At 44.2% G+C, this 71,294-nt stretch overlaps 1 protein-coding gene across 4 annotated transcripts; it reads left to right on the top strand.

Moving 5' to 3' along the window:
* The first annotated feature begins 18,368 nt into the window (after positions 1-18,368).
* Positions 18,369-59,634, top strand: KATNAL1 (katanin catalytic subunit A1 like 1). Of its 4 annotated transcripts, XM_050910956.1 has the most exons (13): positions 18,369-19,343; positions 21,523-21,618; positions 23,710-23,885; positions 32,708-32,868; positions 34,827-34,995; positions 42,338-42,462; positions 44,121-44,226; positions 49,007-49,165; positions 50,014-50,140; positions 51,105-51,239; positions 54,249-54,375; positions 55,918-56,128; positions 56,609-59,634. In XM_050910956.1, the coding sequence occupies exons 3-12, from the start codon at positions 23,724-23,726 to the stop codon at positions 56,114-56,116; spliced, it is 1,470 nt and encodes a 489-aa protein (XP_050766913.1). In that variant the 5' UTR covers positions 18,369-19,343; positions 21,523-21,618; positions 23,710-23,723; the 3' UTR covers positions 56,117-56,128; positions 56,609-59,634. The 4 variants fall into 4 exon arrangements, with proteins under 4 accessions (XP_050766913.1, XP_050766888.1, XP_050766896.1 ...); XM_050910931.1 differs by having other exon boundaries at positions 55,918-59,634; XM_050910939.1 differs by lacking the exon at positions 18,369-19,343 and adding an exon at positions 21,133-21,283 and having other exon boundaries at positions 55,918-59,634.
* The last annotated feature ends 11,660 nt before the right edge of the window (positions 59,635-71,294 follow it).

The following is a 71,294-nucleotide window of genomic DNA, read 5'->3' as shown; positions in this document are numbered from 1 at the left end:
CGGTGATGTGGACAGGGCCATCCGCATAATGCAGAGGAATGGTGGCAAGAAAGGGAAAAGGCTACAATAAGGTAAATACTCTGCACCCTCTAGCCCTCTCGTTACTGTTGGGACATAAGCTAAACTGTTTCAGCTAATTCATCTTAGTCCTAGATACAGGGTGTGTGAAGGCATAGCCTGAACACAGCAGAGAAACCTCTAATATACCGTCTGCACTGGCGTAATGCTAGTTGTGTGGGTAGAGTTCACTGAGCAAATGTAGATGTTTAAACTGTAGGTGTCCATTTGTGAGTTAGTCACCTTAGGATGCTGTTTTAAGTCAGAGAGAAACAGGCGCTTTTGGCATACGACAGAAATTTACACTCAGTTGAGCTGAATTGTGCCTTGTAAGCTCCTGCTGCTCCCCGCTGACAATACAGGGAGTCAGGCACGACTAGCTCACACGTAAATGTCTGTACGACACACGTCAAATGACAGGCAAGATAAATCACATTTCATACAGCTTTGCTTTGACACAGGGATGCTACACGCTACGGGGCTGTTAGGAGGGGGCTTCATAGGGTGCCTGGTGGGGCACGCTCTGGCATGTAGCCGCAGAGGCCAGGGAGCCAGATTCAGAGGAGGAACAGAGAGACGCAGTGACAGACACAGCAAAACCCTTTGGGAACGTGGCCGCTGAAGCAACCATGACTTCATTAGACTTGCTCAAGATGCCCTCTAGCCTAGACCTTTCACCTCATTTAATGGTTTCTTGGCCTCAATCCCTTATAATTCTGAAATGAAAAAAAAATCTCTTTTGACTCCTGTTTTCAAGCCAGGGCTGTTTGATTTGGAACACTGCATTGAAGTCTGTGCTACTGATTGATTTCAGGTTTATTATATTTTCCCCTTTGAAACATGCTACAGTAAAAAAAAAAAAATCTGTACACTTTGTCGTTTTTCATGTAACCCCCTCCCCCTTTTTTTTTTTCAATCTTAGCAAATGCTCAGTCTTTTCCACTTCAATAGCTTGAAATTCTCCCCTGGGAGCCCTAAGCTCTTTAAATATTTTTAGGTTGCCAGATTTCTTATGTTCTCTCTCCAGGAAGCCAATTTTGTTTCTAAGCTCTTGAGAGTAGTCCAGCTTCATCTTTTGCGCACTCACTGCATCACAATAAAATGCTGCCTAATTGCTGCCTCAGCTGAGTCCCAAAGGTGCTGGAGTTTGTCTCTAGGCTACAGTTGTGGACAATAAACTCTTCTCAGACTGGAGTTAAGCCTTTTTATTATTTAAATCTGAGTCATGTAAAATTAGTTTACTAGCAAGTAACCCACAAAGATCGAGTATGGAAAGAAACTCCCACATATTGTTTTCCAACACGATGAGAGAATGATCAGATATAAAGATTTGCAAGCAGCTCGTAATGCAAGATGTAATAGAAAGACCAACATTTAATTCAGACAAAAAGACATGAGAATGTTTCTGTGAGGCTAGGAGTTACTCTCAGACCTCGGCTGTTTGGTGTTCTTTAGCTTCAAATTGAAACTGGCGGTATGAAAAACCCTCTTTTTTCTTCTAGCTTATCCATAACCTGAAATACCTACGAAAGAGGAAAGGCAGCTGTAGATAACAAATGCCAGATGAGCAAGACCTTTCTGTTCTCAGTCCAGCACAACAGCCAGAGGATTCAGTGAGCATTTTGCTAGAAAATCATCAAGAATATACTAAGACTGGGTGGCTGCACTTCCATCAAGCTTGAGAAGACCCCTGCAGCAAGGCAAAAATGGACAATACAGGGAGTGAGAATGAACAAATCCTCTTTTTCTCACCAGGACCATATTCAGCCATCCTCAATAGCAGAAGAAGACATCCGTACACTGCATACACAGGCATTTTCTCCCTTCATGTTCCTTTTTTTAATCTGTATTTTAAAGTGCTTATATTTCTGTTGTAAAATATGGCTTCTGATGATAGTACGTACTCCACGGACATTATAGTGTAAAGCCTTATTGATCATTTTTTGAGACTAATTCCTTAAGACAACACTTGCTTTGGGTGCATTTGGTGCTGTGTGTCCAAATCGACAGTCTTAATTAGGCAAAAATGATGCTGGAAGAGACCTCTAGATTTTCTCAAAACGGTTAGACTGTCCTTTAATTAGAAAAGGTCAGACACGATAGCAGAGACCTGACATAGTCTTTGCGGTGGTGTGGGCAGCACACTTCCAACCTGGGACACTCATGAGCGAGGACAGCACATGTCCACGTCAGGGCAAGCCGATTCAAACAGCTCTTCGTACGGCTCCTTTTGTCAGCACAGAGTACGTGCATAACAGGCAGATGGATCCATCTGCAGTAACTGCAAGGAGACTGTTAACCACACACCATACACTCACTGTGCAGAGACCCCTACTGTTGCTGGGGTCTCTTATTCCTCATTTAGATTTGTCTTAATCACTTCTTGAGAACGTAATGGCAGACATGGCGTGGACCACAGAACCTTCATTACTAATGGTGACACATAAGACAGGAAGGATGCACAGGTCTGAAGTTGATTTTGGCAGGCAGCAGTTAGAAAATCTAGGATGCAATTTCAGCCTTATTCAGATCAATGGGAATTCTGCCACTGATGTCAGTGGGATGAAGACTTCGCTCCACATGTCTGCCTGTAATCTGAGAACATGTATTCTGCAAGTCCTGGAGACTCAGTGAAAACAGGACCCCACAGAGTTCATCTTAGATTCATTGTTTGAAATAAAACTACGTGGATTCTTTGTGCCCTTTTTAGTTAACTGTAAAACAAGTATGATAATGCTTTGAGTGCTAAACAATACAAGGTGTGTAGGAAGACATAGTATCTTTTATTAGGCCAACTGAAATAGCTGGGGAAAAACAGACAAGCTTTCAAGCTTGTCTGAAATGCTTTGAGATGCTCTGATGAAAGGTGTTCGAGCTGTGCAAGGGATCATTAAATTACATTCTTCCTCTCTCTGGAAATCATTTAGTGGTATTTCAAAGGAAAGATGCTGTACAGAAATAACTGATTTCTATTGCAAGTGCTGTCTGGAGCTAAATATCTTCCTTCCTCTCTCTTTATGAACTAATCTAAAGAAAAATATGTTTTAAATTAACATGTTAAGAATACTTTTGTGGTATAATGTATAGTCCTGTGAAATGTTCTATGTTATGGGTAACTCACAAGATCCTTAAGCATATTTCAGTACACACAAACGAAACGGCTAGATTTCTGTTCAATGCATTGCGGAAATTATGAAGGTATCACTGTAAAGAAATTAGAAAGCATGGAAGCTCTGTGAAAATGGCAAGTGGAAAAAAAAAAAAGGCAGATATGAGTCAAAAACTACATTACGCTTGTAAACACTGCCTAACAAGCCCCCAGATTTTCACTATTGAGTGTGGGCATCATGCCTCCGAAAGCTGTGAACCAGTTAGTGTCCATAAAAGAGTGACAGAAACAACCAAACACTTAAACCCCCTCCTCTCCCTGGTTTACCAGGAAGGACAGAACGAACTGGGAGTGCTCACTTCAAGTTAGCCAGGGGTGACAGACTAACAGCATTATGGTCCTCCAACTGTGAGTGCAGCAAGATACATCAGTGCCATCATGGAGTCAGTGGACCACTGAGGTTACTGGGGCCACGAAGGGATAGGTGAGGGAAGGTTTAACTCTACATAAATCCTACTAGTATCACTTTACTAGTACTTTAGTTCAGTGTCAAGACACAAATGATGTCAAGAGCAGAGAAAACTGCGGGGGGAATCTTTAAATATGTAAAAAGTAGTTGCAAAGAAGGATGAAATAAACTGTTGTTTGTGTCTATTAGAACAACAAGCAATGGGGACAAATTGCAGCAAAGGAGATTTACATTAAAGCACTAGACAAGTGTCCAGGATTAAGGAAAATTACGCATTGGTATAGACTGCTTAGAGAAATGGTGAAACTTTCATCACTGGAACATGTCAAAAATGGCTTAAATAAATATCATCAAAAGTTCCACTACTGATGATCATCCACTGAAGCGGAGAATAGACTTGGAGATTCATCTGAGAAAGGTTACAAAGTGTGACCAGGTTTTCCTGGATGCATTCTTGTTTTTCCCCCTGGAAGATGTTGTTGAAGATTTTCTGTTTGTGTGAGATTTTGAGATGCATTCCTCTGAAAATATTTGTCTAAGACTGGAGGGGCCATTTATCTTCTGAAGTGCCTGTTCCTCTCCACTGATCACAGATGCAGTCACAGATGACTGGCTTGGTGTGGACACCTACTTATTGAATCCATAAAGTCAGATGAGACAATTACCATCCTTAATGACAAATTGTGTCCTTTCTAAATATGTTCCTAGATATAACACTCAAATCTCCATTATTCATTCCAACTATAATTACTTGTTGTGCACGTATGAGGTGGCACCCATAACACATAATCATAATGTTATTTATTGTCCTGTATTAGTAATTTTATCACATTATACTTAGATGCCATATGGTGTGATGAAGAATGTAATGAAGGTTTCCTATGCAGTGGATAGAAAGCTTCTAGACAACAATTAATAAAATCTATTCCACTTTTGCATTCCATTCCTACTGAGAATATCACTGAAGTGTATGGTGTCTCAGGAAGGAAAAATTTATTTTTAGATCTAAGAGCCAGCCAAAGCTCTGCTGAGTTGCAGGTAGAGCTACTAACTAGGAATGTAAGCAGCTTTATTTCAGCAGTATGTATGAAACACTAAGGTGCTTCTGATATATAGTATTAACCACTTCTGTTTTCAAAGTCTGTATACAATTAACAAGTGTACTCAGCTAATCTGTATGAACCTATGTATTTATATTGTACTCATCCCACCACAGGACTAAAACTGGACACTTAATATATGTCTACACTGTGTCCTACACTGAGGTCAAGGGAAAAAGCCTGAGCACCCAGTTGCCCCCTCTGCTTAACTGTTAGCTCTCTCCTTGGGGACCTGTTCAGGTACATCCCATGCATTCAAGATAAGGCACGGATCTTGGGTAGTTCACTCTTGGGATTACCCCCAAACCTTGGCAGTAAGGCCAAGAACATTATATTTGGCTCCCCCAGACCCATGTTGTCTTTCAACACTATTCCCACAGGCTCCGCACTCTTGAAAGTGCAGAGGAGGGACACCACAAGGTGCACATATGAGATCCAGGGTACAGGGCTACGGGGCGTGGGCAGAGCAGTCTGTAGTAGCCCTAAGCAGCCTGGGTGTGAGTCAGCATGCACCACTGAGCCTTGGGATGGAAAATTGCGCTCTCTCTTGTGGGGATACACACTTTGGAGCCCCTTGCAAATAATGGCACAGGGAGTCCACTCCTATCAGCCAGCACTGCACTTAACAGTGGTGCTGGAGGCTGCTTTCATAATGTAGAAAGGTCCCAAGGACTGTCTCAGTAGGAGGGGGATTTTTTTTGGTATCTGAGCAGAACAGAAACCCAGAATACAAAGGGCAAAGGTGACCGGGAGAAACAGCACAGGATCACCTTCCCCACCTTGAGAAAACTGTAGAATACTATTCTGCTGTGCTTTTGGAACAATTTTTTTGAATAACCTTTGTTCTTCTTTTGTAACCTGTAATTATGGAAACCCCAATCTTATATCTTCTTATGCACAAATACCCTCATCATACATGTATTTCTCCACTGTAGAAGGATGTGAAGAGTTAAGGCTCTGTACTGGTTTTAGCTGGGATAGAGTTAATTTTCTTCATAGCAGCTTGTACGGGGCTACGTTTTGGATTTGTGCTGAAAACAGTGTTGATGTTTTAGTTGTTGCTGAGCAGTGCTTACACAGAGTCAAGGCCTTTTCTGCTCCTCACACCACCACACCAGCGAGTAGGCTGGGGGCGCACAAGAAGTTGGGAGGGGACACAGCCGGGACAGCTGACCCCAACTGACCAAAGGGATATTCCATACCATATGATGTCATGCTCAGCAATAAAAGCTGGGGGAAGAGGGAAGAAGGGGGGACATTCGGAGTGATGGCATTTGTCTTCTCAAGTAACCATTACGCATGATGGAGCCCTGCTTTCCTGAACACCTGCCTGCCGATGGGAAGTAGTGAATGAATTCCTTGGTTTGCTTTGCTTGAGTGTGCAGCTTTTGCTTTACCTATTAAACTGTCTTTATCTCAACCCATGAGTTTTCTCACTTTTACCCTCCCGATTCTCCCGTCCATCCCACTGAGTGAGGAGTGAGCGAGCGGCTGTGTGGGGCTGAGCTGCTTACTGGGGTTAAACCACAACAGGCTCATTTTGTAACTTCATTACATTAAAAAATGCATCGAGCATGAAAATTAAACACAACACTTCCCCTCTCCCCTTTTTTTTTCTTTTAAGGTAATATGAAAAATGATTTGAATGAGGAAATGCACACAAGAAGGCAACAGCATATATAGGTTTAGCTCCAGCTTAGCTTATAGAAGTTTAGCTTCAGTTATGCTTCCTTGTGGATTTTACCTTCTTCCTTACTTGATTCTTTAGGAATGTTTTCATTCTTACTTTCATGGAGAAGGACCAGAAAGAGGTGAGGACTTAATCTAAAAGAAGCAATTAGCCAGGTCAAGCTATGGAAGGTCACAGATAAATAAAATTAAACAATCTCTTCACAGGTTATTAAGAAGCCTACCTGATGACTACTGAACTTCAAAAAGCAGCACAAGATGTCGTGTAAAAATTAATAACTCTTAAAAACTATTAACAGTTCTCTCACCTCATTGGGATGGTGGCCAGCATTCCTAATACATGCTTGTTTTAAAAGAATACTGTTTTAAAACAGGATAGTTAATTCTGTAACAACATGAAATATCTTAACTGCCAGAGACTGGAAAAGTGTCCTAGTGGTGGTCACTAGTGGCACCAGATCTCTCTGAACTGGAATGGCTTTTAATGATCAGAAAATGAAGTTTTAGTTCGTCACGTGTGCAGCTGAGTGTGAGTGGTTTTAGAGGTTAGTACACAAGGCAACTGAACCTAGCCTGTTGTAGTCTGCATTTCTCTATGTACAAGGAGCAGCCATGCAGCCTGTGGATGGGATTCAGCTGGCCAAATGCAGGTATTTCATATCTAATATGAATATCTCATACAGTTCATATGAAGCATCATCTAAAAGGCCAGATTTTCCAATTATTTTGTAAAGAATCTAAGGCAACTAGCTCATGTGCAGATGTCTGCACTGTAAACCATTCAAGTCAGGTAAATTGCGTCCAGTGTGTCCATTGAAACATTAGCAGCTCTTGGTGGGGAACTTCTTAAGCTGCTCAAACTTGATTGCATTTGCTCTATGTTAGTGGCAACACCATGCTTTAGGCTTAAAGTTTAGTGTACCTTTTCGTGGTACATTTGTAAATCCTCTAAGTTATTTTGTTTAAAATATGACCATTTTTACATGAATAACAGAGATATAAGGCTAGATTATCTCTTTCTTACAGTGATGCAAACCATAATAAACTTCCATGATATTTGTGAAACTGTAATGGTATAAATATCAGGTACTTGAACAGAACAATGCTTAGATACAAGACTCAATCTCCTTAACTTACATCCCGAAGTTGAATGTATCTTTTTCTTGATGGCACACTTGGCAAACAGGTCCCTGAGTTCAACAACTCATTTCTGTCCCTTGCTAAAGCTCATCACTTCCTCAGGTATGCAGGTTTCACTGTTTACAAGGTCATGCGATAAACCAGATCAGAGACGTGATCTAAGTTAAAAGTAACACCTTCTTTCTCAGGGTTCCTTTTAACCCAGATGATTTCACCAGCCTCGTTGACAGTGCCACCACATCAACAGCTGTACTAGCACAAGCGACAATACTCAAAAGCAGAGGGCAAGAACAAGTGTTGAGGGGTGGAGACCAGTTAAGTCAGTTTTGTTGCCAAGGAAAAGATGCAAAGAATAGCACAGAACAGCATTCAAAGTTGAAGAGGCTCCTCCAGATGATAATTCAGAGCAGAAGCCTAACTAAGATAGTCTGAATTGCTCTCTGGAGGAGCCTCTCTCACTCCTTCAGCTATGCAAGGCATGTAGGGAGACAAGCCTCCTAATTTAGGCATCTAAGTTAGATGTTCAAATGTAGGCAGTGAATATTCCCCCCGAGAATGTGAATGGGATGTTAGAATAATTTAAAATATGTTTAACCAAAGCTGTGATACCAATGTCTGTTCTTTTATGAGATACTGTTTTTTGTGCCACTGACCCTCTACTGACATACTCATGTTTCTCATTTATTAGATAAATGAACATTAACAAAACACACATTGTCCAAATATAGTCCAAATTTTGAAGTTAAAAAAAGATTCCCAATTTTACTCTCAAAATATGAACCAGATGAAGTTGTTCACATGGAAACCACTGCATGTTCCCTATAGTAATCACATTAGGGGATCAGAAAGGGAAAAGAGATTCTTCACAATGTTCCCCAGCATATCTTATTTAACTTTCTTGCTCTCCTTAAACATTTTTTTAAAGTTTTCAATTAGCAACTTTGGCTAAACTTTCATCTGTAATTACATCTTGCCATTTACTACATTGCTCCTACCTACTCAGAACTTTTTACACATTCAGTGATGGGGGTTTAAGAAGTTATCGACAAATGACAGAAGTTGTTCTTCCAATGCAGATGCATGGCCTCTGGTGTGCTTACCTCCTGCCCTCCTGCCCTGCAGAATCTCGATACTTAGGCACACACCAGAACACAAATTTTCGGTGCATCTTTCTCCAACATAATCACCTTCATTGCCATTGATCACAGCACTATTCAAAGGACTGTTCGAGACAGTTCTGGAAAGGCTTACCGATAGTTAAAGAATGCTCTTTAAATGTAGCTATCTTCTGTTCTGGATGAATGTGTTTACAGGAGTGGATTGTTAAAGCCAATTCATCTTCTAATATCTCATACTGCAGAACTGGAACTAACATGCCTAAGAAATCAAAAATGCTGGGCAAGCCATTAATATGTATTAGACTGTGCTTTGTTTATTCTAGTGGTTTGGGCATCTAAACAGTGTGTGCAAAAAGCTGCTCAACAGCTCCGTTATTTGAAACTGCCACTTTTAAGTCAGAGAAATATCTATAGGGGAAAGAGAATAATATACACCAGCATGACTTAAAATTAATGGCTGTGCCTGAGTAAACAGGCTCAACTGATGTAACTGTTTGGTTCAAACTATTAAAGCCTAGTATCCTATGGTTTTGTATCCATTTCCACTTAGCCCTCATCACTTCAATGAACAGTTGCCTACGGGTCATACATGGTGTTGCAACCGTGCACAGAAATACATGCTGCAAGTAGCACTAAGCGTGGAGCTATCAGTCATTTTATGCGTGCAGACTGGACAGCTTGTTGCCAGATGAAATCTTTAACAGCTAAGTTCTGCCTACCTTGTGCTCAGCAGGGGCACCAGCTGAGCCCATCTTTTCTACCACGCTACTTACTACGAAACTAAAAGGAACTCAGTTACCATTAAGACCTCCATCCTTTTGCAAATGTAGTTGAAATTGGCCAATGGGGTTCAAAATTACTGCAGTGGGACAGACAGTGTGCAACTCCAGAAGTGTCACATCTTTAGCAAACCAGCGAAAAATTCACACCCTACCATGAAAGAGTTATACTGCCAAATGTTTTTTTGCTTAATTGTGCATCACAGGAGATTTCCTCTCAATTCTCAACTCGAGCAGACAGATTAAGGGAACTTTGCGACTTGATACTGTCTAGTGGTCTGCCACAGGACTGAGAGGATGTGAATAAACTTTTCTTTCCCTGTCCCGGTTTTCACTTCACAGTTGCTGACACACAGCTCCCTGGGCCTGACTCTACTTTCTCTGACGTTTCTGTCCAAGTCTTCCTCTCTCTTTGACTACTGTAAGCTACTTTTTTATTCCTTCTCCAAAGAGTAATGCTCCAACATATGCAAAATGCTTCTGCATGTTAAGTATACACAGAAAAGAAACACAATATCCTAGTTCCTGTTAATTGTTCTAATTTCTGTCCACAGACTCAAAGCAGAACTGTTTTTTTCAACCTACCGTGGGCTTGCTTCAACCCATCTCCAAGATCTGTCTTCTCTTCTACTTGTATTTTCCATTAATCTGGCATTGGCTTGTTCTTCATCTTTTTAATCAACCTAGTCATAACTGCCATGACAGCTTTCTCTCTCTATGGCTCTAACAATGCAACAAACACATTAGGTGGGCCTCCTCTCACCTATCTTTAGGCATCTACAGTGCAAACATATTTATGCTGATCGGCTAAGTCTGCTATAAGCACTGGAAAAAATTAAACACATTCAGGGCACAGTCCACCTTGGTCAAAGCGGGAATTGTATCCCCGAAGTACCTCTCTCTACCACAAAAAAACTTAGAGTAAAGCTAACTCAGAGGCAAAGGTCTATGAGACAGATGTCTACATTTGACCAGATAAATACAAACACCCGTGTCCATTCCTACTGTCACTTTCTGGCTTAACTGAAATCTCATTTGAAAATCAACTGCTTTCCCTTGAACTGTTCTCTAACAACAATTCACAGCATTTTGAGATGTACCTTGTGTGAAAGATGTTGACTAAATCCTTCTGTGTTGCCACTCCGTCAACATTTCTCAAGGTTCAGACTCTGAGGTTCTTTCCTAGGAGAGAAATTGGTGGATGTGTCATACTGGTAAATATCATACCATAACAATTACTATGTGTGTATGAAAATTAACAGTGTGTGTCTACTGATGCCTTTACTGAGTTGTGCATAACTTCCCTTGGAAGATTAATGCCCATGAATATGTAACACGCACCTTCTTTTCCCTATTGCTTCCCTATTGTTTTTCGCCTTCCATTATTACAGCATTTCTGAATGTAGCCTATAAGACCTTTGGTAAAGAGTTAGGTTTGCATGTCAGCATTAAAGATTATTATGAAGGCACAACAATTCCTGTAGTCTAGTTAAATATAATTGCAAGGGGAAGGGAAGACAAAAGCAAAGGGCAGTTCATAATTCATAGACATCTCGTATGTTTTCAGCCTTCTCCTGCAGAACTTTGTGTGTGGGAGGAGGTTACAAATGAAGCTCTCTGCTACTTTGTGCTAAAAGCCTGTGCCAGCCATCTGAGTTAGACACAGTGTGTGGAATTTATGTAATGATAACCAAATCAATTCAGAAACCAGTTTTGTTAATCTGACACAGACCCTAAGAGTGGATAGCTTTAAACTTATCTGACAGTGTCTGCAATTACTCTAGCTGAAGAGACACTTTTGAACCAAATCAAATGTTCACGGCAAAAGAGTTACATTAATTTATATCAGCTTCGGATTGAACTGACTAGAATAAATCAGAGAGAGAGGGCACACAATCAGCTCTGCTGGCAGATTTGCAGATCGCTGGAAAGGGGCATGATAATTCTCTGGGGTTTGGCTGTGAGTAATGCTCTCCTCCACCAACACAGTTGGAGCCCACCTAACCACAGCCGCCGACATCTACCAACATCATGTTGTTTCCAGAACTGCTAGGTTTATAGCCTCTATCAAAAAATAAAAATATGTAAGCCGTGAGAATATACTTATAGCAGAACAAGTTTCACTGGCTTAAAGTGTCACACCCCCTCCCAGCAATTTCTTACCTTCTCTTTGCCTGAGATTACTGCCTCACAGCAGAGTCAGTGGAATGAAACACGTGCACTTGTCCCAGCTGCTTCAATACAAGGTCCAGCAAATTAGCTTAAACTGCTGATAAAGATGACTTTAATGTCATGTTTTGTATTAAAATGGATTAGAAACATTAGTGTTTTCCAATCCAGGGACTGTTGTGGAGGCAGGAACCTTCAGTAAGGAGGCAGAATAGATGGTCAGGGAAGCAGTATTTTTTGCATCACTCCAGCCAGATTTGCTGGAGTTTGTCTGACTGTGGCAATAGGAAAGGCTATGAAATTGCACACTCACAGCTACCATTCTTTTGCCTTATTAACAAGTTTATGAACTTCTGATTGTCTGGCTGGACTAGATGACCTCCAGAGGTCCCTTCCAACCTGAATTATCCTATGATCATTACGTATACCTAGCATGCAGGGCTAGGAACCTGGAGATGTAGTTCTCTGCCTGCTGACTCAGTCACTTAGCAGATCTCAGCAAACTGTGTAGACCAATGCTTACCAAACTTTCCCTCTGAGGGTCCAACTAGGGTGACACTGGTATTGCTCTGGTGTTGAGCAACTACTTTCAAAGGGAGATCAGCAGTAGTATGGGTACCCTCTGCCACTAGGAAGCAGCCCCGCTCAACTCAAGCATTCCTAAAAAAAGGGATGGGGAAAAAAATCCCAAACCAAACAAACAGAGATTATGACTAAATAACCAACCTTCTCTGTGTCACAGTTTCCTAGCTGGGGGATACAATCCTCAGACAAAGCAGTTAACGTGTTGCCTAATGTGATAAGAAGTATATAGTCTTGTGGGAAGGGATATTATGGTGGTGCTAGGAGCAGGCTGCTTACGATCTGCTCATGATCTGCTCTCCCCAAGAACTGCTGGGTTCTGTAAGGTCTGCACAGCATCTATGCTTTTGGGTATGTGAAAAACCAGCAGGAACTGATGTCATGGGCAGGCAAGTTCGAAGAAATCTGGAAAAAGGGGAAGCCAGAGTTGCAGCTGGTATGAATTCATCACGATTTTGGCTCCAGTTCCAAAATACAAAGGCATAAGAATCTCCACATGATTTTGAGAGAAGCAAGATCTGTAGATAGATAAGTGACACATTCACACATGCTGTATTGTTTAAGAGGCATACTGAGCTTTTAGTTTCAATCCCTGCTCTTTCACTTGTGTCAGTTAACATTTCTGAGAACCCTACTGTGAGATACAACCTCATGCTGCTACCTTAAGGTAACTACAATTGACATTTTCCGGAGAAATCACGTGTCATTATTGGGAGTGATCACAAGATCATCATCAGTGGGACACTCTCAGAGCTGTCACAAGGCAGTTCCAGCAGTAAGGAGTCACTGCAGTGGTGCAACTGCACGCAGAAACACAGCTCGGATCCACCGGGATCTCAATGGGCTGCTCCTGCCTCCGCATCTCCTCTGCCTTCTTGCACCTGCAGCAGCTCTGGAGGGTCAGCTAGTTCAGGAACTTGATCCAGCTGAACACTGGTAATTTTTTGGAGGGGCATAACTGGCTTTCCACCAGATCAGATCCCAGGCTTGCCTTGCCAGATGGCAACATAAGCATTACTGCTGTGTAAATAACAAACAGGGAAGCGTAGCCATGATCAGAGAGGAAGGCAGGACTGTCCCCTTTGGTGGCAATACAGACATAGGCTGGCTTGCATTTAACTGTGAAATGACATCCTTAGAGAGGTTTATAACCACATTGCTCCCCTCGCAGGGACCAGGCTGTTCATATTAACTGTGAGATACACGGTTAAGAAATGCTAAGTAACATTCACCCTCAGCAGACGATACAAACTGGGTGGTGCCGTCCTCTGAGGCTGCCCGTGATCACCAGGTATCACTTTGGTCCAACGAACAGGCAAATCCCCAAGTCTGTTCCTTTATTGTTATATAAAAGCAATGAAACCCGCTAGCAAAGACAGTGTGGAGTCCCCTTCTGCGTGCCCATACAGGACAACCGCACATCTTCCCTTTCCTAGCCACTCCCTCAGCTGAAGTGGAAGCAGATGAGGTTTGTATTCTGAGTGCGTTCATCCACTAAACCCTAAATACAGATGAAGCACACACACTGAGGACCAGCGGAAGCTGCACAGCCGGCATTCAGCAGCCAGCCGGGACGTCGTGGCGTTTTGCTCTTGCGCTTACACCCTCCTCCCTCGCCAGGGACTGCGCCACCTCAGCCCGTGCTCCTGCCGTAGCGGGCTGAAAGGGGGAGGCCCTCTGCCTGCCTCCAGCCGGGATGTTTAATGCAGAGATCTTCCAAGGACTGCCAGAACGCAGGCTGGGCGGCCGCGGCGGGAGCAGGCGGCACCCGCAGCCATCCCCGGCGATGCAGCGGCATTTTCCTTTGTTTTAAGCTCGCCGGGAAAACCTCACCCTTTCCCCCTGCCAGGGCAAGGCCGAGGACGCTCCACTGAGGCCGCAGCCTGACCGCCCGCCCGGCCGCCCGGAGCGGGCCCGGCACCGCCCGGGGACCCGGCGGCCTCCCGGCGGGGGCGGGGTAGCGGGATGCCGCGCCGTCCCCTCCCCGCGCCCCGCCGCCGCCATGGCAACCACCCGTCGCCGCGCGCGCGCACCCCCTCCCCGCCCGTCCCCCCCCTCGTGTCCCCCCCCCCCCCCTCCGCGCCTCTCCCCCCCCTCCCCGGTCTGACAGAGCAGAAGGGCTGCGCCCCCCTCCCCGCGCCGCTCCCGTCCGCGGACACGCACCCCGGCTCTCCCAGGTAACGGCAGGGCCCGGCTACAGGGCGGCCCCTCACGGCGCTGCCCGAGGCGGGCGGCGGCTCGGACCTGGGCCCAGCGGCCGCCCTCCCGCCGCGGCGCCGCTGCCCGTCCCGCCGCGCTGAGGGAGGCGGTGGCGGGGGGGGGGGGGAGGGGGGGCTGGGGGGGGTAGCAGCGGGAGAGGCTGGCGGAGGGCAGCGGCCCCCTCCCCTCCCGCGGAGCCTGCTGGGAAGTGTAGTCCTCGCCCCCCCGCCGGGCGCTGGGCGCTGAGGGGAGAGGCGGCGGGTGGGAACTACAGACCCCAGCGCGCTCGGCTGGGGGGGGAGGGCGATGGGTACTGCGGCTTTGCCCCCGCAGAGGAGACCGCGCGGAGGAGGGGGAGGCTCGCTCTGAACGAGGGCGTTGAGGCGACTCGTCTCTCCGGAGCCTCCTCTGAGGGGATGACGGGGCCGGGGCGCTGGGCGCGGGGGTCAAGGATGCCCCTTTACCGCTGCCGGGGGCGGGAGGGAGGGACAGTGTGGAAGGGGAGCGCGGTGTCTGAGGCGGGGTGGGCGCAGGGGCGGGTGCGGGGCGCACTGGAGGGTGGGTGGGTGCAGGCGGAGGAGTATGCTGGAGGAGGGGCGGGATGCGGTGCGGTGCGATGCGATGCAATGCGAGGGGAGGGCTGTGCCACGCAGGGAGGGGTATGCGGCAGGCCGGGCTCGGGGACGTGGGCGGGAGGGGTGTGCTGGCGGGTAGACGGCTGCAGGAGAGGCGTGTTGCGGGATGAGTGAATGCAGGGGTGGGGGTGTAGGTGTACGGGAGAAACCCGGGTGGGTGGGTGCCGTTAGGAGGTGCGTTGCGGGGAGGATGGATTGGATGGCGTGTGGATGCAAGTGGAGGCTGAGGAAAGAAAGAATACAAGGAAAGGGGCACGTGGGAGTATAGGTAGATGCATGAAAAGGGGGAGATCTGCTGGAGGAGGAGTGGCTGAGCAGATCCAAGGGGAGGGCTGTGCAGAAGGCAGAGTAGATTGGAGGCTGGGTAAATGGATACGGAGGAGGCAACGGTCAAAGAGAGCCAGGAGGTAGTGGCCCTGGAAAGTTTCCCCAATCAGTTTACTTTACAGTTTGCAGTTTCATGTGTCCTACCGCACTTAGGCTCTGTTGAGCTTGTTGCACTAGGTGATCTTTACATGAGCGGACACAGTGTTACTTTTTAAAATAATTTTGCTTCGTTCCTATTGTGCCCACATTTCTGTGATGTCATCAGTATCGGCATCTCTTTTCCCTCTCCATTTCCTCTGATGACAGTTCTAGTGTTATCCTTTATCTTGTATTCTCCAAGAGGCATAAGGGGGAATAAAATTACAGTTCCTGTACCATATCATATTTAAAATATACATGTTTATGATCAGTATATTAGAGGGAGTTATTTTTTCTTCCTGAAAATCTGTATCTTAAAAGCATCAGTGCATTAGTACTCCCTTGTATATGAATATTGAATGTCTAATCCTAATACAGTTTCAAATGTCACAGAGATGGGTTTCTTTCCAATGGATGTTTGATTTTTATTGCAGTCGAAGGTTTTGGGGCGGTTTCTTTTTTTTCTTTCCCACCACCCCCATGTCAGATACATGCTAGCCAGGCTTAGGCTTTTTGCAGCTCCTGGTACTTACCAGGCTGCAGAAGTGAACATCGCTGCTGCAGCATGCTTCCAGGGTGCTTTGCTCTCAGAGACTTGGGCTTTTGAGCAGGTAATGGAGAGGAATGGATCCTGCCTTGAGCTAATCACAATCTCAAGATAGAAAAGTAAATGGAAAACAAGGAAACAACAATAGGCCTTTATCAGGTTTTCTGTGTAAACAATTGCAAAAAAAAAAAAAAAAAGCTGATTCTCCTGGGGACAAGCTGAGGAATCTGAAGACTTGATGTCTGTAGCACTACAGCAATATGCATATAAACGTATATTTTAAAGAATATATATTATTCTTTAGAAAAAAATTAATTAAAAAAATACACGTTCATAGTCCTAAAGAGCCAATTCCTTGGAATTCAGAGGGGAATTCAAAAGGTGGAAAAGCATTCAGGCCTAAATTCTGACCTGATGAGTCAGGGTTATAAACACATGTGTGAGTCCATTAAACCTGCAGTTACTCATGGAAAGTTTATCTGGGTTGCACATTGGCTGCGCTAGGAATGTAGCAGCACCAGAACTGAATCTTTGTGGAGCTGACTATGGTCTGGCAGGGCTCATCAGCTGCGGCGCTGTGGGAACATGGATATGCTGTATCCAGGGCCAGGTGCAGAAGCAGTTTAACTGCCTTTCTTGGCACAGAGCCCGACCTAATAAACACTTTGAACCCAAGCTGGCTCTGCACAGACCCATCTTAGGAGTCTTTGGTGGCATGTTTGCTCTACCAGAAGTGCTTACACACGTGATGTGCAGAGAAGCAAGTGGCTCCACAAAGGGCCAGAGGGATTATTGATTTGGGCCGAGTTCCACTTTGCTGAGCTCCGGACAGGCCCTGCAGAATCCTTCAGGTGTCTGAGCCCTGCATCCTGTCAGAGGAGGGATCGGTCACCTCAGGACTGGTGCCACCTGCACACTGGCTTAGGTTTGGTGTGGTACTAAAGCCAGAAGCCCTGGAGACTGTGCTGGAGAGAAGAGAGATGTGTGGAGCCGGCCTGGGTCCAGCAGGGCTGAGATGGAGAAGCAGCTAGCAAACCTCTCGCTGCCTAAACTGCATGTGTATGGAGTTAAGCTCCCTAGAGTGCCCCATAGTGTTTGTCTTAGCTGTTTTCATGTCTGTTACCCAGCCTAGCTGATGAACACCTCGTTACCCTGAATAATGGTGATGTGATCGTATGGATATGCCTGAAGCTGGTACATGACGTGCTCTGGAGGATACATTTTGCAGTCAGTTTTAGGAATAGCATGACCATCTCTGATTCTCCTTTTTCTAGTTCTTCAGAAAATTGTAGTTCAAAGGCTTTGCAAATGGCTATTTCATTCTCCAGGGTGCTTTCTGTTCGGTACAATAGTATATTATCTCTAGTTAAAACACTGACCAGCTGTTCAGTGGTTTCTTATGTATTTGTGTTTACTGTTAACTTGTGGTGAATGTCTTCACTTCATTTGAAGATTTTTTTTTCACTTGCATTTAAAGTAACATTCAACTCTGTTTCAAGTTAGCTCTCAGAAGATTCCACACAAAAATAGTTTGAGGCCTGTATGCATGCTTCTTCTCCTTCCCACTTCCATACACATTTTCCCATTAAACTCCACGTCTGCTATTTCAAAACAGTTTCAGTGCAAAGAAGCCAAAAACCAGTTAACAGAAAGCAGTTAACTGAATTGAAAGATCCCTCGGTGCTGGATTTCCTGGACCACGGTGTGTGTGTATGTTTTATCTGGTGTGTGTGCTGCTTTGAAGTGACATGTCGAACGGGAGTGAACACTCCAATGACATTACCTGCTGCAACCCCCAGTGCCGCTGCTGCAGTTGCAGGCATTCTTGTTGCTGCTGATGCACGCAGCAAAAAGGGAAAAAAAGAAAAGAGCACTGGCGTAGCACACTTCTCATCTTTCATTCAAGAAGCCATTTAAATGTAGTTTAAATCCAAATCTGCTGGAACTGAGCCACGTTCTTATTTATATATATATTTTTAACAGGAGTTGTGATCCTGTGAGGTGATGATCGTTAGCTTCCACACCAGTCCATGGGACCACAGCTGCAAGTTTAAACAAAGCCAAGTTAATAGGGAAAGATAGATTTGGCTGTGGAACTTGGCAGGCCTTTTGTTTGTTTGTATTTTATCTGACAATGATCAGTTAAAATGTTGTTTTTGTCACGCAAACGTAATGCCTGATAATTGTCTGCAGCATCAGCGATTGCTTCTGAACCGGGACAGTTAATTATTAGAAATGAAGACCAGTTGTTCTGCACCCAAATCCAAAATAAAAGCGATAATCTTTCTAATAAAGCAGGCAAGACTTATTTAAATTTTTTTGAATAGTTGCATTTTTTAATAACTTATTCTTAAAAATCAAATAAAATACATCAAGCACATGAAAAAGAAATACAGTCTGTATTTCAGTCAGAAATAGACTTCTGTAGGCTTCTAGTAGGAATCGCATGTCATGCAGGGAAAAAAATGCTTTTTTCTTCCTCTGATAATGTTCCAGTTAGTGTTGCAGTTTATGCTTTTCCAGGTAAGGTATTGTCATATTGTTATATATCTCTATTTTAACAAGTTTTAACTTTGAAGAGAAAAAGGAAAATAGGATTGTTGTACTATTTTAAGTGAAAACACAATCGAGGGAAAGGAAGCTGTTCGAAACTGGTCAAGGCTGGCTTACAAAAACAATATGGCCTTAAACGAAGAAGGGCAGGTTTAGATTAATTGTAAGGAAAAGCCTCCAAGCAGTAAGAAGAATTTGAGAAAGGAACAACTTCAGTTCATTGCTTAGACTCTGGCAATAGAAATGGGTGCACACGAAAAGTGGTTAAATCAAAAAATCAAAACCTCTTAACACTGGAATTCGCTTCCTTGCTTTGCTCTGTGTGACAATCGACCTGTTCTGGGATTGTGCAGCAGCAGAGGGACATCCTGGCTCTATTTTGTAGAAGTGGAAAATGTATAGTCGTACCTCAGTACTGGATTTCAGAAGATGGTGCCTAACAGCGTGGCTCTCCATCTTGAGACATTAGTCGGGTCTCTTACATTGCATTTTGGGATGCCTGACATCATGCTGCACGGCTGATTTACAGAAAATGAGAAACAGAATTAGTAACCAGTCTTCATCTGTGTATGTCCAGGCCTTTCCAGATGTTCAGCTGTCCAGTCAGCAATACTGCACAACTGCTATGACGTGAGACCATATGTCCAGCAATCTCAGGGAGCTGTGGAAAATTTTTGGTCTGCCTGGGTAAAATCTTAGTCAGAGAAAGACACATGTCCAGAAAAAAAACAGGTATGTTACAGCCCTATCAGTGAGGAATTAACAACTGATTTGGAGAAAAGTCTGATTAGTAGACAGTAAATAAGGCTTGACGTGACTTTTGAAACAATGAGAGTAAAGCAAAAATGAATAACTGCTCATTTAATGAGTGCCATCCATCCTGTGCAAGAGTTGAGTGCCTGTGGAGAAAATGGGATGCAGTTGTGTAACTGATTGTGTCAAAACACATAGGCATAAAAGAGACATATAAAGATAGCAGAGATGCCTTTTGCTTTGGTACTTGCAGGGTTGAATGTTCAATATTAAGCAATAGGAAAACCTCTGCTACAGACCCCATCTACTGGGGAGGGCATTTATTGCCTCTGGTAGCACTGTGGTGAGGTTAAGTGGGAGATGGGCTGAAGGGGGGCAGTTGTGCTGCACTCCCACTGGTGTGGCTCACAAGTTTGGGAGTGTGCTAAACAAGCTGTCGCCCTTTGCCCACCATTCACACAGTCACTGTATCTGCCTATGGATATGTTTGTGTGTGTATAATGCTTTAATGTTAAAACAGAGACTGTCTTCTGGATCTTGCTCAATTGTGCATTGCTTTAGTTCTGGGAGAAAAATTCTTTTCTGACCCCAGATAGGAATCAGCTCAGTTTATGCTCCAAAGAATAGAGATTAATATCCCCTGTGACCTTTTAGCCTAGCTGCTGCAGGGTTTTTAACAAGTGGGCTTAAGACCCCATGTGTGGCAGCTATGTGAACATGAATGTCTGTAATGTCTCTTCTTGTCAATGATCCGTGAACTAAGGAATCTCCAAGGATATCTTGACGTGCCGTGGAGCTGTTATGGTCTAGTGCAGGAAAGAACCATGCAATGATAGAATGAAAAGCTGGTGTCACAAGTAATGTGTAAGTTGTTCTAAATGTACCTGACAACAGTTGTATCCGGCTGTGTATTTGCTTAAAAGATGAGGCTGTGATATGGTAGGAAAAACAAATTTTTAAACAAAACCCCAAACAAACAAAACCAACAACCAACAAAAGCACTATTTATGACTTCTGTATTTCTGGTTCCTTGGATGTTTGCGATGTTGTATGAACTCTATAATATAATGTAGAACATTATAAAAATAAGTACATAACATGAAAAAGCCCCCACCTAGTTCTAGCTACCTCTTCCCACCCCTGGTGCTGAAGAGTGGGGTTGTCCAGAAAACAACCCAGGAAGGAATTCCTTCCTAAAAATAATTTTTCCTTAATTTTGGACATACTTGTTTTGACTTGCTTTGGCTATTCTGAACTAATGTTACCATTGCTGGTGTGCGTAAAAGGTTTGTAGTTTGTTTAAACCATTTTTAGCCATTAGTTCAAAATAGCCAGTCTTTTTGCAATAGGACCTCAAAGAACTGCTTGGGGGTCAGGGGGAGCACTGATTTAGGACTGAGGTCTACAGTTGTTTCAAACATGTCTCAGGTATATGGGTGATGTTATATTCACCTTCTCAAGCTATATTACCTGCTTTGGTGTCTAGGGTAGGTGATAAGTAAAAATTGAAGTGCCTGAATCCAAGAGAAAGATCCAGAGGCTTTTGTCAGCCTAGCTCTGGAGGCATCGACCGCTCAGTAGGTACCTACGCGTACATCCACCAACCTCCCTGTATGCTCCAAGTTTCAGTGCATGTTGATGTTTAGAAGCTCTCCAGTATGACGCACCGGGCATTAAGGTCTTGCTTAAGCTTCAGTGTCACCAGCGTGACCAACTCTTGGTTGCTGGAGGAAATGGGAGACTCACTTGGTTTCCCCCTGCAGTTTTAAGACCATGTAAATTTTTCTGCCTCCCGCTTCCCAGCTCCCTGCGCTAACCACTCTTCTGAAGTGAGCACGTATTTGCGTGGCTGCTGTGCCTTGCCTCCTGCCCGTGAGTTTGCCCAGCTTCCACCGGAGACGAGGAGGTTGTCTCCTCCGGTGAGTGGGGCGCTCTTCTGGGATTAAGGGGAGCTGGATGTGAGTGTCAGCCCTCTTAAGGCAAAAGGGAGTTAAACACACGCCTGCAGGGTGGGAACTAGCTGTAATAAACAGATACCAGAGATTGCTGAAGTAAGTACGTGTTCTGTTTAATGGATTTCTAGGAATTGAATGCAGCAGTTCCTTAGAAATGTTTTTTTTACTCTCTCTTCTTTGCTACATGTGGGGAAAACCTCCAGAGATTTGAGGACCGTTCTCCTTACAGGGACAAGCTGGTTGTGTAGCAGATCCTAACCTGGATGTGTTTGAAGACAGGGCAATGGATTCTGCCCCAGGTGGTGTTTTGTTCATTTATAAGTTGACCCATCAGATCTGAATGTGTTGTAACCTATATTCAGTTCCTATCTTTTTATCAATTTCCAGTGCAATGCAAGTGGCATCACTTTTTCCTATCAGTTATCATCTTCTGTATTTTAAAATTAAATGGTCTTAATTGCCACAGAGTTAGAGCTCTCCAGCGATGTATCCTGCCCTTCCTCAGCACCGAGAGCAAACAAAATTAGGGTTGTCGCTCTTTCCACCTTAGTTCTGCTCCTGCCCAGAACTTTATAACAGCCCATGGGAATGATCTGCAAGCTGAAATGTGCGGCACAGCACGAGGACAAGCAAGCCCCAATGCGTCTTGCTGCGCTCGGTGGAGTGCCAGCCGTGGGGTAGCAGCGTGTTCTTGCCATCAAAGTCTTCAGCCACGTGGAAGCTGTGCGGCCTGTAGGTTTAAGTGAGGGTAGCAGGTTTCCATGGCTTAGTTGCAGGGAGCAAGAGTGAAGAGGTGGTGGAGAAGACCTGGTGTGCCACTGCAGGCAGCAGTAAGGACCATCAGTTTGGCACCGTTGAGAGGCAGAGCGTGTGTTTGCTACAGGTAGTGTTCAGGGAGGGCAGAATGAAGGTTACGTGGATATATGTTTAACTTATTGTCAGAGGTCTGAATTTTGCTAAGCACGACGGAATATAAAGGCATAAGATACATCCTCCTTAGTGCCATCTTGATCTTGTCTTGTCTGTTCTATAAAAACTACTAACATTTTTATAACCCAGTAGGCTGCAAAAGGTTGTTTCTCCCTGTTCTGGCTTCTCTCTGCTACCACCTGCTCCTACTGCACGCACCCCCGTATCACGGGCTGTCTTCAGCTGTGCAGCCTGAACTGTGTGCTGTGCCAGGCCCTGCGCTCTGCTCTCTCCCTGTCTGGCTGTATCCCTCCTTCCCTGTTTCTTCTCCACCACCTTGGTCTTGCCAGACCCTCAATGCAGCTAATGGACGACCCTCCTGAGCTGGCCTCCTCCCCCTTGGTCAATGCAACTCTCTGCATTGCATAGCTGTGAATCGTGATGTTTTATTTTTGATTTCCAGAGGTTTATAGCTGGGTGAATGTCAGGTACCCCACCTGTCCTGAGTCAGAGGACAAGGGAAAGGAACTGATGCCCTTTTTGTGTGGTAAGGACCTAGACTTTGGGTCATGTGGGGTTTAGATAAAGAGGCAGGCACTGCTTCGATCTTGAACCTTAAATACAAACCTAGCTGTACAACATAGCTTACTTTTGAATGTGTGGTTTAATATTGCTTGAATGGTTACTGGGAAAAGTTGGACTATGGGTTTGCCTTAAAGTCATGCTGTGATTTACTACTTCTATAAAAAAGTTAGTAAAATCTGTAAATCTTAAATTGTTTTGGGGACTAGGGGAAGGTTGTACTTTGGGAATCACTGTTTTAAGAAATCTTAAATTTGGATTGCTAACTCTGCCGTAAATCCCAAAGTGACATGTTAAATTTAATGAAAAAATCCAAGTCAGCATGTGGATGTTGCAGTACTTTGAAAGAATATTTAAACAGAATGAGGCTCTCAACTTTGTCTATAGTAGAGCTGTCATTCAACCGTATCGTAATCTCATTAGGGTGAGGGCTCTTGAAAGTGCTAAGTGCTGACTTCCCTGATGCTGGTTGGCACATTTAGGCACGTATGTAATACAACAGTATAAAAAGCAATTTAATGCCTCATGTGATTTGTGATTCACGGGTTGATGGCTGCTAATATATTGTGGTGATCTACAAATTAAAGTTTGGCTTGTTAGGTTCAGTGTGGGCAGGGCATTTAATTTTCCTGCGTTAATTTAACAGGATTGGGGCCAAAGGCAGCAAAGAAGTTGTGTTTTTTATCACTATAAAAGAGTTATGATTAATGATCTCAAACCTTAGGCTAGTAAAGAGATACTCCAGAGCTAAATGGTTGAAAAAGAGGGGGACTGGACAGGAGCGGGGGGCGGAAAGACACAATTCAGCTATGAGAGAAAAAACAAAACTAAAGTGTCACAGTCTCAATTATTCTACAGCATGTAAAATTCATTTTTCTGATGATTATGTTCTCTTTTAGATTTCTGAGTGAAGATGAATTTAGCAGAGATTTGCGATAATGCCAAAAAAGGAAGAGAATATGCACTCCTTGGGAATTATGACTCTTCTATGGTATATTACCAGGGTGTCATCCAGCAAATCCAGAGACATTGCCAGTCGATCAGAGATCCAGCAATTAAGGGCAAATGGCAACAGGTAGGGTGAAATAAGGTTGCCTTTATTCTATTACTTGATATTTGAAAAACACACTATATTTCCCAAACCTTTTAAGAGGTAGAGGATGTATATTTCAGTTAAGTTCACAACATTTCTTTTACAATATTTTGTTGATATTTATGGGAAAATAATTTTTGTGGCGTGTTCAGAAGGAATTCTTTTGTTCTAATTGAATCAATTTTTTTGTTGTTTTCGCTTAGGATGTCTGGCTAATCACTGGTCTGTTTGTGTGTGATTGCATACTTTGGATAAACTGTTTTGCTGAGGACTTCCTTTTGCTGTTTTATCTTTTGACCATGTAATGCCCAGTAAACTAAGATGTCAGTGGATGGGTTAGCATCACTAGAATGGTTCTCTGAGTAGCAGTTAACTATTATTAGCTACGGTGTGCAAATTTGGATCAGGTTTCTAAAACTCCAAGTACTCTTAGCCTGAGTCTTGCACACATGCATCTCCCTGCTAAGCAGAGTACTGTTGAAGCCAAGGAAGTAATCCGCAGGTGAAATGTAAGAACCCTCATTTAGCACTTTCAGTATTTAAGTCTTCCTTACATTTTGTGGTCCCATTTTTCATTGTACAAAATGTGTTCCATAAAAAAAAATAGAATTGGAGGATAAACATATGAAGGCGTATTCCAGAATAAAGAATTCATGTTGCATAAATATTTTGTTTTGAAAGAAGAACATAGTGCCTATAAAAGATATAATTTTGCAGTAAGTAGCTGAAGAGATGATTTCAAGAAGAGTTTTTCTAAATATTGTATGTTTAAATGATGTCACTTAAAAACAGAAGCAAATTTTTCCCTTTTATTGCAGCAGGTGCTTTGGTTATGGTTTTGTGCTTGAAACATCTGACACTAACATAGAGTATTTTGTGTACTGATAGCTACAACACTGTTAGCAATCATTTTGTAATGACAGTACTATTCATAGGTGTTTATCATAGAGCTGTAGAAGTCTATCTGCTTATTAAGAGCTTGTCTGCAAAGCATGAGCATGTACAAGCAGCAGTGATAGTGCCTAGCTTTCCTGGTGATGTAATAAGCTGAATGTTGTATAGGAGATACTCAGATTCCAGTATTTGTATTCAAGCTCTTTCCCACCCCAGGGCATACTGATACAACGTGTTCATGCTCCATGCGTGTCCTTAGTTCCTGCCGAACTTGTAGCTGACGAGAAGGTAGAGCATGAAGCTTTCCTTGTTCTGCAGCTGCATCACTGCATTGCCTTCACTTGTAGTATTTAGTGTTTCCTCTGATTACATTGATTCTTCCATTAAACTTTTAACAGCTCTTATCTTGTGAAGGTTACTTCAAGTCTCGTGATGTTGTGTGTTGTTTGAACTGCTTCAGAGAAGCCTGTGCACCACGGAATGCGTGGTGTACATTGGAGACAAGCCTCAAGTAAAAAAGGACCATTAACACAGTTTCCAGGATTATTCCCTGTGGAAGGTTGCTGGCTCCTTAGCAGAGGATCTGAAGTTGGCACCTTCTCAGAAATTATCCCTTTTAGGTAAAAACAGAATGGCCCCTGACAGTGTCCCATAAATGCTTTAGAGAACTGTCTCCAGAAAGATCAGCAGCAGGTGGGGTAGCCTCTGTCACGCTGTGCACTCATGTTAATTGTGAAACTTCCAACACAGCGGTGGCAGAATGTCGCTTTGCTGTTACTGGTGCCAGTCTTGGCTCAGGGTCAAACACCAAAACTAAGAAGTGTGATTGAGAAAAAAAAAAAAAAAGAAGTGCTTCATCCCCAGGCTGTTTGCCTTCTCATTCATTTATGGGACTACCCACAGCACTGGGAACAAAATGATATAGCCCTGAGAACAAACGATGCAGCCCTGGAACCACTGGCTTTTCCATACCTGCACCTGAATGGTTTGGTGAGACCTATAGAGGTAGACCTGCTTTCTTACCCACTCTTGATAAATAATTGTGCTTTCTCACTCCTTGAGACAGATTAAGAGGGAATCTGATGATCTGGATGTTAGTACTGCTTTCCAGCTCCAACAGCAGCTACATCCAAACTGTCAGTCACATTCAGTAGCTGTCTGACAGACAGCCTGTTCTGAAAAAAATTAAACCAAAAGTTGGATTACAAGAAACACTCATTCACAATATTAAGGTAATATTTAGATATTCTTTTTAGATCATTCTCATGAAAGAGTTATGCCATACACACTATGTAAGTTTAGCAAAATTCAGGTCTAACCCACTTGGTACCAGTAATGTGCAGAAGCAAAAGATTCCCATACCTGTATGCTTCTTGCAAGTGGAACAGGAAGCAAAGCAACGCTTAGGTCATGGTTAAGAGGATGAACACAACTGTTTTACCTGAAATTCTGTCTCCTCTGGTGTATGGAGCTAGGTACTTTAGGTTCTTCAGTTTCTCCATCCTCCAAGGAATCTGAGGAGGATAGTACCACTGGTACCTTTTGGAGGTGGAGTTTAGCAATCTCTAGCAGACACTGGGTAGGTAGAGCTTTTACTGTTGGGAGCGGTCCACACTGTGAGTGTCCATGTAGGTAAGTGCTTGAAGGAGAAGATTGTTACTTAAACCAGTTCTTCTCTGAGATGTACTGTCTGCGTGCATATTCACAATCTTAAATCTCCTGAAGGATTCCTGGGACGCCGACGCTGAGGGGATCTGGCAGTATGAAGTGTGCCCTTCCTTTCTGTATGTTTGTGCGCAGTGCATGAACAGGGTGTTTGTCCTACTGGTACTTCTGAGGCAGTGAACTCAGTTTCAGGTGTTCGTGTACATGTTCCCTTACAAAATAGGTATGTTCCTATGAGTAACATCTCAAAGAATAGTTACAGCTGTGGCTCTGCAGCTGACCAACTCATACCTGTTACATGAACCATTGTTCTCCCTATCTGGTCACTTCTCTACAGTGGGTGCTCTATCCTGAATAGGTACCTCATGCTAGGTGGATCTGTTTTGTTGCCTTGTGTACTACACAGGATTTTTCCAGCAGTTTTTTGAGCAATGTAGAGCAGAAGTGGACCAAAAGTAGTTGTTATTTTGGGTCGGACTCCCAAACACTCTTGATCTACCTCTCTTTGCTTAGGTGTCATTGTTTTCAAATTTGTACAGGTTGGTCTGGACAGAATGATATTCTGTGCAAGTATTTGGTGGCTTGTATTTCATGTCGCATAGTCAGACAGCTTCAGCTTTGCAACTGGGCACCCTGATTTCAAGGGTTCCTCGTGCTTGGTGCTGATAGTTAGGAGGAGGAGGAATGTGAACATGTATCATCTGCTCCCCTGGGAACAACTGACTGCCTCAGTTCCACTCCATGCAATACTGCTTCTGGGACTTCAAAATCAGTGCTGACTGGGGAAGAAGGATTATGTTATTAGTCTGGCACAACCTGCAAGAACTTCAGAAGGGCAAAAGATACATCCTGGAGGGTCCACCAAAGCAGCGGTGTGACAACGTAAGAATTGCTCTGACCCTTTGGAAAATTCATTGTCATTGATTGTCTGATAACTAGCTTGGCTTGGGGATACCAAGGGTGACCTGCTCTTGAGACCCTTATTTGTTTTGCATCCAGGGAATTCCCAGCTTGCTCTTGGGTGGCTGAGTGTAGCTCCATTCTTATCCTCACTCCTAGGCCTCTCAGCTCATTTGAAAAAGAAAAAGTTACTTCTTTGTTGTGCTTTGAGGTTTGGCTGACGTGTAGGCATAGTCATCCACGTAAATGCAGGCTGGGACTGAAAGAGTCAAAATCAGAAGCAACTCATGTCTTTTTCTACTTAACAACAATAAAAGATAGGTTTACTCTCATGACTGCTACTGTGAACTTTACTTGTGTTGACATTCCCCCTGTTTATTCTGAGAGAGTTTCTTGGCTGTTGCAGTCTTTTTACTAGACAGCTGGCTTGTAGGAAAGAGCTGCTTCAGTGACAGTTCAGCAGCTGCAGAATGACAGCAGAGCATGCCCCCAGGAGATAGTACTGGCTTACAACAAGGCCAGTGGCTGTCGAGCAAAACCTGCTGCAAGTTATAACCGTGTGCTCTGTGTTGCACAATATCTGAGAGCGCAGGAGCCTCAGCCGAAGCTGAGGCAGGAGTTCAATGATTCTCAGAGTGCTTGGAGCAGCCAGCAAGGCACCCTTACTGACCATGGTCACTGGAGCAGGTGATGAGGTGCACTGTATTCTTGCTTAAAGAATGAAGGATGATTTTTACTTTTTTCTTTAAATTTTAAACACATTTCAGTCAATCTGTGCTTATGTTGTTTTTGCTTCATGCCTGTTTTATTAACACTTTGTAGGTTACTTCATGAGTAATTAAGGAATGTTCTGCAGGTAACTCATGAAGAACTGTGATTACAGGAGCTATACTTTGACTCCATGGGATCAGACTGGGTTACAGAGCATCCGTTTTGGGTGTGGTTTAGGGAATTGTTATTTTCACTTTTTTAAAATGGAGCTTGTTGAATAACTAATGTTAATTGCAGGCAGTAATTTCAGGTTTGGAAAACACTTTTATAGAAACTTGATTGGTTTTGTTCCAGCATGATATAATTAAAAAAAAAACAACCCACACATTATTTGTTATTTACCAAGGTACAAATACCCATGCTTATTGCTATGGGAAATTGCGTAGAAGTACAAGCTCTAGCATAGCAAATAAAAGCTGGTGATGCCAAAGGTACAACAGTTGCCAGATTGTGAAATACAGAGGAAGTCCCTGAAATGGTTTTTGGAGCTACCACTAAGAAGGAGTGAACTCAACTCTTGGTCGCTGGGTTTTATACCTGTATGTTAGGATGTGTTTTCTGCTTGGTTACTGTAAATCCTTAGGGCTGGAATGTCAAAACAAAGCTGTGGGGCCACCCCTTGGGCTGAAAGGCTTTTTATCGGGCTTTCCAACATCACCCAATGCCCATGATGCTGCTTCTGTGGAGGAGGTGATGTGGCTGGTAGGGGTGGCTGGTGTACCAGAGCGTGGCTCTGGGGAGCAGGCAGTTTCACACGGTAGCTGAACCCAGTTAACATCCTGCCATGCCCAGAGAGGCCAAGCTCTTCCCCAGCTACTCTTCACACCAGCTGCACTAGCTTCTCTCCCTCCTCTGCACCCTGCCATTCATTGTCCTGGGATTCACCTGATCACAGGGTAGCAAGCCAGTGCAGCTTGCTAACCCAGCAAAAGTGTCCTTTATTTTCTTTTTACCCTCCTAGGCTAATTTTCTGCCATTTTACCAAGCTGGGTTACTGTATTGAGATGCCAGAATTGAATCCAGAAGAGCAGCGGCAGAGTGTGGTTGGGGAGAAAAAGTGAGGAGAAACGTGATCTTCCTATTTGGCAGTGGTGAGCTGCTAACTTGGCCCATGCTACCTCCTGAAACTACTTAAACATAAATAACCTAAAAGCTTTCTTCAGGTTCTCTACAACCTGAGCTGGAGCCCCCTGAGGGCTCTGGCACCCAAGGAAAGGCTGTGACAGGGGGCAAAGAGACTGGGTGAGTCCAGACCAGTGATTTTCCTGTTTGCAGCCTTCCGAGGTTGTTTCAGAGTAGCACTGATCACTCAAAGATGCTGCTCAGTCACCTCCGTAATTACGGCACAGCCCTTCTAGGCTCGCATCTGGGTTATTTGTTTCTCAGCTGCAAGAAACTCTTTCTGCACCTGTTTCATCTGACTTGGTTTCTTTAAGGCCTCTAGGAATTTATCAGCTGGTTTTCCTCTGTGGTCCTGTTGTTTGAGTACATCGAGGTTTTTTTTGTTGGTTGGTTTGCCAGGTACTGACTAAGCGGTAAGGGTGTGTATTTCAGAGTTTGGTCTGCTTAGGCCTGGATAAGAGATGGCCAGCAGTTGTTAGTCTGTTTTCAGCTTCCAAGGCATCAAAGGCTCACTTTCTCTCAATTCTCAGATACCATCCTCCTTGCTGGTCCAGAGAGCTGAATGACAGCATTCCAGCCCTCAGTGCTAGCAAGTTGTTTTCCACCAACTTTTCTGCATGTGTTGGAAGGCTGATAGGAGGAATCCTGTCTGTATTCCTGGAGCACTGGAGTAGGAAGCGGCTGTCTCTCGTGGAGCGGTGCCCTGAAGGATTTATGCTGTATCATTCCTTTGTATCTCACAGCAGCTGCTTGGCTGGATTTATTTTTGGACAGGAGGGATGCGTGTTAGACAGTTTGAAGGAACCAAGTTAGTAATCAAGCACATTTGTAACTCAGCTGGAAGTTCTTGCACTCGGGGATGTGTCTGCTAATTGTGTGATGAGAAAGCAAAGAGAGCAAAGCAGGACAGGAGGAGCCATGTCAAGCACTGACTATCTTTACCAGAGCAATCCTGCCTGAGCTGGATGTCCTGTGTCTTTGGAAAGATACAGCTACCCCATCTGGAACAAACAAGAAGGCTGGTTTGCTCTGTCAAATGACCAAGTTCTTCCCATACCTAAGCCTCCTTTTGTACAGATGCACACAGAGCTCCTGGTGAAGTAAATGCAGTGTTGCAAGAACTGTTCAGGGCCTTGGGGATTTACCCTTCACTTTGCCTCTGTCCTTGCTGGTATCTTGCTGACAACAGTCATATATATTCTTCTTCTTAAACAAGGTTTGTTTGCTGCTGAAATCTCCTATTTTGTCCTTGTGGTGGGAAAATTCCTGGAAAATACTATAGAGCAGAACAATACATTGCTGTGGGATGTACCTGGTAGTATTTTAGGAGAACTGTAGGTGATGTATGTTTGTTACTGAGTGCTGACCATTTAATCATTCAGTCTTTTATACACCGTACCCAGCAAATGGTTATGTCAGATAGCACCTTCTGTCTTGAAGTTGCCCCATCATCAAGTTGCCCCCCCATGGGGGGCTGCTGCTGCTGTTTTGAATATGTAGAGCAGGGCGGGTGAGGAAAGACGCTGTTCTGAGAGGGGAAATGAGAGTGTGAGAGAGAAATGGGATGAGCAGGTGAAAATCAGTCTGGAAGAGGCATGCTTCTGAATGTGTGCTGACAAGACACCGCACCCTGCATGTACCCATCATGGTTCCTTTCCAAGCACACAGGGAGATGGGACGTCTCAGGCTAGTGGCCACATCTTGTCGCTGGTAAGCACCATTAGGAGGAACAGTCATAAGATGTGATGCTGTTTAGTAGTAGTTCCCTGATGTGCTGTTGCTATACTTATAACCTCAGCAGACAGGCTGGATGTGCAGACTTCCATTCTCCTGATCCTCTCAATTACCCGGAATCTGCTCAGGATATGCACAGCAAAGAGTCTGGATTTCAGGCAACATCATTGACATCTGTTGATATTGTCCTTAGTTGCCTTCCTCTGTTTGCCACAAAGTGAAGCCTGGTTGCAGCATTCCCAAGCAATATTTTTCCCAGCTCTTTTTCATGTGGACGCATGACATGAGCACAGCTGGGTGCCTGGTGTCTTTCCTTGGCTTCTTGTAAGCTGACTTCAGATCCTGGCTTTTGGCATACACAGCCTTGCAGTGTAGGCTAGTTGTAGCCTCACTCAGTAGTGTGCCTGGTGGCAGCCTGCAAATATCCTCACCGTAGTGTTTCTTCACGTGAGCTTTTAGAGCCTATGTGCCTTTCCAGTGGATGGAAAGGTTCAGGATGTCTCTGTAGCTCTGGCTGCGAGCCTGGAACAGGCAAGATTCACGTTGGCCTAAGGTAATCTTAGCTGCAGAGTGCTAATACTGATTTCCAGGCATGCACAGCAATGCATGAATTAGTTTTAGCTGTGCACCAACACTTCAGTGAAGAGGTGACATCTGGGTGTTATGACCCTGAAGCAGGTAAAAACCAAAGTAAGCATGGAGGTTGATCCCACAGGATGGAAAGCATCATTGAGTGATAGGTGGAAGACTGGTAAGATGCAGTACAAGTGCACTCAGGTGAATCCTAGCAGAGCTTAAGCTAATGCACTGAAAGCTTATGCTTCTGAGCACGAATGTACAATGCAGTTTTTGGCTGCTGGTGTGTACTAAGAACCAGTGACTTTAGCATACAAAACTTGAGCTTGTAACAAGCCGTATCGCTTAAAACTTAGCAAATTTCTACACCGATTTTATTTTTCCTAGGCTTCATGGAAGAAAATTGAAATGAAGTAAATAATCTTGAAATTATTGCAGTGGTTCTAATTCCCCAACTAGTGGCAATAGAAACTTCAAGTATAAAATTCAGCTGCATAATTCTGCAACCTGATTTCTTTCTGAGACACAATTTCCTCTCATTTTTGTTTCACTTACTTTACTTATTATTTGAACTTATGCTATAGGGTGTTAAAGTTCCCATTTTCTGTTCTAATCTTTGCAGTCCACCAAAGAATTGGCTTGTGCTTTGACTGTATGATGATGTTGTGCCCCTCACAAAGTTAATTTTGTAATATTATATTTTAATGATTTAGCCAGTTTTATAACTAGGTCCTTGAAGACTGTAATCAGAGAAGTTCTTTTATGCCAGAATAGTAGCAAATATGTTAAAGGTCTGCCAACAGCACCCTTACTAGTATAAAAGTGTGTGTATGTGTGCATACATGTCAACATGCACACATAAATCTAAGCATCAGCACATGTTGTGGAAGAGTGATCCCTGCGTTAGCAATCATGTCTGGTCGTGACATTGACAGGCAGGAAGATGAACTCAACAGAGATTCAATTGTTTATGCTGCTGTTAAAGATCTATTGTCAGCCTGATAGGTCTGGGGTTTGTGAATGGAAAGGCTTGGGCGTCCCTGCTTTTGAGGGTAGTGTATGTTTTGAGGTACTTTCTATGGTTTTTAAAAAAAAAAAGTTTGAATTGTAACCATTTTTAAATAATGTATGTATTTCTCAAGGTCCGACAAGAATTAGTTGAAGAATATGAACAAGTTAAGAGCATTGTCAACACTTTAGAGAGTTTTAAAATGGACAGACCTGCAGATATCCCTGTATCCTGTCAAGATGAGCCTTTTAGAGATCCCGCTGTTTGGCCCCCTCCTGTTCCAGCTGAGCACAGGTAATGAGAGGCTCAAGCAGAGTGGGTGGAATAAAGTTGGGTTGCCATAATTTTATGTTCTTTTTTGAATGCATTTGTAACGTGAAAATCACATTTCATTTACCCCTTAGTCATTTGTAATAAAGAATAAACAAAATTAATTGGGGAAAGAAGTAATTAAACTACAGTCAGATTTATTGCTGAAGTTCTAAAGAAAGTCACTCCTTTATTCTGGTAGGAGTGACTAGCTAAGTGCCTGGAACTAAAGTCTGCTGGAGAGGTAAGTCGGCTTTTGGTGACAGTTGCCTTTCTCACGTGCAAAGAGAAAACTTTTCCATTTGAGTTTATTTAAGCAGTTGAATTCATTGATGGCTGAGGAGTCAGTAAGGAGCTGGAACTGAAGGATCTTGAAGGACATGGTGGTTAGAAATCGGTCCCTAGCTGCAGATAATATGACCTGTGTTTAATCCATTGGTTAGTTTTATTGCTAAACATGTTCTGTTATACATGGTGTTTCTCTTCTGTAACCACCTTTAAGGTAACTTTAGTTAGCTAATAGTTTTCTCAAAATAGATGCTTGTGCCTTTTCTGAAATCCCTTTTTTCACTCTAGTAGAGCTTGACACAGGTTGTTGGAAACAACAAATCCAATTTAAAAACAAGAATAACATTTATCATGCCAGCATTTTTCTAACATTATAATAGCAAAGAATTTTAATGTGTGTATACTCACATAAGCAAAGGACCAAAGTAAAATGAGAGATCTTGGTTAACAGAAAGAAATGCCAAGTTTATTTGTAAATTTATGTGCTTTATGATTATCAAACAAACAGATCTTCGCTTCTCAAAAAACCCTAAGAATGTAAGTGTAAAATAATGTTAACGCTGATTACTTTTGTGAGTGGTAGAAATGATTATGAGAATTTTTGTGGTAATGTTACATGAAGTGCAAGAAGTGCTTTTATCTATCTTGTATCTATCTTGGAGGTAAAGGCCCAATAGTTCATCCCCTTTTTTAAGCTGAAATTTAAATCTTGTGCAAATAAGTAAGGAAAATTCGCCACTCTTCTATGCTGTTAAGTTTGATGAAAGTGTATACAAAGCAAAATGTAGCAGTTGTATCCAGCAGTGCATTTAAGTATATAGTCTTTTTAAGCCATATTCCAGGAAACTGTTTTTGGAGTTAGCAAATTTTGAGTTACTCAAAACAAGAATCAGTAGAAGATTTAATAGGGGACACTAATTAAAGTTGGGTGACATTCCTGGCCGTTCATTTTAGTTCGATATTTCAAGTCCAATCCCTAGAGCAAAATGACTGTGACACCTCGTCTTAAAACCAAATTCTTTCTCCTCATGCCACTGCTGAGTTCTCTTTGACATCGTGGGTGATGCACACAAGCATGGATGGTTGCAGTTGGGCTCTGTTTGCTTTTGCTTTCTAGGCAATTTTAATGTTTTGACATTTTCACACAGGGAAATGAAGTCAGAGGTAGGAGGATTGTTTTAAAATTCTCCCTCCTTTGTTTTGGGACCTGTCAAAGCTATTAGCCAGCTTTTTTTTTTTTTTTTTTTACCAGGAATGTCATCTGGTTGCATAGAACTTGTGCATATGAATGTAGCCTAACATAATCTCCTGGTTTGGAGTCAGAGGAAACTACAATTTGAAGACTTTTACTAAATTGTTTCCTTTTTTGTTACATACGTGTTGGTTTGTTTTAAGATTGGTTAGGAGTACTGATCTAATACTGTTGTTAATTTTCTTTTTTTCCACTGTTATATTTTTTTTTCTTACTTTGGGTGTCAGACAGAACCAGAAATATGTTGCTGGATTTGCAGATATAGGGAGATAAGACTTAGGGGCTTGTCAGCTTTAGTAATAATGCATTAAGGGAATTAATGAAATATTAGAATCCTTCCTTCTTAATGTTGCTCTTTTTTTGCTGTTTTTAGCATGTTTTTGTTGTGGTTGCTTGTTGGTAGGGCTCCACCTCAGATAAAACGTCCCAACCGAGAAGTAAAACCTTTGAGGAAAGAATCGCCAGGACTGCAGCCCCGTGGGCCTGCGGGCAGAGCACATGCGGTGTCCAAGGGTGAGAAGTCTGCAGGCAGCCGCGAAAGGGAATCTAGAGCTAGAGGAAGAGATGACAAGGTAAGAAGTGGGAAAGAATGTGGTGGGGGAGGAGTTATGATGCAGCAGGTGGCAAAGGGAAGCATTCTTATTTTTAGTTATTTAATACAGATAATAATAAAAAGCCACAATAATCCCGTGCAAGAAAACTTGGTGCTTTCCTCTTGCCTCATGGACAAAGCATGTATCATGGGGATATTTAGTAATAATGACGCCAAATTGAGGAAGGTGCTGTCATGTTTGCTCTGTCCTGATTTGAGAAGATTTTTTGATAGGGAGGAAGCATGGTGGCCTGTTGCTGGGGGTTTCTTATCATCTCAGTTAGACCAGGGCTTGACTCTAATCTGTCAGTGTCAATCAGGCATAAAGTCACTTCTTCTCCTCCTCCCTCACCCTTTTTTTTTTTTTTTTTAAAGGAATCCAATTCAGGTCTTTTGTAAAGATTTCCATGTAAAAAGTGCAGAAGTGAGACCAGTGCCCTTCTCTAGACTAAGCATTATGAATGGAGTTCCACAGTACCATTGCCTCTGCCATAGCATAGTAAAATTTAGGTGTGCCTAGAAGTCCAGGACAGTTCTGTAAAGGCATTGATGCTAGGTAAATCTGTGCCAAATTATTTGAAGTTATATATTTGAAAATGATGTGAGGGAGACGTAGTAAAAGCAAACTCTTAGCAACTTTCATTTTCTTTAGTTTATGAAAAGGGTTTTGTATTTATTATAGTGTTCAGGAAGATGCTTCTTGGAAAGGCTTTGTTTTAGTAATAAAAACAATGAAATAAATTAGAATAAGTTGGAGATTCTTTCCTCTGAAGACCCATGAAAAAGAAGCAGCGCTGAAGTGAAAGAAAAGGAGAAACAGTGATTCACTATCAAGTAGTGATGTCAAAGGCAGGACTGTTTTGTGGCTGAAGAAAATGTCTGTGTGCAAATTGCTGTTTCTGAGACACTTGCATTTTTAAATTTAACTGTGGAGTCAGTGCTGGGAACCCAAGGAATCTGTGATATAAATCATACAAGTCGAGAGTGTACTGAAGTGGCTTTACTTTCCTGACAGAGATACAGGAAGCCCCTTCCTATGGGGGCGCACAGTATTGTACAGATCTTGATAGATGAATAAGAAAATATTTAGGCCAGTTTTCTTCCAAATGAATTTGGTTAGTCCCTTTGTGGCCTTTCTATTACAGGTTGCTTCTTCACAGCACAGAAGGAACTCAAGGATACGCTTTTTCCATCATGAATTGCTTTTCTGATACACAGGAAAAGTATTAAGTAATCCCAGCCCTTATTACCATCAGTAGGTAGGGCCAGGCACATTTTCAGCAGTGCCACTGAGTGACTGCACAGATCAAGTTTAATCATTTTAGAAATCTCTCTGCCTTGAATCAGTAAGATTTAAAATAACAAGTGTGCATCCTGCAAGCTATAAAAAGCTTATGAAGATCTGTGAAATTATTTACAGTTCTGCCAGCTATATGGGGAATTGGAGTTGTGGTGTGTGACAGGTTCACCAGATGTGCTTGTGTAAGGCAGCCTTCAAAGTCTTAGCTCTAATGAGAGTGAACTCTGCTCTTGAAGCTTTCCGGTGATGAGCATTATAGGGCTTTACTATAAGGAGCCCACAACAACATGACTTGTAAAGTACTTGTCTCTGGGAATAATGCGATTAGCAACACTACTGCTGTCAGATGGAGGAAGAGTCATGAAGGTGTTCCATTTAATATGGTACATTTTAAACGCTACTCTGAATAAATTGGTCACTAGGTGGCAGAAGGAAAATATGTCTACTCTTCAAAAACTACCAACACGTGCTCTTGTTTTTGCCTTTGTCTAGTTACTTCGTGGTTATTTCACTCTCTTTGTCCGGGGTTTATATGCAAAAATCACACCAGGTTACAAATTCTCACATGTTGTATGGCGATTTTTGTATGGGATCCATAATTTTCTTTTGAGGACAATTTTGAATGGAAGAGGAAGTAGCCAGGCATGGGAAGTGCGAGAAGTTAATGCAACTTTCCATATTTTACACACAGGCATGAAAATAGGTTTAACTTCCCTTGCAGTTTTATCCTTTCTTAGTTTGCAAGTGTTTATGTTCTTCAGTTTCTGAACTAAAGCTACAAGGAGCTTACCTCTGTAGCCTAGTATGTTGAATCAAAGAGGTTCAGTAACTCTTCATGTTCAGTTAAAAATAATAGGGCAAAACTGAAGCTTCAAACTAGGTAACCAGATACCTCTTTTCTCATAATAAATGTTTCAGCTCTGTAGTTCTTGGGTTCAGGTGCTTGGCTAGGACTGCTTAGAACATGTAATGAACTTGGATGCCATACCCATTTCCTAAGATGTTGGTTGCAGTGTAATAGGTCGTACACTGTCCTGGCTATAATACCACAATGCAATATGCATATTTATTTGTGATATTTTTCAAGATAAATATAGCTATAGTATGTATGTTTTAGAAATGTTTTGTCTCACTTTACACATGATGCCTTCTTTCACCGTTTCTCCTCCCCAGACCATATAATCTTTTCATTCTGACTGCAACCATCTTGGGATAAGGAGTTTTAACCTTACTATGCCTGTAAAATGACCTTTTGTAGTGCTATATAAAATAATTTTGAACTGCAACCCACCAGATGGTGTTTATCCACTAAACCCTTATATTTACGTGTTCCTTTTTCTAAAATACTGCTTTCAAGTGCTTCTTCCTTCTTAGTTCCACTGGAAATTATTAGGCTTGTTCTCAAGGTACCTTCTGCTAGATCATTGCCAAGAATTTTAGCTTCTGTTCAGTAGTTCAGCTTAAAGAGGCAGCATGAATGCTACCTGTATGTCTTTTAGAAATTGCATAATACCCTATCTAAGCACTAGAACACTTTTTTAGGAGTACTCTTGAGATTATTGTAGGTTGCCAGCGGACGAGGACAGTAGCTATTGTGAAGGATATGAAATAGCCAAGGGCTGTGCTGCCATATCAGTGAAGTGAGTATTAAAACTGATGAAGATATGACTTAAAAAAATTAAGTATTTGGCTTGATTGTTCTGATGTGCGTCATCAGAAGCAAAGGCAAGGTAGATTACAGGAATACAGATGTGAGATGAGGTAGTCATATTCAGGTGGAGGCATAGACCTCTATGCATTGGGACTGGAAGGCTGCATAATCTCCATCTGAGAATGCTGAAAGAACCAGTAGGTGAAATTGCAGGGCTGGGAGCAGAAATTTCCAGTAAAATTTATTAAGTCTGCTGTTGTCTCATGTGAATGGTGAGTTGTGTTGACATGCCTGTATTTAGAAGGGGAAAGGAAAACTGATCCAGGCAATTGGAGTTGTTAATTTTACCTAAACAGTGTGCAAAGTTTTAAAACAGATTTAGAATGGACAAAAAGTGAAAGACTTGGGACTAACTGGAAAGTGGAATAAAGTGAAATACGATTTCTTAAGCAAAGGTGTTGCCTTTGCCAGCGCTTTCTTTAGAGTTCTAGTTAATGTCTTAGAAATTAATCTACCTGGATGCCACATGGGAAGCAATTAGTTAATCTAGTGAGTGTATGGTGTAGAAGAATTGTAAGGTGGGGAGGAATTAGGCAGCAAGGAGAATGTTAACAAGTGGTACTGAAAGAAAAAATATCAGTCAACTGGTAAATCATTTATGGATTTCCTCAAGACTAGAGATTGGCTCTTGTTTTATATTTAAATTAATGACCTTGGCACAAAAAAGAGGCATGCACTAATTAAATTTACTGATGACACCAAGTTGGGAAGCACCATCACCAAAAGAGGAGAATGAGGCTGTTGTACAAGAGGAATTGGATGACTCTGGGCTGGAGTCATGGAAATGGGATAAGTTTCAGCGGTGCAGAGCCGCAGGCCATGTGCTTGGAGACAAGAATTTCTGCTAGAAGCTGGGAGCTCAGCAGCAGCGGCGAAGAAAGACTTGGACGTATCAGCAGAAATCAGATCAGGCTGAACTTTCATTTGGCATGTCACCTTTTCCTGGTGGTAATGGGAAGGAAGGGCTGGCTGCCGGAGTGAGGCACAGCCAGGTGCCACCCTTGGCTTTGGCAGCAAGGGGTGGAAAGTGCATCTGGCAGTTGTTGCTCGGTGTTTGTGTGTAGTGGGAAGAGTCTGCAGGAAAGCAAGATGTCTTCAGGACCCAGTTCTGGTCATTTAAGCCACCAGGGTTATCCTCCGTGATTGATCTGTTTGAGGTTGAGTGTAAGGCAGCAGTATGATATAGCTGTGGAAATTAATGTAAATTAAATCCTAGACCAAGTTTTTTGCGGTGTTACCAGCAGAGAGAAGAGATACCCATACCATTATTAGGAGGCCCTGGTGAGACAGCAGCTGGAGTATATTGTGTGCATTTCAACAGCTGTGCTCAAGAAAGATGTGTTCATATTAGAAGGGCAAAAAAAAAGGGTTGCCAAAGCGAACAGGTAATTGTGTTTGGCTTGTGTTCCAAGAGGAGACTTATTTGGTTTGGTAAAAAGAAGGCAGAGCACACCCGTGCTGCAAGTACACCAGGGTGGTGGACACATCAACGAGACGACTGCCGAAACGAATGCACGAACTTAGTACAAGAGTAGAAATAAATTCATTTTGGAAATGAGGTTTTTGTTGCAGTGTAGTAGGTACAGGTCTGATACCCCTTCCTGACGGAAAGCCCAGCGAAATTTTTAAACGTGTTTTAGTCAGAACTTGTTTGTTCCTTGGCTGAGGAGAAGGTTATGTGATGGGATTGCCAAGGGGACTGGGTGGGAACAGTCCTGTATACCTCTCTCTGTTGGCATACCTTCTTAGAGAGAAGCCATCACAGCAGCTTTATTTAAAGCTGTTTGGGGAAAGTAATTCCACAAGAAGAGATGAGGCTATGACTGGAAAAATGCTCACTCCTGCTGCCTGGATTCAGGTGACTTTTTTTTAAATTATTTTTTCTAGTGTCTGCTCGCTTACGTGCTGAGGATTGCATGTTGGACCAGTTTGGGACCAACATTAATAATCTTATTACATGTGAAAACTGTAAATACATTAGACCTTAGTTTAATTCTGGAACTGAAAAAAATTGACACATTCAGCGTCGCTAAAATGATAGCCAAGGGGATGCTGAAAGCACATCTCCCACTTGGCCGCCCTTCTCCTCCCTCTGTTGGCGAGCCGTGCCGCAGGGAGCAGGAAAAATAACTGTCCCAGGAAAAGTAAGTATCGCAGGAGCAGAGGGAGCTGGGGTTTCGGGGCTCGGCCCCGGATGCCGCCGCCGAGGAGGCGGCCGGGCGCGGGATGCGTCGCCACCCCGCGGCGGAGGAGGAGGAGGAGCCGCCGCCGGCCGGGGCCGCCCGTGCCCCGCGCCCCGCCCCGTGCCCCGCGCCCCGCCCGTGCCCCGCGCCCCGCCGTGCTGCCGCCCCGTGGCTGAGCCGGAGGTGCCGGCGTCCTCTTTGCCGTCGGGCCTTTCTTTCACCTTTTATTTCTATTTCTTTTTTTTTTTCTTCCCCGCTTCTTTGAGCTGCGTCACGCCCGGGCCCGGTGTCGCCTGCATTGCCTGATTTGCGGGTTCACCGCCTTTCTGGCATAGCGAACAGGCGGCGTGCAGATCTGCCAGCCGGGCTCGGGTACGGGGGCTTGAACTGCTGCTTCAGCCTCCTCCACAGTGCGCTGCAGCGATCCGCCCTGCCTTCTCCTGCTTTTTAAAGCCTGCCTTAACTCTGTTTCGCCCAGGAAAAACAAAACATCCGATTTGCTGAGATGTGCAGAAAAATTCTTCCACTAGGAAAACCCGTCCATTGCAGAGGGATAGAAGTGTGTAACAAAGACAGCAAATGCCTTTCCTTTTATTGTCTTTTTTTTTTCCTTTTTTCTTTTTTTTATGGTTACATTTGAATTCCATTTTCTCTCTCCTGGAATCTTCCAAACTCTACAGGGCTTTTTTCTACATTTCCTTTTTACGCCAGACCACTATCTTTTTTACACTAGCTTTTTGCCTAACACAACTTTGAGCTTCATTTCCATTGCAAAAAAACTGATCTGGGAGTATTAAACAACACAGAGTTCACTTGGAAGCAAGAAATAAAAATAGTGGGAAGATAAACTGCTCCCTCACAGACGTTGCGGGCAAACGGCAACTGGGAGGGGTGTAATCGCTACCTTTTTCCACTGCGAGGTTATTTGTGTGTCTCCAGCTGCCTCTCAGCCCGCCTTTGCCTAGGCCGCTTTTGTCCAGCCAGCTGGGATTCTCTAACTTGCTGCTGATAGTGTTTAGAAGCTGAGTTAAGAGTCCTAAAGTAGCTCCCTACTCAGCCTCCTTCGTTAAAACAGCACAGCTGCTTTTCAGGCACTGCCGAACACTGCCGTTGAGCTGGGAGGGGAAGCGGTTTCTTTCTGAAGTGGGAGAGGAGGACCGTGAGCCCTGATGCTTCAAAGGGAAAATGTTACTTCACCCCCATAAGCTTAATGGCACTGTGGAGGTATTAACCAGAAACTCTGTGCCATTTTGGGGCAGAGGCAGTGTGTGGCTTGGTCACTGAATGAGCATTGGCATGCTGCAGAAGTTATTGTAGTTCAAAGAAGTCTGGGTGACTTGGGAGCTTCTTTAGGGCTTTTACTGCAGCCCTTAAATAAATATGATCTTTTAAAAGCATTTTAACTGTTTATGGAGCTGGCCTGTGAATGAGAGGAGGGAAATAGATAGTTTGCAGTTGAGGAAAGGAGAAATTGCTGGGCAGGAAGGCTTTAATTAAACAAGGGGAGAGAATCTTCTTGGTTTTCCTCCATCAAAGACAATGGCTGTAACAGCTTTTGTGTTCCTTTTCAGTGACAATGCAGTGCCAGTTGTTTAGCTCTGGCAGGTAGTGTGGCAGGTGTAGCACCTTCAAGATGTGCCTTGGATGCTCTGGTCTTCAGCCAGGAGTTAATGTAACATTAAGTCGTGACGCAGCCTGCTTTGCGAGGCTGTTTCTGCATTTGTGCCTTTGGCTGGCCAGGAAGTATGTCAGTTGTCTAAAGAGTGGTTTAGCACTGTTAAGAGAGTCTGGTTTGCTGCTTTAAAACCAACCAACCAACCCACCGACCCACCCACCGTGATATGTAATGAGCTCTGATGGGGTTTTATCACTGTGAGCTGCATCTATGAAGGAAGCATGGTGCTGTTGTGGTGGAAGCAACCACAGGTGATTGGGGACTCTCTGTGGAGTGTAGGGTGTGAACACATTGGTTTTGCTGGCCATCGTGGTGCTGAGATAGCTGTGTTAAAGCTTGATACCTTCTTGTGGCTTCTACAGAGGTGAACCAGACAATATTGCTATATATTGCTAGTAAAGGATATGTTGAAAGAATAATGTCCTTATGAGCCTGTATGACTTTCACTTCTAGGGAAAGAAAATATCCCAGGAAGTTGGTGATGGGGAAATTCCGAAATTTGATGGAGCGGGTTACGACAAAGACTTGGTCGAAGCTCTTGAAAGGGACATTGTGTCAAGGAATCCAAGCATTCATTGGTATGAGGATTTTCTCAATTCAAGTGTTTTTGCTAGTGTGGACAAGAAGAGAAATTATCCTTCTTCTAACTCGTAAAACAGGGAGCCATCATAATCTTCTACAGTGTGGTGGGTTGACCCTGGCTGAATGCCAGGTGCCCACCAAAGCCGCTCTATCATTCCCTTCCCAAGCTGGTCAGGGGAGAGAAAATAACAAAAGGCTCATGGGTCGAGATAAGGACAGGGAGATCACTCGGCAATTGCCATCACAAGCAAAACAGACTCGACTTGGGAAAAAAAAAAAATATTTATTACCCGTCAAATCAGAGTAGGATAATGAGAAATAAAACCAAATCTTAAAAACATCTTCCCCCCACCCCTCCCTTCCTCCCGGGCTTAACTTTACTCCTGATTTTCTCTACCTCCTCCCCCCCGAGCGGTGCAGGGGGACCGGGAGTGGGCGTTTTGGGTCAGTTCATCACACGTTGTTTCTGCCGCTCCTTCCTCCTCAGGAGGAGGACTCCTCACACTCTTCCCCTGCTCCAGCGTGGGGTCCCTCCCACGGGAGACAGTCCTCCACGAATTTCTTCAACGTGAGTCCTTCCCACGGGCTGCAGTTCTTCACAAACTGCTCCAGCATGGGTCCCTTCCACGGGGTGCAGTCCTTCAGGAACAGACTGCTCCAGCATGGATCCCCCGCGGGGTCACAAGTCCTGCCAGCAAACCTGCTCCAGCGTGGGCTCCTCCTCTCTGCACGGGGCCACAGGTCTGGCCAGGAGCCTGCTCCAGTGCGGGCTTCCCACAGGGTCACAGTGTCCTTTGGGCATCCGCCTGCTCCGGCGTGGGGTCCTCCACGGGCTGCAGGTGGATATCTGCTCCACCGTGGACCTCCATGGGCTGCAGGGGGACAGCCTGCCTCACCATGGTCTTCACCACGGGCTGCGGGGGAATCTCTGCTCCGGTGCCTGGAGCACCTCCTCCCCCTCCTTCTTCACTGACCTTGGTGTCTGCAGAGTTGTTCCTCTCACATATTCTCACTCTGCTCTCCGGCTGCAATTGCTGCTGTGCAGTAACTTTTTCACCTTCTTAACTATGTTATCCCAGAGGTGCTGCCACCGTCACTGATGGGCTTGGCCTTGGCCAGCAGTGGGTCCATCTTGGAGCCGGCTGGCATTGGCCCTGTCAGACCTAGGGGAAGCTTCTGGCATCTTCTCACAGAGGCAGCCCCTGTAGCCACCCCGCTACCAAAACCTTGCCACGCAAGCCGTATACATACAGATAAGCAAAACAAGGTCTTTTCGTTTTAATAGTTTATTAATTTGATTACAGTTAAGCTTTTGTTGCTAACTGATATTATGTGCAGTACATCCATTACAGGTACTGCTGAAATGGAAATACACTCCAGAGAACTTTCAAGATACCGCTTTGGTGTTCAGATTGTCCAAAACAATTTTTAATTAAGCAGCTGTGGGTAACTTGAGTTGATAATAATTTTTTCCTTACCTTCCAAAAGTGGATTCAATTTTAGGTCACAGGATTATAGGAGTGCTCTCATGAGGCATATACTGGCATGCTAAAAGAGATGGTACTAAGTGAAAAGCTTTTCTATTTTTCTTGTACAAAAATAGAAGAAATATTGTTGTACGGGAATCTTATACAAGTTTCTTCATCTTGCACAGGGATGACATAGCGGATTTGGAAGAAGCCAAAAAATTATTAAGAGAAGCTGTCGTTCTTCCAATGTGGATGCCTGATTTTTTCAAAGGGATCAGAAGGCCTTGGAAGGTGAGAATTTATTTGGTGTTTTTGTAAATGGCAAGCTGTAGTTATGTATGTCTGCTGCTGTAATGTGTGTGGATGCCTGTAGCAGAAGGCTAAAAAGGCAAATGGGAAAGATCAGGAATTTGTTCATTAAATCCTCTCATAATGATTCATGTAAAATGCACTGAAAGAAACATCTGGAAGTGTATGCAGGCTTTACAGTAAATAATAATTCTTTTGTATTTACTCAGTCATAGCTTGTTGACATCATAATACTTTCTGTATGTCAGCCTATACATGTAAGCAAGTATATAGGGTATATTGACAGAAGCAGAAATGCTTAATAGACAGCTCTGCTTAGGATTATGTTGGCCACTCTTCAACACTTCACGGAGGAAAGCAGTCCTTGGACTGTTTTATTCTGCATGTGCCAACTGTCTCTCACTCAGACTGCAAACTGCAGGCTGGATGGTGCAAGGAAGCAAGGAGAGAGGGGTCTAATCTGAGTGATGATTTAGCTTTGCAGTTACACTTGCAGCTGGGCATAGTTACTGCTGGAGTGGGAGAAATTCGAAGTGGGAGAATGAGCTGCAAGTGGGGCAACAGGACTGAGCTGGCCTGGCTGATGGACCAGAGGTGAGCCCAATCTGGGCCTTGCTTAGAGCTAAAAAGGAGGAGGAGGGAGGAGGTTGCTGAGCATTTCTGTAAACAGAAAATAAAATTATCTTGCTGTTGTTGTGGGATGGATTGACACTTGTTTGGGGAATAATTAGTCACAACACAAGGGCTTTCTGGTTACTGAGAAGGATTATGGGGGAAAAGAGACTTTCAAATTGTCTGTTATTCTGAGTCTGCAAGACAATGGCACGTGTAGGGAATGCTGTGTACGTGAGTAGATTCTGTGGTTTAGTACGCTGGTTCAGCAGCATATATCAGATCTTGTGTTACTAACACCTGCCCTGTCTTCTCCTGCTTGGTCCTTGTACTTCTCTGGCTTATACTTAGGTCTGACCCTCAAAGCTGTCCTCCTCCAGCCTGAGCCAGTCCTAGATCCCTGCTATTCTGCTTATTTACAAAACAAAGCCCTGTAGGAACTGATGAGTGAAAGACTTGTCATTCTTGGGGCTTGTGTCTACAGGCAGTAAAGAGGGGAAGTCGGAAAGAGTGGGAGCTGATGGCGGGAGCTGGGAGATTGCTGTGTGAGGGCTGTTCATGGAGGTTTTAGTGAGGTGCAGGGGGGCAGCCCAAACCTAGAGTCAGCCCAAACCTAGCCCCAGGCTATATGGCCTTTGGGGTTTAGAGTGCTTGTGGTCAGTACCAGTGGCTTTGAGGTTAAGCTTAAGGTTAACCGAGCTATCAGCTTGGACAGAGCCCAGATATCGTGGATTACAAGTGCAGGGTGAGATTTTAGCATCTTTTGAACAGCTGAATCTCTCTCTTTTCCTCTTGGCATAGAGGAAGTTGATCCATACCCTTCTTATAGAGTACGAGGGCCCCATCTGTCCAGTCTTCAAAAACTTTTAAGGGAGTGAAGAGCTGCTATGCTTTTTTTCACCTATTAACGTGCCTAGAGGATGTAGTGGCCATCCGTCTTTAAGGCAGGTATCTCAGCAGACTGCAGGGAACATGAAGAGTGCCACTGGCCTTGTCTCCAAGTGTTGTGGCAGTGGATAAAGAAACAACAGCCTGGCCTTTTAAAGAGTTACAGTCTCCATCTCTTTGCATGAGATTATCTTTTCCTACTGAGCAGTGTCGCCTCTGAAAACTAGGTGGTTGTAGACATAGAAAAAAGTTCTAAGATTATTTCCTCTCTTCAGTCTGAAATGCAAATTGATTTCTGACGAGTCCATGAAGAGTCTTCATTGTTAGTCTTTTCCCTGGTGACTTGTGAAGCCATAACTCTCCCGAATTTATTTTTCACACAGAACAGCATGTATTTTCCCTACTGTTGACCTCTGACTGTGCTACAAGGATGAGAAGTTTTGAAGGGAAGACTGTTTCTTGCAGTAATCAGTGTAGCAGCAGGCATTTGTTGAGCCTAGGCATTCAGGACAGTAATTCGGGGAAAAGGCAGCCAAATCTGGTTTTGGATGTTCAGACTCTCCTGAGAACAATTCCCAAGACAGCCCTCACAGTTTGTGCCTGCATTCAGAGGACAGTGCCTTGTATGAAGGAGCCAGCTGTCTTCCCTGATTCAACACAGGTGCTGTGTAGTTGCAGCCACGGGTTTCTGAGTGTCCTCGGGCTTGCTCTTTCTTTTTCTCCAAACTGTTTTGTGCCAGGAAGGCCCAGTTGCTTGCTGTGCTTCCCACTGCTCTGCTAGTGATTGTTACAACAACAAGAAGTAACCCTGCAGTGATTTCATCAAAACACTTACTCCCTGTGGTGCATTTCAGCTTCTCATTGGAATACTTTGGATTAACAGAGCCTTAGAGGAAGAATAAAGAAGTCTTTGTGTTTGTCAAGGATTTTAACTAGTGAGTAAGTGGCAGCCTCCTAGTTTGCAGAGAGAAAGAGCAACTTGATCCTATGTGTTTCTGTTTGCAACCATGCACATCTTGTTTTGCTGAGAACTCAAGTTCTTTTTTTTTTTTCCTTAACTGATATTCTATCGTCTTTATCCCCAGAGAGCTTGGTTTTCCCCTGGCTTTACACCTGGTGTGGCTGCTTTGCACCTGTGTTATGCAGGTATATAATGCCACCAGTATCACGTGCAAGGTAACGCTCACTGTAATAGTTACACAGGAGGTACAAAGCGATGGGCTTCGATTTTGGCAGCGAGCAGCATGTGTAACTGAAGCCAGAATTTGACCTTCCATAATAATGGAGGACCAAAGCAATATCCAAAAAATGACGTTAGTCCCTCGTATCACCAGGTCCTGCAGTAAACACAGTTTGTCAAACACAGGGGTCAAGTGTGATTTGAATTGAGATGCAACTTGTTTTAAAATATTCAATAAACATATCTGAATCTCGGAGAGAACAGTAAGTCATCTCTGACCTGCATATCACAGGCTGAGTAATTTTCGCCCAGTCACTCCAGGGTTGTACTTGCAATATTATTATAATATCAGTATGACTGTGCAGCAGCTCAAATCATAGTATATGTCTGAATGTTCATGGGGAGAAAAAGAGTCCATTTACTTTTTATGCTTGCTGCTCTGGAGCTTAGGAAACCTTGGGCAGCCTGAGGAGTGACATTGGACTGTTAGCTGTATGGATGGTGTGTAAACGTTTCTAACTTAATTTACCGATGAATGTATGTTGAGCTTGCATTAGCTAAGTGTTAAATGGCAATAAAGGTATTAAGAGTTAATGGAAAATGGAGTACAGAGAGGCTATTGCTTTTGAATAGTACATTTTTGAATAATTGCATTCCCGGTTGATTTGTTTTTATAGATCTCTTCCATGTCATTCTTTGTGCTTTTTGAAGTAAATTTTTGTGAGGAACAGATGAAATCTAATTTGCTATGTGGCTTGCATTTAACAGATATTTTATTGCTGTGGCATTTTATGTAAGTTATTAATTGCAAAACACATTATGATGTGCAATTCTAATTCTAGCTAATTTGATTACCCTTGCAACATAGTACAACTTTACTTTAGGAAACTCTTGTTAGCATGTAATAAGATCTTGCAGTTTGGAGGGAAAAAAAACCCAAGGTGCTTGAGCACTACATTTTCATAGTGCCGTGCTTAAAATCACGGTGCCCTATTCTAGTGCTATGCAGGCATGGAACAGTCTGTTGTCCCTCTCCAGCACTGCTGCTGAAAGGGTTGGAAAGACTATCCATAAAGATAACTGTATTTAGAAATATTACCAAGAGTGATTAACCAGTCTCAGTGCTGCAATCTTAACATGGGTCCTGACAGCAGTGTGTGTCTAGCTAAAAACCTGCTTGGGTAATGGTGAGTGAATGTGCTGAGCTGCAGCGATGTGTGCTCCTTACTCTTTCAGATAGACCACAGATGGAAAGACAGTCTGATGATGTGGATGCCAACCTGGGACTTAACAGTTTTAGTTCGGTTTTCTAGTTTAAAGCTTTCTGAATAATCACTGAGGTTCATATTAGGCTTTTGTGGGACTGAGTGGTAGTCCACATATGCCACAGTTGCTTACCTGTAAAACAGAAATAGCAGTGCTCTTCTGCCATCCAGCAGTGTGGTGAGGATGGTGTTTCATCCAGGAATTGCTAAGATGCAGTAGTACGGCCATAGAAGTACTGAGATGGAAAGATTAAACAGTATGACAAACCATTGTATTTGGTGAATGCACTCTTGCATACTTAAATGTAAAAATCAACCAGATTCATACATACACATCATCAGGATTTTTTGGCAAAATGTTTTTCTACAGAAAAAAGCTCTACTGAGGGAACACAACTTTCTGCAAAAGTATTTTGGTTTCTGCGAAGCTTTCTTTGTGAGTGGGCCTTTGTTCCAAAAAGAATAATTCACTGTCTTCATCTGCCTGTGCAACCACTCATGAGTTGGGAAAGGCCTAAGTTCAAGTCCAGGCTCTGTCTGATGTAGAGCAAGGCTGTAAATCTGTTGTCCGCTTCCCAGGTGATAGGTGCAGCAACAGTTACTGGCTTTTGTGATTCCAGTGGAGTGGTAAGAAGAAATCGGAGAACACTTCCACGCTGTTCTCAAAAGCAGGATTCTTGTCTTTTGTTTTCCACTGATGACGATTATGTTATTAAACAACTTAAATACAGATCTTGGATCTATTGAGATGTAGCATAGAGTACCAATTGCAAAGTTTCTTTGTTTGTTGTTCATTACCTTTGTTTTCGCCTTTCAGGGCGTGCTGATGGTTGGTCCTCCTGGCACTGGCAAAACAATGCTAGCAAAAGCTGTTGCTACAGAATGTGGAACAACATTCTTCAATGTGTCTTCCTCTACCCTGACGTCTAAATACAGGGGCGAGTCTGAGAAGCTGGTCCGCCTCTTGTTTGAAATGGTATGTCCTTGATGATGTGATCTGGGGATCGCTAAGGTGAGAAAGGACATCTCTCAGTTTCCTGCCCCTTCCAGCATGCTGGAAGCAGGGAGTTCATTGAACTGACACCTCCTCAGCCAGTTAGAAAAACATAATCTCTGTGCTTTCACCCTTTTCTGGTATGTTGTTGAGGATTAAGAAGGAAACGGTTCATCACCCATGTTTAGGATAGCGTTTTCCAGACTAAACGTAGAGTTGTGACCTTGACAGAAATTCAGTTCTTATTCGATTATGGGATAACAAGCCTATGGGAAGTAGATTTGAAATTGGAAGGGATTTGGAACTGCTATTCTGGAAGCAATACATGTTTTAGTTCTGTTTCTGTTCTGAATGATGGACACAAGCCTCTCAGTGAAGTTGTGGCTGCGGTCCGTCATATGGGGTATGTGAAGGACACACCCATGTGGACCTATACTGAAGAGTCATTCACCTCTTTGGGATCCTCATTGCACTTCTGCAATACTCTCAGTTAAAACCTGTCTCTGTTGAGATAGGCTGAGCTCCCTTCTGTCCCCTATGCTTACCCCTCACCAGCACAAAAACCTGGACATGAAAACTGCCTGTGTTTTGACTGTGTTCCTTTTGACCTTTGCAAGACCGGTTGCTGAAAGACCCCTGACTCAAGAAGTACAATTTAAAGTGTATAAACTTCAGCATATGCCAGTTTGTAAATCAAGATCTTGAATTATTTTCATGTGACAGGCAGGGAAGATATGTATGTAGTATGTCTAGTCAAACTGGGTCATGGTCTGATGAGGGCCTGTGCTTGCTGCTGCAGCCTTAATAGTGATGTTTTCATTTGAATAAAGGCAAGGTTTTACGCTCCAACAACAATCTTCATTGATGAGATAGATTCCATCTGCAGCCGCAGAGGCACGTCTGACGAACACGAGGCGAGTCGCAGAGTCAAGTCAGAGCTGCTTGTGCAAATGGACGGTAACAAGTGTTTAGAACCGAGTTTGGGGCTGGGGTGCTGTTTCTTTACAGGTGGGAATGTAAGAACTTGAGCAATCTGGAAAACCTGGCTTTATGGATAGGGGAAAAATAAGGCAGAAGTTGAGAGTAGTGTATTTTTGGAGTGTTTGAAGGCAGATAACTGAAAAGTGTGTTCTGCTTTATTTTTTCTAAAATGGCCATTTTGATGGTAAATTGAAAACTCATATTTAAGAGACAGACTCTAGGAGAAGCAGGTAATGGAGATTTGTGCAGTTTAATACAGGTCTTTAATTTTGATGCAATTTAAACAAATTTCTCCCCTTTGCTAGAGTCTCCAGCTCAGGGACCCCATTGTGAGATCTGATTTTGCTGTATTCTGTGGTGGCAGCTAATATTACCCTTTTAGTCAGATTTAGTACCTGTTCTGTGCAGGTGCATGTAATGAGGATGACCATCTGAGGAATATTGTATGGCGTAGTGGTTTGATAACCACCTCTGTATTGCAGCTATTGTTTAACTACTACTTATAATGTCCTCAAATGTGCAGGTTCATTTTGGTAAACTCAGGGTAGGCAACTTTTTGCCCCAAAGTGATAATTTCTTTGCAGTCCTCATTTGGGAGGCGAAGGAGTGATTCCTATTTCTTCTGTGGCCAGATTTGAGAGAGATAGCACTGTCAGTGGGACTAGTAGGGCTACACTCACATATGACTGTGTTATTAGCACTGTCAAAGAAAGCCCTCCCCTGAGTCAGCAAAAGAATGAACTGTCCCCCTCTCTGTGACAATGATGGTCTTGTCACACCTAGGCTATGGGAAGTTTGAGAAAGGGCACTAGAACTATACAGAGCTGTTACTTTGCTTTGTCCAGGCTTTTGCAATGTTTGTCTGTGCAGTGTTTCTTAGCAAGCATCTCAATCAATAAGAACTGTGGAGTGAAATTGCTCTAAACTATTGTGCTTGCAGGGGTAGGTGGTGCGCTGGAAAATGATGACCCTTCCAAGATGGTTATGGTATTAGCTGCTACAAATTTTCCCTGGGATATCGATGAAGCTCTCCGACGGAGACTGGAGAAGAGGATTTATATACCTTTGCCCACAGGTATGTTTGCTACGAGCTTTTTCCTTTAAAATAGCCTTTGCAAGACAAGCTTAGGATTACTGCAGGACTGTTGGGTTTGGGAGGAGAATCTTGATGTTTTTGTGATGAGCAGTGAAATTCAGGGGTTAATCATTTGGCTGGGTCGCTTTATTTTTAAAGAGAGTGAGAGAAAGAAAAAAAAATACTACTTGCTTGGGGGCTTAAAAACAAAGAGCTGCGGCATTTCATTGCAAGCCCATTGATGGGTTCTTAAATTTTGAAAGAGAGTTAGTTTTAATGAGCTTAGAATTATTTTAAATGTTTAACAGTCAATCCTTGAGTGATCATCAAAGGCAGCCTTTGGACATGTTCAGAAATATTGCAAATGCACTCCGTGCCCTTGCAGACAAATGCAAAGAAGTAGATCCATGAATTTTCACTTACAGGCTTAGTTCATTGTAAATCACTGCTTGCTCGCCTTTATGACTGTGTTTTGAGTCACTCAGAATGCAGCAGGCTGATTGCTTTCCTGCCCTAAGACGTCTCGGCTTGTATTGTCTTCCCTAGCTGTCATTCACCTGTCCTATTAATTTTGAGATTCCTATCGCTTGAAGTTTGCATAGCTTCGTTTCTTCTTGGTACAGTGGATGCCTCATCTCCCTGCATGAGCACTCAAGATAACAAGATGCGTGTTCATGGTGACAGCAGTTGTGATTGAGTTTAGCAGGTATAAGGACACTTAATAGTTCTACAGCTTGTCTTTGCAGCTTACAGGCGGTAACAGCTCCTAACAGGATGCCTGTCTTGATGACCAATTAGTTTAAAATCCTATCAGCTCTTGCTCTTGTTTCTAATTAAACCAGATTGTTTTTTGACAGTGTATTACACCCTGGACAACATATGAGATGTGCTCCAGTTTTATTTCCAGTCTTATGTTCTGTTGCATCTATTCTGTAAATAAGAATGTTGAGCTGTTCTGGGCAAGTCTAAATGATGCATTTATAATTGTGCTGTATGATTTGATGTGGTCAGGCATTTTAATTGAAAAAGTGATATATGTCATATATACACCTGTATATTGTGGAATTTGATGCAAGTATAGATTCTACCGTGTTTCATTTTCAAAATACTGCAAGGACTTGCTTAGCCCCATAGCAAAGATTAGAAGAATGTTCTCTGATACAGGACACTCTCTGCAGGTATGCTGTATGTACATTGTGCTCTGTGAATAATAAATCCCCATTTTATAGTGTCCTGGTTTCAGCTGGGACAGAGTTAACTCTCTTCTTAGTAGCTGGTACAGTGCTGTGTTTTGGATTTAGTGTGAGAATGATGTTGATAACACACTGATGTTTTAGTTGTTGCTAAGTAGCGCTTATCTTAAGCCAAGGATTTTTCAGTTTCCCATGCTCTGCCAGCAAGCAGGTGTGCAAGAAGCTGGGAGGGAGCTCGATTTTCCCAGAGGCTGGTGCTGATAACGCCAAGGTCGCGGGTTTTGAGGGAGCATGGCCAGGGCAGCTGACCTGAACTAGCCAAAGGGGTATTCCATACCATGGAACGTCATGCCCAGTATATAAACAGGGGGGAGTTGGCCAGGAGGCGCGGATCGCAGCTCTGGCATTGGTCAGCGGGTGGTGAGCAATTGCATTGTGCATCACTGGTTTGTTTTTTTTCCCCCCCTCCTTTTTTTTTGTTATATTCCTTTTCATTACTATTATTATTATTATTATATTTCATTATTATTATTGTTAGTATTATATTTTACTTTAGTTATTACACTGTTCTTATCTCAACCCACGAGTTCTGCCTTCTTTCCCGATTCTCCTCCCCATCCCACTGGGAGCAGGGCAGGGGCAGGGAGTGAGGGAGCAGCTGCGTGGTGCTTGGCTGCTGACTGGGGTTAAACCATGACATATAGCTAGTGCCAGTTGTGTGTGATTTGTAACTCTAAATTCTTGACAGTTCTGCAAAGCACACAAAACCAGCAGCTTTAGACAAGCTTTCTAATTTCTTTTATATTTCCCCTCCCCCCAAAATTAAAAAAATAATTAATTAGGTATATCAGTAAATAAAACATAAGTATGGACATTTCCTTAAGACTTTTAGCCTTTCCTACTGCTACTTCTTCTGTTGTGGTTGTCCTCTTTCTAGGTCATAAAAATTGGTCACTGTGGAAATAAAGATGCTGAGCTGGTATATTTTTCTGTACAGTAAAAGCCAGGAAAGCATTCGTCCTCTTCTTTACCACCCTTGTGCAGAGTAACACTGAGGGAGGCCTAAGCTGTCAAATGTGAATTCCCTCTTATAAGCGTAGGCTGCTTAACATGTGTACCCAAATGCACATATGCACATGCCCTCTACAAGAAAAATGGTTAATTAGTTGCGTAAGTGCTCATTTAAACAGCTGGTTATCACTGTGTGCACACTGCATCTAGGTCTGAAAGTGGGATACCAGGATATTTGTATTGTAAATATATTAATATATGTTTACTGTATTAATGTATCTGTTTTCTGTCAGGCTTCAGCAGCTTTCTTGGGTCCCAACTGAGTAAAGTGCTTAAACATATGCTTAAAGTTCAGCCTATTGTTAAGGGGTTTGTGCTATCTGAAGCTCTGTTAATAGAATCCTCATTGTGGTTCTAATGAAACTGTGTGAATAATATGCAGTCAAACACTTGAACAGTGAGTGAATCCAAAGGGACGTGAGAAGAAGCAGACATTTGTAGGATTGTGCTTTTGTGCCCTTGGGTAATATGTGACCAAATGCTTTGTCACCTGAGACATAACAGACATTTTTAGTGACGTATGACTTTGGAAAATGTCTCTAGCACATGCTGTTTTAATATACTGCTTTTAACCATATATTTTACTGTATTTGATTGCACACTTTACTATGATTTGTTCTGTCTCTTTCCTTTTCTTATATTAAACCATTTTGTTTGTACTTTTCACTGAAAAATCTAAGTTGTGTTTATATCTCTTTTTAATGTTACTCTTGCAAGTCTTCAAACAAGTATTTTTATGTTGTAGCAAAAGGCAGAGCAGAACTACTTAAGATTAATCTTCGGGAAGTTGAAGTGGATCCTGATATCAGCCTTGAAGAAATTGCTGAGAAGATTGAAGGCTATTCTGGTGCTGACATCACTAATGTTTGCAGGTATCTCATTCCCCTTAATTTGCAAATAAAACTGCATGGAAAGTCATCGTTTGCATTATGTGATAAAAAGCAATACCCACTACAGCTGAAGCCATGCTAACAGTGACTATGTTTGAGGCCCAAATCTATTTACTGGAACTATGCGTCACTGTCATGTGGAGCGGTCTAAAGACCATGGAGTCTTTCTGTGAGATGTGGTTAAGTTTTCTTGGATCTGAAAAGAAGAAAATTCTCTGAGCAAATCTCATGTTACCACTCGCTGCATTTACTGCATTTTGTCTGCTGCATTTGGTAATGTAGTGCAAAACAGGTTTGGATTTTTTATTTATTTATTTATTTATTTATTTTAAGATCCCATGAGTTTAAGAGCTAGAATTTTGTCATGCAAAGGAACCTTTCATAGAATACTTCTTTGGGGCTTCTATATGCTGTATGTTTGGACAGTCCCCAGTGCAGCATGGTCTTGGTTTCTGCCTGGATCTTCTAGGTGCAAGGGTGATACAAATAGTTTATAGCATTAGTATTGAATTTATTTCCATCCTGTTCCCACAATTTGTTTCATTTTTTGATAAATGAGTCTTTTCTGTTGGAGGATAGGTATTTCCAAAAACTTATCAGAAGGAAGTCTATGTCCCTTATAACATTAGGATCCCTGCCAAGAGAAACTGATCCTTTAAGAACATGGCTTGGGATTTTTTTTTTCTTCCCCTGCTGTTTTGCTGAAATTGTGAAATGACTCCATGGTTTTGAAAACTTGGTGTGTGTCATGCAGTGCAATAGTTAAATTACCTGTTCTCCCTGAGGCCTGTGTTATCCCTTGCTGGGAAAAACCTGGGGAAAGAGAAAATGTAATTTCAGACTGCATGTGGGCCGTGGTGTGAGAAATGAGCAATGTTCTCCGTGCCAGTGGGCCACACTGGCAGCATCCAAGCTGGGGAGGAGTCACAGAGCAGGTAGAGCATGAGGAGCCACAGGCACCGATGGCCTCAGCCCTGCAGGGCCACGTGACGCCAGCGTCTGATGCCTCCTGCTCTGCTCTTTACAGATTCAGATGCTATGTCCGAGCAGGCAACAGAGCTGGGCTGCACTCTGAACACTTGCTGAGTGTCCTTTTGGGCTACACGCTGGGGAGAAGGTTGAAATCTAAGAGGATGGGGGTGCAAAATCCAGACTACTTTAAAAAAAAACAAAGTCTTTGAGTGCGGTTCCTCTCCCACCCTGCCCTTTCCTGCACTGAACTTGTAAAATTTCATCTCTATGAATCATTGTAAAAGGTTTTCAGTTTTATAGTTTTAATTATCTCTGCACATTTACCATATGCTTAAATGGGTTTTGGTGCCAATGCATTCTTTACGTTGAATTAATGTAGTGATCTGGGAACATGGAAGCTAAGAAAGATGTGAACCGCATCTTCTATGGTAAATAAATGCTCTCTTAAGTGTTCCTGCCAGTGGTTTCTAGCAAGAGAATACAATCAAAATTCATAGGCTTACAGCACATGCTGCTAGCAATTAGCTCCCATACATTGTCCTGTATTTCCAGGGATGCATCTTTAATGGCAATGAGACGACGTATTAACGGCTTAACTCCAGAAGAGATTCGTGCACTTTCTAAAGAGGAGCTTCAGATGCCGGTTACCAAGGGGGACTTTGAGCTGGCTCTGAAGAAAATCTCCAAATCTGTTTCTGCTGCAGACCTGGAGAAGTATGAAAAATGGATGGCGGAGTTTGGATCTGCTTAATCTCAGTGACAGGTCTCCTTTGCTAGAGTTTTATGGCTTTTGTTGTTTTCACTTGCAAAATGAGTTAGGAATCTTTTTAAACGTTTAATAAAAGGTCTGCCTCTGCCCCCATCCCACCCCCTTCTGGTGACAAGATCTTTTAAACTCTATTTGCCTTTAAAGGGAATGAACACAATAATGAGTTGATACTGTAAAAGATATTTTATCTCTGAAATAGTAAAATAAGACAAAGAGGAAGGGAAAAATTATACTTGTGAGGATAATCTTTTTATTTTTCCAGTGAAGAGCAGTGTTGCTTAACTTCCTCATAGTCATCTTTCATTGCTGGAATCAATACATTAGCTGGGGGATGTGACTCCAGAGGAGCTAACAAGGGCTCGCTGTGCCCCCTGCCCTTAAGTGCTACATTTCTGTTGAGCTGCTGACTCTGCCTCCCTTGAATGTGGCATCGAAGTTACTGTTCTCTCTCTCCCTCTCTGCTTGGATATTCAGAGCAAAGCCTGTGGATTAATTGGCATTACACAGAGGAAATGAGGATCAGTTTTCCATCAAGACATGGGCTTGGCTCTCCTCTCATGTATGCTCATGTGGAATTGATGTCACTGCAGACTGGATTGATGTTACCTGTGACGACTTTTGATGGAAATGAGAGAAAGAGAAAAGGGCCTTGATTGCTCTCAGTTTGGTTTATGCTTGATCTCTGAACATAGTTTGTACCAGTTTGACCAGTAGACACTTTGAAGTTTGACCAGTAGGCACTTTGACTTAAGTTACATCTTGCACTTTTATGCTTATGTATCATCCTATACTTTGTCTGTGCTGTCTAGATATTATTATTCTTATTTAAGTACCAAGAGTTTAATACAGTAAAGACACTAATATCAAGGCTGTCTTTAAAACACAAGGCTGTTCTTAAAACACGTGGCTGTGGACTTCCACTTCTTCTGATTAGACATGAACACTTTCCTAGCTTTACTAGGCAATGGGATTTGCACCTGTTTATGTTGTAGAACTGTTCATGCATAATCTTTTTTTAATGAACATTTCTTAAAAACATATAAATGTTATTGATTTAGGGGAAAATAATCTGTACAATCTCATTTATGTTCTTATCTGTTTCTTCCCTTCCCACGTGCAAGTGCAGGGATGAGAAGGGTTGGGTTATAAACTCAAGCATGAGAAATCCTCTCTCTAGAGTATAACTGTCATGCTGACTATATGAGCTTTTTACAGACTCAGGCTGCGAGTCTGACATATGAAGGTTTCCCGTGGTAGGAATGAGAAGGAGAGGTCAAATTTACAGAGGAATATGCAAGCTCTCAAATTTTTGGTGATTTTGTGAGCTAGGCCCGAAGTATTTTGGGGGATGTGAGTTGCTGTGTGGTTCGGTAGGTGTTCTGCCCTTTGGCTCTCTGCTGAGACTCCTAGTGTCATAGCCAGATGTGGCAAACTGGAGTGAGAAACAGGTCATACCTCCTCTTGAATGGGAGTATATCCTTATTTGCTCGTTTTTGCTAGTTCTTGGAAGTTCCCAATAATGTCAGTAATTCAGCACACTGGTCTCTTGGGCCATGACATGTGAACCACTAAGGCAAATGCTGCTCAAGTGTGTTTACTGTTCAACAGCAAGGACTGTCAGGATACATGCATGACAGCTCTGCAGCATCTATCTGATTACGTGAGTGACTTTTGAAGCTGTTTCACCGTTGCTGCTTTGTCTGTCAATATTCCTTTTTCTTTCTTTGTATGTGAAGGCCACGTCTTGGGTTATGTATTTATAATGATCCTGTCATTATGAAGGGCTGCCCCAATTTGCATGGAGGAATACCATGGAGATTCTGTCGATCTTGCATTTGACATGAAACTTAGTCAGGGCTTTAGAAGCATGTTTCCATGTGGCACTCCAGAAAAATATCTTCTGGGGCCCCCAGACTGGTTGAGACACAGCTGCTGTTCATATCTTTCCAAGGACAGAGCATCTCCGCTGCCTAGCATTAGGCCCTGTTACACTCCTGGACAGGGAGGTTGGTGCAGAAAGAACACCAGGTTTTGCCCTCTTCACCTACAGGGAGAATAAAGGCTTATTTCCTGACCAGTTTGCACTAACTGCACAGTAGAGCCCTTGGGATTCACAGTACCTGTGGCTATCAGACTAAAAGGAACAGTTCTCTCTGCATTGGAAGATAAGCAAGCAGAAGCAGTGTTGATTCTTTATAATTTTTTGATAAATTCCTACCAGGGCTAGTCTGTTCCTCCCAGGGAATAACTGGACCTTTATAGAGAGAAAGCTTTAAAAACATTGCTACAGTCTGTCATTTCTTCCTTATGAAAGCTGTAGGCTGCAGCTGTTACTCTTTTTGTTTGTTTGTTTCTTTTACTGCAGTAGAAATAAGTAAAGCTATGCGAATCTTTTGTGGCCAATGCCAGATTAGCACTTCAGGGTCTCTCACTAGAGAGACCATTGCTGCCTGAGGAGCTTAGTCTACACAAGCAAGATCTAGAAGGGAATAGACATGAATGCCAGTAACTTGCCCTATTCAGCTGCCCAAGAGCAATACTGGGATTCAGCAGTTGCTGCTTAGAAAGGTCTAAGTACCAGTTTTCTCAGTTTCATATTGCAGGCAGCAGTGCCCTTCCTGCTGATGAAAGCACAGCATTTAGCAAAAATGTCTGTAGCTCTTTTGATGAACCTTGTACCTTAAGGCATTAAACTTCCCTCCTGGATGTTAAGCAAAATTCACTGTACTGGGCATTCCCTCTAGTAGGAATTATTCAGGTGCTGCAGTCTTTTTCTCTAAAGGTCATGATTTCTACCCCAAATATGTTTTTCCTGTACAGGTCCATTCATCCTGTACTGCTGTAGAGCAGAAAAGTGAACGTTTCCAGGCTGTAGATGTTTATGTGTACGATGGTTGTGCCCACGCATTACACCTGTGACTTGGGCCCCGCTAGATCAGGCACCCTGGAAGACAGAGACCATCCCTTCCCTGCTGAGACTTTTCAGGATAGGGATCTGACCCTGTATGGTGACCCTTACATCTTTACCAAGTCACGCTGGTGCAGTCACCTAGGTGGGCTTGGAGATTGGGTGCCAGCAGTGGGGTGCAGCAAGGAGCAACCAGGGAAGGAAGGCCAGGCCAACAGTGGCAGCAACTCAAGGCCCTAAGGGTGAGCTTACGGCTCAGTGTCAGTCCGTGTCCCACTGGTGGAAACCCTTGTGTAGGGATGTTGGATTCCTCAGAGAGCAATGTACGAGCATATCACAGCCTGCTGCGACAGTTTGTTCAGTCTCTGTCTGTATGTGTATGGAGATACACGCGCACACGTGTGTGTGTGTATATATATGCACACAATGTGTGGTGCTTCAGTAGTTTGTACCTAAATTATATAAAAAACATGTTTTAAAGCTGTGTTTACGTGTCTCTTTCTAAACATCTGTGAAGGCCCTCTTGAGTGGCACTGTTAATTTTTGTACAATAAGCAACCTGGTTGTATGAAGTAATAAACGTATGTGTAAAGTCTGTCTCGCTCGGGTGGGGCTGTGAATGCTTTGCTGGTAACTGTTTCCAAAGGCTGCCATACAATGCAGATATTTTCAGCATGTTGAAGCGGTGTTGGACTCACCAAAGTCCTGGATGGAGAGCAGTTAAAGCAGAGTCTGGTTTTTTTGGATAACGCTGTCAGCAATGCTTTCCCTCTTAAATGGCCTTTCATTGCCACAAGCTATAAAATGGAGAATGCTCCAATGCCCAGCACATGGAAGGAGGGTGGGGGAGAGGAGAGCAGAGGCCCTAGCAGATGTTCAGTGTTAGCACCTGATTCAGACCTCACAGAGCCGGGTAGGCTTTTTTATTACTTGCCCCTGGGCTGGAAGTATAATCAGGCTCCAGAGAAGCTATATCATCAGCTGCTTGCTAACCAGAAGACTTTCAAGAGCAAAACTTCTGTTAGGAAAGAGCTTTCAAACTTGGAAAAAGACCCCAAGTCTCCTGGGACTGAGTTGATTATTGGAATTTTCTCACTAACTTCCGTATGAAAGAATGTGTAGTTTCTAGTGTTTCATAATGCCTTAAACATGAAAGAGCGAGCAAGGGAAATTGCTGATCAAGGGATTTCAGGAGAGGTCAGATCTTTGCATAGAAAGTGCGGCTCACCCGAGTTTAAAAAAGACTGTGAAGTAGCAAAGGTGCACTGACTTGTTCTGATCATGGTAAAGATGAAAGAGCTTGTGTGCTGTAAAGAAGCCCTCCATCAAGCGAGCAAAGACTTAGCTGTACAATCCAGGCACGAGGAGGTGGAAGCAGCAGACAAAAAAGTGAAAAATCTTTTGTCTGTTTTTGGAATAAGCCACCCTAAATCAGATTGTGGACTGAGATTTTTTTCAGATCTGTAGTGACAAATAAATACATGATGAACATGCAGGTGACACTGTGCTGCCAGGGAGCGAGCAGGGAGCCTGGGAGTGCCAGAGCAACACGTTGGTGTAAAGTGGGTGTGAGCACCACAGCAGCAGCCGAGGCCCGCTCTGTGTGAGCCGCCCACTGAACAACGCTGTAGGTGTAGACTGCAGCCGAGCCAGACAGGAGTAGTCTCAGTAGCCCTCTGATGGAATAAAGCAGACTGCATAAAGCCACCCATGTTGGTGATAGCAAAGGCAGAGAGATGCTTCAGTTCAGAGACTGTGGCATACAGTCTTTTTTCCCTGCTCGCATTAAGTGTTTCATGAGAGTGCTGTACGAAAGCTTGGCCATGGCTGCGGATGCCTCAATCACCTGTGTTTCAGAGCCCAACTTCCACATGAAACCAAGCTAACAGAGCTGCAGCAGCAAGTGATGTTCCCACTGCCCACAACACGGGCATTTGACCCTCTCTGCTTTCTAAGCCACCCTGGTTTTGTATGCTGGTTGTGACCTGTTCTTCCACCCACTTGCTGCATACATGGTTGTTCAGTACCTATAATAGAGGAGCTCCTTTTGTGCAATACAGAGCTGTCTTTTGATCAGCTAAAGCGCCATGATCAGCTAAAGCGCCATGCTCCTACACGTCTGCACCTAGGTGTCTTGGAAAGATCCAGGCGATTTTCCTCTTCTTTAGAAGGCCCCAACTAGCATTAAAAGCGTATGGGATAAGATGTCTTGGCTAGCCTGGTTGCCCAATGCGAGAACGCTTACCTCAACAGCCAAGGAAGAGCCACAAGGAAAGTTATGGCTTTGTTATGAAGAGGCAAAGTGTGGCGATGTTCCCATTCCTACTGCATGGGCAGAGTTAGGGTTGTATCGTGTCCAAGCTCTATTTTCTGGCTTTTGTGTATTTGTGACTTCTTTGTTGTAGTAGGAACATTTTTCTCGGAGTTAGGGGGAAGCCATGGGGTTTTTGTTCAGTGTCTGGGTTAGGGTTTTGGGGATCCTGTGATCTAGTTGGTACATGAATCTGCTGAGGTCATTCCCAGCATGCTTGCTCTTGGAGGAAAGCATTATGCATCCTGCTTGGCTGGCTGGCTGTACAGTAAGCAGTGTAGCTTTGTGCAAAGTTGCTTAAATATAATATTTAGACTATTAGTTTGGCAAAGAGAGAAATTCTTACTGCCAGTTTACAACTGTGTTGCTCCCAGTAGTGAGCAGTCCATTGCATAAGTTGTTCAACTGATGTAAAAGAAACTGTCTTGGAAGAAAGAGTTTTTTGAACTTGACTTTGGAGAGCCAGAAAGGTAGAAAAATATTTGCCTAGAGGAAGATACCGGAGTACCCAAGACGTTGAGAGCTGAAATTTCTTCTTTTTGTGGCTTTCCTTTTTGTCTAGCAGTTACACTGCTGGGTTGCACTTTCTGGTTCCAATTTGTTTTGAAATAATTACCATTGTTTATCCATCTCTCAGACAGCCTTTGCAGATGAATTGGTTCCACAGAGCCCTCTTTTGCTTAGCGGTTGGTGTCCTTGCACAGCGTGTTGTGTGACATCTAATTGAACAGGCTGATGGCATGAGATCTTCCTTGTGAAGTAAAGGTCACCCAAATGGTGAAGGTGAGAGGAACTGCACTGAATACCAATTGGACTGGCGGTAACAGAAACCATAGCAACTCTGCACAAGGTTTATAAATGCAACCGAGAAGAAAAAGGGAATAACCTTAAGAAGCTGCTGACAACACTGCAATATGCATGTTGATAACAAAGGTGGTCTTTGCATCTTTGCCAGTGAGGAGGACGTATGTAAGAGGGTGGAAGTGGCTCGGTGAACAAAGGAAGCCAACTGCAGGCACTGCCGACAGGTTTCGTCGCCCAGCCTCGCTGCTTAAAAACATGCCAATCTCCAGGGTTGGTTTTTTATGGCCACTACAAAACCTGCCTTTTAGGTAATCAAATTTGACTTCCTAATAGCTTGCTTCCCATCTTGAAATGTCCTCAAACTTTGTAACGTGCTGGGACCGGAGTGTTTTTGGAGGGCTAGAAGAATAAAGCGATGTTAATAGTGATGTGTTTCTGTAGGGTCCTGGGCCTTTGTTGTGCTGGGTACCGTTCGGGTGCACAACAAGAGATGCTGCAAATGCTTATGGGGAGTTGAGGTGGTAGAAGGATGAGGAGAGAGGTGGAAGTGAAGTCACTCACCCAAGGTCCTGGGATCAGTGGAGGGGACAAAACTGTCCCTCTGACTCCCAGTTCCTCATCCTAAAGCATACAATAGTGTTTTTCAGTTGCTTTTGATTTGCAGCCCCCTAGCATTTTTTCTACTGAGGCCAAAGATCCCTGTGTTGTGAATTAAACACAGCAAGTTTGTTTTTCTTAAATACCTTCTGCAGGCCCTTAACAAATAGCCTGTGGTGCTCCTGGGGGCTGCAGGTGATAGTTTGAAAAGCACTGGCCCATGTCATCCTAAGCTTGCCTGAATTTCTTATGGAAGGGAGTCTATAATGGATGCTGTTGATTTTATTTTCTTCTTGTTAGCTGGCTCAGACAGATGAAGCTCAGTGAATGTGAGGTGCTTCTGGGGAGTTTATTTACAGTGTGGTTTTTTCTGTGCAGATTAGCATTTCATCAGCATATGGCACAGCCATTTAAAATAAATATTTGGCTTTCCTTAATTTATGCTTGTTTAGAAAGGTCCCCAAGTATGCATATCTATCCCTCTGTTGTATCTAATTAGACATTTCTACCACAGTGCTGGGGGACTGGGTTCCTTCCCCCTTGCTGAGGAGCTGAGAGCTGTGATTCACGCGCTCCTCCCCTGTGTGATGGATCTGCATGCCTCAGCTCGGGGTGAGCGGGGCAGGCGGCTGGCCCCTCCGCTGGCGGGGCTGCCAGCAGCACACTGGCGGCACTGCCAGGTCAGCCTCCCTCTCTAGATCCTGGGAATTTTGATTTATTTAAACTGGGAACCTGCCCAGCTTAAGCAATGCTTGGCGCCCCGTCCGCGCTCACCTCCTTCACCCGCCAAGGCAGCTGTGCTTTTGCAAGGCGCAACCCCAAGCGAAGCGTGTGAGAGCAAACAGCTTCGGCTGGGGAGATGCTTGAGGAGGAGGTCAGGCAGTGGTGGGGTAGGACGGTGCGCTGGGCTGCCTCTCTATGTGCCCACCCAGTCCGGGCAAGGGAAATCAGTGGTGAGGAGAGGGAAAAGCACTCCCCCAGGTATGCAATCTGGACGTGGATGGGAGAAGAGCAGGAAACTTATTTTAAAATAAAGGAACAAATGAAAAACTAATCAGTTTTAAGATGGAGTGGAGCCTGCCGCAGCCAGTGACCCAGAAGGCCTTTTCCAGCTCTGTGGCATATCCAGATGTTTTGTGTTCTCACAGATGATTTGGAAACTTTCTACTAGTTTCCAATCTAAATAAGTTCACACTTGATTTGTATCCATCTGATCTTGTGCTAATATCGTCTTCCACCAAATAGTTCTTACTCCCTGATATTTATCCTACATCCCTGAATGTATTTATAGAATCAGCATATAAAGCAACACCTTGTGCTTTGTTAGACTATACAAGCTGCTTCAGTCTCTTTCATAAGACGGATCCTCTTCAGCAACCTTTCTTTCCACCTGAGCCTGTTTGTTTTTTTAACACAGATCACCAGAAGTGTACACGATGGGTCCATAAGCTGCACACAGTTACCCAGTAACACGCAAGTTACCCAGTAAGGCAAGGAAAAAAAGCAATTGCCATCATGGTATGTTGCTGTAATCAAGCAAATAAACAGAGTATCTGGTTGTATAACCTACAGGAGGGCAGAAGGCCTAGGTATATTGGTGTTGCACAGCAACTAGGGCTCATTAGGTAACTGAGACAATGACAGGCAGTAGGATACACAGGGAAGCAGGGGGGAGATGCAGGAGCTCTCCCGGCGATGGCAAGAGAAAAGATTTGGGTATTCTGTTCACAGGGGATGCAGCTGGGTGCACCCACACTGTTTGAGACCACAGCATTTCTGGGGATGTTTGGGTGCTGCCCAGACAAAGGGGAAGAAGAGATTTTGGACCAGCTAACAAGCTCCAGGGGTAGCATGGTGTGTTGGGTTTGTGTAGCGGGAGAGGGGCTACAGGGGTGGCTCCTGTCAGAAGCTGCTAGAAGCTTCCCTGGCTCCCACTCGGACCTGCCTCTGGCCAAGGCTGAGCCAGTCAGCAACGGTGGTAGTGCCTCTGTGATAGCATATTTAAGAAGGGGAAAAAGGCTCCTGGGGGAGAGAGTAAAAAGGTGGAGGGAGAAGAAGAAGAAGAAGAAGAAGAAGAAGAAGAAGAGCTACAGTAAAAAAAGAGGAGGAGAAGAAGAAGAAGATGGAAGAAGAAGAAGAGGAGCTCCAGTGAGGAGAGAAGTGGGATGTGAAACAACCATGCAGACACCGAGGTCAGTGAAGAGGGAGAGGGAGGAGGTGCGCCGGAGCAGAGATTCCCCTGCAGCCCGAGGTGAGACGGCAGGCTGTCCCCCTGCAGCCCATGGAGATTAACGATGGAGCAGAGATTCCCCTGCAGCCCACGGAGGACCCCACGCCAGAGCAGGTGGCTGGGCCCAGAAAAGGCCGTGACTCTGTGGGAGAGCCCACACTGGAGCAGTTCGTGGAGGACTACAGCCTGTGGAAAGGACTTGCGTTGGAGAAACTCATGGAGGGCTGACCCCCGTGGAAGGGACCCCACGCTGGAGCAGGGGACGAGTGTGAGGAGTCCTCCCCCTGTGGAAGGAGCGGCAGAGACAGCGTGTGATGAACTGACCACAACCCCCATTCCCCGTCCCCCTGCGCCACTGGAGGGGAGGAGGTAGAGGAATCAGGAGCAAAGCTGAGCCCGGGAAGAAAGGAGGGGTGGGGGGAAGGTGTGTTTTTAAGATATGGTTCCATTTCTCATTCTCCTACTCTGATTTGGTTGTTAACAATTTAAATTGGTTTATTTTTCCCCAAAATCGAGTCTGTTTTGCCTGTGACCATAAGTGGTGAGTGATCCCTCCCTGTCCTTGTCTCGACCTACGAGCTTTTTGTTGTATTTTCTCCTCCCCATCCCGCTGGGGGGCAGGAGTGAGCGAGCAGCTGCCTGGTGCTTTGTTGCCGGCTGGGCCTAAACCACGACACATGGCCACCAGTAACCGGGGATGAGTGTGAGTGTGGAGTGACAGGGTGGATCGCATCTACCTTCTGCCAGTCTCCCTGTCTCTGCCTTTCCCCTGTGTATGCAGAGCCCAGCCGGGCGTGGGTTATCCTGGCGCTTGCAGTCAGGTCTCCATTGCCATGAGTACCCAGTCGCTCTGTGCCGGACCCTGCTGGTACATGGTTTTCCAGAGCATGCTCCTTCCTCTCGAGCTGTCCAGAAGCTCTTAAGCTTCCCCCCCTTCCTTTTTTTGCTATATTCCTTTTCATTACTATTATTATTATATTTCATTATTACTATTGTTAGTATTATATTTTACTTTAGTTATTAAACTGTTCTTATCTCAACCCACAAGTTTTACTTTTTTTTTTTTCCTTTCCTCCTCCTCACCCCACTGGGAGGGGGAGGGGGAAGCGGCTGTGTGGTGCTTAGTTGCTGACTGGGGTTAAACCATGACACCTAGACTCCCTGTAGAGTTGGTGGAGAGAAATGGGCAAGCTTAGGATGAGAGTTGTCTGACACATCTGAGATGCCTTCTCCAGGATCAGATGAGCAGCACCTCCAGAGTGCCATTTATTATACAGGGAGTCAAGGAGAAGCTGTTTAGATGATGAATTTTGGGTGAGAAGAACCTCTCTGTGTTGATCTGTATCTCCTCAGTGCCCCTTGCCCTCACTGTCCCACCAGCATGGTGGTTACCTACCTTCAGATGTCCCGTGGTCCCTCAGTGTCTTGGGTGCAGACACAGAGCACACGCACCCTTGACCACCCTGGTATCTAAGTCAATCCCAAGCTCTGTCTCAATGCAGTTCTCCTTTGCAGACAGTTAAACCCCCTCCTCGCTCCCTGGAAGGCTCCTGGTTTTAGTTTTTCCCGAACCAAGGTTAGCCTAGCCTGACCAAGTGGGACCAGCACACTCAAAGTAGTGAGACCGAGTTGGTAGCATGGAAATATTGAGGCTGTGCACCTTCATCCTGGCCCCTCCTGGCAAACGCCATGAGCAGGGGGAGATGGGACAGGACAGAGATGTTTTTGCAGGGGAGCCGTACTAATTAGGCAGAATCTGCCAGGAGACAGCAGAGGGGATTCTTGAGCAGGAGAGAGGAAGGCATGAGAAATTTGGGAGTTATCAGGGACCTAAAGAAGATTGAGCATCCAGAGCGCAGACTGTTGTACAGATGCTTCCTCTCATTATTTCTGCAGCGTCTTTCCCTCAGACCACAGCGTCCCTCAGATGCCGACACAGAGTCATCTTTCCCTCAGACCACTCTGGCCCAGCAGTTGGCAGTGGATCTGCTGTGCAGATGCGCTGGGCAGTGGGAAGGGTGGGGTACAGCCTGGCTTTCACTGTGCCCCTGAGGGATTCCTAAACGTGTAACATGGGCATGGTCCGGCCAGGGTCAGCAAGCAGCTTTCTAAGAATACCCTGCAGTGCAATGACCAGGCTAGGAGAGGTGGTAAGAGATGGACACTGCCCATGTCTGCTCCTTCCTTAACAAAACTTATTAACAAATCTGAGCTTCAGGAGGGGAGGACAAGGGAGAGGGGAGTGTTGGAAAGAGCTGTTTCTTTGCACCGTACTTTATTTTATAAATCTATCCGGCATGGCTTCTTCTGGTTGTCTGTGAGGCTGGGAAGCCTTTTTTCCCCTCTTTAATATATATAACCTTTGGCTCCTTCCTCTCAAGCTGTGGAGTTTTGGCAGGATATAGGCAGGCTGCACTTGTGCTCCAACCAGCATAAAAATCACTTGGGTTCTCATGTCTTCTCATTCACCCTGGCGAAGGGGATGAAGATTCAGGAGAGGAGGTGCCAAGTGGTGCACTTGAGGTGATGCATGAAAACAGCCAGGTCTCCCCATCCTTCGGGGTGGGGTCAAGCTCATTTTCAGCTGGACCTACCCTGCACACAGCTGAGGGCGCTCCTGGAGAAGGTGATTGGAAATACTGTTACCTACACCAAATGCACTAAAAGGGAGATGATGAGTGTGGTCTGACTGTGGTATATGCTCTGAGACAACAGATTCATAGTTTATATGGCTTTGGTGGTTAAATCGTGGTTTCTTACAGCTGGTGAGTTTTGCTAACACGTGGTAAAACCAAATCCCTAGATTTGGGTTGCAGAAGGACTCAAATGCCCTCACCTTCTGCTTGGATAGATGGTTGTGCTTTGCAGCTGGGGTAAGGTAATTCACCCCAGAAATCCCCCTGCTGCTGCAGAGAATTGGTTGCCCCCTTGTCTCTCAGTGCAGCACACTAGATTTTTGTCTCTTAGAAGAGGTTTGAAGCTGATTCAGAGGAGTGCTCGAAACATGTTTATTGCCAGGCTGCCCACTCCCACCCGTCTTCTCCTGGCAATGCAAACCCATCTCGGAAGGAGAGGTGGTATCTTCCCTTCCCTTCCCTTTCCTATGCCAGTGTTCCTCTGGTCCTGCCCAGTGAATACCTGTAAAGCGTGTGTCCAGCCCCCGCCAAAGTCCGCTGGCTCAGCAGGCTGCGTGGGTGCCCCTGTACTGTGCTAGAGCGAGGTGTCTGTGGGGTAAGAAGCTGTGATCTCTTCTGAGCTAACACTGGAGGAAAGTGTCCTGCAGCAACCCCACTGGAATCCCCCCCGTGCACGAAGACTTTCAGCCTTTTGGCTTCCCCCCAACCCTGTTCATCAAGTCCAAGATGGAGAATAAAGCTGGCCACCAGCAGGGACATCAGAGCCGCCAAGTGAGCTGCTGGGAATGAAATAATGCCGCTTGGTCTACGGATTGATTCTTTTCTTAAGGCTCATTATTTGTATTTTTCCAGGCCCTCTCTTCTAGCTCGCCATGAAACCTTGAACACCAGGGCTGTCGCCCACGAGGTCAATCCCTGCGCCAAACGCACAGTGTAAAAGGGAAGGCTGAAGCTGGGGGAGGAATTAGCTGCACATGGCGGGGGGCTGCAGCAGGAGCCCCCAGCGAGGACTGCCTTTGCCGTGTCACTCAAGCCCGTGCTATGGACTAGGAGGCCAAGCGTCCATCGCCTGCTGTGTGGCACAGGGGCTGTGCCTGCTCCTTGCCACACGGGACGTGCTTTGAGGAGAAGGGGGAACACAAAGGAAATGCTGCCGCTGCCAGATAACGGGCAGCTGGAGGCATGAGGCAGATGAAAAAATGTCACTTGCTGGGTATCAGAAATCTTTCAGACTCTCCTCCTGGACTACGTGCTTCTTGCCAGGCTGCCTGCTCCCACCCATCTGCCCTGCAGTGGGAGAAGGCACAAACCCACCAACCTCACTCTTCTCAAGGGAGGGGGACAGAGGGTCCCATTACAAGGGTGTTGCTAAGAAAATTGATCTTCCTGTGGGCGCAGCATCTCCTCAGAGACCTGTAGCAGATGAGTGGCCTGATCGTGCAAGGTGCTGGACAGGCACGCAGGGAATGACCACCTCAGCCTGAACGAGAAACCGGGGACACCAGTGAGACAAGCCAAGATGGGCAAAGGAAGAGGCAAGGGCAGCGATGGGAGATCTGTCATGGACGTGGCCAGGGTGTACTGATGGTTTGTTGCTGTCCCCAGTGCTTGTTAGCAGACCTATGGATGGTGTCCTCCAAGAGGCTGAGATCAAACACAGCCTTTGCTGAAGGAAGCTGTCCAGACCACTGCCATGCGATGGCTTGTTGCTTGGCCAGGCAGCTCCCGGAGCCAACTGGGGCACTGTCGGGTGCAGGTAGCTGGGCAGGGCTTTGCCTGCTCTTTGTGAAGACGAGACTGGCACCATTTCCATTTGCTCCCGAAGAGAGATGGCAACGTATCTCCTGGCTCAGCTTCCTGAAGGATTTCTGCTTCCACCAGGATTTTCCAGCTGCTGTTGCTACATGGCACAAAGCTGGACCACTTGCGTCTCCGGGAAGCTCTGCTCTTCACATTCAGTTTTACCTTGAGACAAATTCATTTTCCCCTTCAGAGTGAGTTTAGCATGCTATGAAACAAATGTTTCAATATCTCCTCCAGTCTCTCAGGACTCATTATGAATTTACGTTTAAGCCTTGTTTTTTATTTAAGCCTCAGAGTTTTCCGTGTAATTTTCCTGTACAGAGAGGAATATGCAGCTATTGAGTGTGCAGAACCTGCTTGCTCAGCCAGCACAAATCCCTTGAACAGGGTTTTGTACGCTGTGTATGCGGAGCTTATAACCCCTTTGATTTAGGGTTCCTCGGGATGTGGTGCTCGCACCAGATTGGTAAATATTGAAATTCCTTAAGCCGCACAGAGGCTGCAGAGCACAAGAGCTCAGCTGGAAGGGATTCAAAGTCCTGCTGAGCTCTGAATTCTTGAAGACCACTTGACTTCTAGAGCCAACAGAAACCTCCTGAATGCGGCCATCTGCAGAAATATGTCCTTAAGAGAGCAAGAAATCATCGGGGAAAGAAAGGGTTCAAACTGCTTTTGAGATTCATAAGCACTTGAGGAAGTTTTAAGAGCTCGAATAGCTTAATAGTTGCTTTACATGCCCCGCAGCTTTCCATTTGTGTGTCTAGCAGCTATAGCTGGGGGCTGGATGCAGTTCCCGGCCTCGGGGCTGGGTTCAGGGCACAGGGCTCTTGCTCACAGCAACTTTAGCTTTAAAGCAACTGCAAAAGTTTGTGTGCAAAGTGCTGACTGCAAACATCCACCACGACAAAATCCAAGAGGAATGTGTATGCGCCAGGCTTGTTTAGAAACCGCAGATGATTTACAAAGTGAGCTTAATTGGAAGTTTCTCTTTGCAGCTTTCTGACATGTTATTTTTCTGATGCAGACGTGTAGGAGCCATTTAAAAGGTCCATGTTTACTAATGAGGAATTGCGTAATTGGGGATGTATTTATTAACTGTACATGTGCAGGACGGGGAAATGACTTGAGCAGCAGCAGCAGCAGTGCAGGAAAGGGTCTAGGTGTCTCAGGGCATCACCAGCTGGGCGTGAGGGACCGGCGTCCTGTTTTCCTGGTGGAAGAAGGGGCCTCTTGTCCTTGACCCCTGGGCATCTGTCCCCAGTCCTGGCACAGCGGTTAAGAGAATACAGGGGATCTGAGGGCCTCCACAGAAAGGCAGTAAGAAGCAGAAGAGGTGCAGAGAAACATGGTCTATGGAGGAAGGTGCTCAGAATGAGGGTCGCTACATTTTAAAGAAGAAAACTTTAAGGGGGTTTAACTTCATAGTTTTTAAAAAAATATTTTTTTTTTTTTTTAAATCTGTTTTAAAAAAATCTTTAAAAATCTAAAAAGGAAAATACACTAAAAATTTGTAAGGAGGGAGAGGGTATACCATTCTTGGTGTCCACTGTGGGTAAGGCAGAGGGAAACAGGCTCAAGTTAACATATGGGATATTCATGTTAAACATCAAGGGAAAGAATACAAACATCCCCACAGGAAAAATTGGAAGTGTTGTGGAGACCCCATCCCGGTGAGGTGTGTCTGAACTACAAACTGTCCCCTACGAATGGCACTGGAGGAGCCATTCTGTCTGTGAGCAGGGGAGTGGACTAAGTGATCCTCCAGACCTAGTCCTGATGAGCTCTGCCACAACTTGGGCTTTACAACCTTTATTCCCTTCTCCTGTACACTGAAGACATGAGTTTATAAGCTGCTTCACGGAGCTGCTGCT

This window comes from Gymnogyps californianus, chromosome 1 (assembly GCF_018139145.2).
Source record: "Gymnogyps californianus isolate 813 chromosome 1, ASM1813914v2, whole genome shotgun sequence".
Classification (NCBI taxonomy): Eukaryota; Metazoa; Chordata; class Aves; order Accipitriformes; family Cathartidae; genus Gymnogyps; species Gymnogyps californianus.
The sequence above is the reverse complement of the archived record's forward strand: the minus strand, read 5'-3'. Positions and strand labels throughout refer to the sequence as shown.

Excerpts from the sequence above, each read along its gene's own strand:
- KATNAL1 (XM_050910956.1), top strand. The coding sequence starts at position 23,724 with ATGAATTTAGCAGAGATTTGCGATAATGCCAAAAAAGGAAGAGAATAT. Across the intron at positions 42,463-44,120 it reads AGGAATCCAAGCATTCATTG|GGATGACATAGCGGATTTGG; the intron begins GTATGAGGATTT and ends CATCTTGCACAG. Across the intron at positions 51,240-54,248 it reads TTATATACCTTTGCCCACAG|CAAAAGGCAGAGCAGAACTA; the intron begins GTATGTTTGCTA and ends TTTATGTTGTAG.